Below are 70,511 nucleotides of genomic sequence, written 5' to 3'. Positions count from 1 at the left end.
CTCTCTCTCGGATGGCCGCCCCCCCTGATTCTGGTTCTGCTCGAGGTTTCTGCCTCTTAAAGCAAGTTCTTCCTTGCCGCTGTGGTCAAGTGCTTGCTCATGGTGGGATTTGTTGGGTCTCTGTAAATAATATTATAAAGAGTTCGGTCTAGACCTGCTCTATAGGAAAAGCGCAATGAGATGACTTCTGTTATGAATTGGCGCTATATAAATAAAATTGAATTGAATTGAATGTCTGTATGCTAAATGTGGCACTAGAGCCAGGAGGCGATTAGCCTAGCTTAGCATAAAGACTGAAAACAAGGGGAAACAGCTAGCCTGGCTCACTGCAAAGCTGCACAATACACTTAACACCCATAAAGTTCAATAATCAACAAGTTGTATCTCATTTGTTTCATCCGTATATATACAGATGTGTAAATTTGTTGATGAACAACAGTTTATCAACACAAATTCTGTGCCTCACAGTGATGGTAAGATATTTCGCCAGGCTGTCGTCCACCAAGAAATACGTCTAGTTGCAGCACGTAGCCTTTATGCTAAGCTAAGCTAAGCCCTTTTAAAGGTCCAGTATTTTGGATTTAGTGGCATCTAGTGGTGAAATTGCAGTTTGCAACCATTTGAACACCGCTCGCCTCGCCCTCCCCTTCCAAGCGCGTAGGAGAAACTACGGTGGCCGCGAAACTCTGGAAAAACGCGAACAGCCAGAGCCAGTGTTTGGTTTGTCCGTTCTGGGCTACTGTAGAAACATGGCGGCCTCCGTGGAAGGGGACCCGCTCCCTCTGTAGATATAAACGGCTTATTCTAAGGTAACGAAAACACAACGATTCTTATTTTCAGGTGATTTATACACTAATGAAAACATGCTTATGAATATTATATTCCATTTCTCCCGACAGCTCCTCCTAAATGTTCCACACTGGAGCTTTAAATGTCAAAATCTACAGATTGGATTGTTATCACTGTTAAATTCAGGGTTTCAAAATCACTTTCACTTACCCAGTTTACCACAAATCTCTCAAATTAATTCAGATCAAACTGTTCACAGCAACACGCCTCCCTGCCTCTGTAAGGATATACACCATTCGATTCTGCAGTGATTTATTCAAGTCTGTCTTTCATTGACAGGATGAAGACAGAGCGTGCTGCCGCATGCTAACATCAGCCAGCTGTCGTTAAAAGTCCCGCCATCAGTTTCTCTTCTGCAACAGCAAAGAACAAAGTCGGGTATTTTGATGACACCTGTAAAACGTTTGAAATTTTTGCATCTACTCAAACAAAAAGCACCTTTACAGACGAGCGCCCGGCCAGTTAAGCCGGTTTCTGAGGAGCTGCGTACCAGTATAACTGGGAGCTCCTGCTCGGCGTCGCCTCTGGCTGCATCCCCATCAACGACGGGCCTTTAAGGTCCAGAGCCTTTGAACCTTTCTGCTGAAGAACTCAAAGTATGTAACTTTCTCTGAGGCCTTTTCTCAGTGGTAGAAAGTAACGAAGGAACATTTACTCGAGTACAATTTTATGCACCAGCGGTGGAAGAAGTACTCAGATCTTTTACTTCAGTAAAAGTAGCAATACCACAGAGTAGAAATACTCTGGTACGAGTAAAAGTCCTGCGTTCAAAGACGAATCTAAAATAATAATAATATTAAGTATCAGCATCAGAATAAACTCAAAGTATCAAAAGTAAAAGTACTCGGCCCATTTCAGATTAATATATATTATATCCAGTGGTGGAATGTAACTAAGTACACTTACTCAAGTACTGTGCTTGAGTACAAATTTGAGGTACTTTTACTTTTTCTTTATTATTTATACTTCCACTCTACTATGTTTCAGAGGGAAATATTGAACTTTTCACTACATTTATCTGACAGCCGCAGTTACTAGATACTTTACAGATTAAGATTTTTAAAAAACGTGATCAATTCATAAAATATGAAACTGTGCTATAGATTAAACTGTCCAACTGTAAATAAAGTAGTAATAAAAATGTGCTCCACCTCCAACAGCAGTAACATTAAAATTAAATCAGTACTCCAACAATATGCTATATTGCTATATACAGTGTTTATATATATATATATATATTTCTTTAATACTTTACTTGAAGTACATTTTGCTGTTAATACTTGTACAAGGAAGGAAAAGCTCTTGAATGTTTATGAGACTTAAAAGACGAAGCGTCGGTTTCTGTGATGCTCGAGAGAAGCAGTGGAAGTAGACGTATTTGTAGTTGTAGCAGCTTTATAGTCACAGAGTTAAAAGGGAATCAGTTTTGATTTTATTTTCTATTATTGATGTTAAACGATTAAAAAAGAGAGTGTTGTAGAGTCACACAGTATGTGTCCACTGACATCTTTTGGTCAGTAAGTTCGGAAAAACATTGTATCTTAGAAAACAGTAGTAGAAGTACAAGTTATTGGAGTAGTTGTAGTAAATTTGTTGTAGTGGTCAGTAGTAATGCAGGTATTAGTACTACTAAGTAACAGTACTTCACCCTGAAAGAAGAACTCACAAAGACTTTACAATATTAAGGACGACGAAAATCAAACAGATCAAGTACGTCGTCTTTAACAAAAAGGTCTGTCTCTGGAGCGATCCTTTCCATAATGTTGTCCGACACTTACAATAACAAGGTTTAAAAATACCGGAATCACCCTTTAAGTGTAAAATCTGTTTGTGTTTTTGACCATGCGAGAGCCGTGGCTGCAGGGACGGCAGTGCCGGTCGATCTCTGTGGCCGAGACCGAAATATCTCAACAACTATTGGATGGATCGTCGTGAAATGTTGTGCAGACATTCGTGGTTCTCCGAGGATGAGTCCTGCCGCACTTTGGGGATCCCCAGACGTTTCCTCTAGCGCCACCATGAGGTTTTGTGTGAAATGTATCAACAACTATTGGATGGATTGTCCTGAAATGTGGTACAAACATTCATGTTCCCCTCATTATACCTGCTAAACATCAGCATCTCTTAGTGAAGCAGAAACTGTTGCACGTGCTTTTATCTCCTCACGCCTCGATTACTGTAACGGCCCGTTCACTCGTCTTAATCTAAAAACTCTGACAGACTGCAGACTGTACAGAACTCAGCTGCTCGGCTGTAAACCAGGACCCAGAGGTGCGACCACATCACACCTGGTTCAGCCTCTTTACATCGGCTCCCTGTTGGTTTCAGGATTGATTTTAAGATCTTGTTGATTACTTTTAAGGCTCTTCATGGCTCCAGACTATATCTTAGACCTTGTAATCCCTTATGAACCTTCACAGAGTCTGAGGTCTTCGGGCAGGGGTCTCCTGTCTGTTCCTGAGTCCAGGATGGAAACTAAGGGGGACAGAGCTTTGGCCATCAGGACCCCGAGGCTCTGGATCAACCTGCCCGAAGACATCAGGCTGTCTGAGTCAGAGTCTTCGTTTAAGTCTCGTCTCAAAACACATTTTTATCTGAAAGCAGATCCTGATTTCACCTGAACTGGTTATTTTACTGCTTTTGTGTATTTTATTTCTCTTGTTGTGAAGCACTTTGCACTTTGTTTTGATAAGTGCTCTATAAATAAAGTTTTATTATTTTATTATTATTATGTTAGCATTGTCATTGTGAGCATGTTAGCATTTAGCTCAAAGCTGCGGAGTCTTAGTCCAGCTCTCCCAGAGACAACGACGAGGCTCCCAACAGGCCACCAGCCCAAAGAGAGGCTCAGAGAGAGACACCTTGACAGCTTCCCCAAGTTTGTTAAGCTGCTTAGCTGGATTAAAGGGACACAGTAACAACCTGGACGCCTCTCAATACAGCAATACAGTGTGAGTGTGTGTGTGTGTGTGTGTGATTATAGGTTTATAGGTTTATGTGTCAATCTGTGTGTGTGTCAGTGGTGGAAAGTAACTAAGTACATTTACTCAAGTACTGGACTTAAGTACAGTTTTCAGGTTCTTGTACTTTACTGGAGTATTTCCATTTTATGCAACTTTATACTTTTTACTCCACTACATTTACTTGACAACATTAGTTACTTTGCATCTTCAGATGATTAATACAGAATATAATTAACTAATAAACGATGATGTATTATTATAGATTAGGCTACCCAGCAGTAAATAGAGCAGCTGAAATCAGCGTCACCTTCACCAGCTGCAACCTTAGTGATGCTTACACATTAATGCATCAGTAATTATAATCCAGTAATATAATTAGTGCTGCAGGAAGTACTCAGATCCTTTACTGCAGTAAAAGTACTAACACCACGCTGTACAAACACTCTGCTGCAGTGAAAGTGTGAGAGTGTGATCAGGAAAAAGCCCTTAAAGCATTAAAGCAGTGCAGCGTCCCTGTGGCTGCTGTGCTGTTATATATTCTATCATCAGGTTATTATTCCTCGTGCATTAATGTAAAGCAGGATGTTGCTGCTGCAGCTGGTGGAGCTGGAGCTCATGTTGAACCAGTTTGTATCGGACTGCAGCTGACGATGCTTTTCATTCTGGATCCATCTGCTGATTCTTTTCTCCGTCCATCCATCGATCGATCGATCGGTTTGTGAAACTCGTGAAAACAGTGAGAAACGCCCAAGAAACTGGAAACTAAAGCTGCCAGATAACTGTATCGAAGTAAAAAGTATATATTGTAGAAGTAGAAAGTAGCATAAACAGAAAAGACAAGTACGAGTACCTCAAACTTGTACTTAAGTTCAGTGCTTAGTGAGTAAATGTACTTTATTCTGGTTATAGTGACATTATCCAGGCGACTGTTTGTGATAGTTTATATATTTATGATTTCTTTAATCATCAGCAGCATTTCAATGAAACTCCTATCGTGACTGTTACTGTGATTGTATTGTTATCGAACTGCAGTACAACTTCTAGTACACATTTTGTAATGCAACTGTGGAGGTGGGTATGGGTAGCTTTAAGCTGCAGAGGGAGAGGTGGGGGAGTTGCTCAGGTGAGCAGCATCAAGGAGAGATAATTGGCACAGCTGAACCCAGTGAACTAATTATTCTCTCCTTAAATACAGTAGCATGCTGGACAAGGAGGGGAGGCGGTTGGAGAGCGGACGGAAGAAGAGCCAGAAAAGAAAGCAAGAACGACCAAAAATAAAGAACATACACTGCAACCCTGGTGTCAGCGTGGTATCTCAGGGCCAAGACGAACTCTCGGTAGCACGATTACGCTACAGCAACGTTTTTAATGTATATTTATTTATTCATATTTTAAACATGAAGGGTTGGGACCCCCACCATGGCCGCGAGATCATTTTACACGCGTTTATTATCTGTATTAAACCTTTAATAGAGAAGAAGAAAAGAAAAAATAAATAAAAATAGAAACAACACGAAGAAGAAGAAGAAGATGTGTCCTCACTACACTGAAGACGACCCAGAGACCAAAGCGACGCCTTCAGCGTGTCGTCGTGTCCGACCGACAGTCCGAAGCTCGACGTTATTAACAAACATCGCAGTTATTACAGTCGTTCAGAGGAAAAGCAGCAGATCTGCACATCTGAGGAGCTGCAGCCAGGAAGGGATTTTACACGAAAAACGACTTCAACGATGATCAAAATAGCTGCCAATTAATTTTCTAATTTAATCGATGAATCGACTTAACAGTTTCAGTTGTAAAGTAACTAGCGAGTTAAGCTATCAGGTAACTGTGGGGAAGTAAAAAGTACAATAATTCTAAATAAAGTGAAGTAGAAGTATACATAATAGAGAAAAAGTAAAGTAAAAGTACCTCAAATCTGTACTCAAGCACAGTACTCGAGTAAGTGTACTTAGTTACCACTGGATATAATATATATTAATCTGAAACGGGCCGAGTACTTTTACTTTTGATACTTTGAGTTTATTCTGATGCTGATACTTTTACTCGTACCAGAGTATTTCTACTCTGTGGTATTGCTACTTTTACTGAAGTAAAAGATCTGAGTGTGTGTGTGTGTGTGTGTGTGTGTGTGTGTGTGAGAGAGAGAAAGTGAGGCGTTGCCACGGTAACACAGCGGGCCTCTTCAGCAGTTTAGCTCCATAATAGTGGAAAGAATGACGAAGCGTCTGCAGGAACAGTGAAGCCGCTGTTAGCCTTCTGTTACACCTGAGCGACGCACCGCACTGCAGTACTGCGAGTGGCCACTAAATTGGCAGCTTTCTTAAGACATCAAACTAATGAGACCCTCACAGTTACCCACAATGCTGTTCACCACTGTTTTGAAGGTCAGCTGGGATGTTTGTGCAGCTCAGAGCTCAGTGTTTTATATTCTGGTTTCTTCTTTATTGGCTCAAGTATTTTCACGCCTGCAGTTTAGAAGCGCTTCTTTCTTTACTTTCCTCGCATACCGACTCAGCGACGTCTTAACACACAGCGGCTTCGTCACACTTGTTACTGTTCAGTGCACGCGCACGTTTCTCTCAGTGATTAAGATGAGAAAATAACAATAAACAAAGAAGGGGGGGTGGGGGTGGGGGGGTGACGCGTGGTTAAAAACACACAATATATTCTTCATGAATTTGTGGATGTTAAATTAGTTTTTTGCACATTTGATCTGCTCAGATGCTTTGCATTTAGTCATTATAACTTCTTTTTTAACCCTTTTTTAAAAAAGCCTGCGGAAGTTCTTCTTTTTTTACTAGTTCTACGTTCACTTAATGAATTTATTCACCCGTTTAACGTCAGTTAAGCTGGATTTAATAAAAGAAGCCTTTTCAGTTTGTTTTTACAGAAACTCTCCTCTACTGACTGCAGCCTGAATGTTTTCCATGTTCGGCCTTTCCCGTAGCCGTGCCTCCTCTTCCACTTCGCTTGCTTTCTTTTCTTTAAAGTGAGTCACTGACTAAAGGGGGAGGGGGGGGACGTCACACCCACCTGAACTTCGGACTTGCTCACCACACACACTCCCTCCGTCTTCCCTCTTCAACATTTTTCTCCGAAGTGCTAAACACACACACACACACACACACACACACACACACACACACACACACACTGACTTCTCTTTTGCAACCAGACTGGGGATCATTAAAGGGAGCATCAGGCAGATTTTAGGAACATTTTGGAAAGTTTTGGAAGGTTTTTGAGGTTGTCAGATTGGTGATAGAGATAATTAAACAGGCATGAAAATATTATGTTTTATATTATTAAACAGGGTTGGCGGTTCGATCCCCAGCTTCAGCTCTGCTTGAGTCTAAAGTGTATTTCACAGTGTCACGTCGGTTAAACGTTGCCAGGGACAACGCCGTCCTCGCCTGGCTTTTCTTCCCGCAGCAGGGAGTCGATCACTTCCTGTTATTAAGTCGGGCTGAGGGTCAGAGGTTAAGGGTGAGAGGTGGAAGACAGACGCAGTGCTGACGAGGAGGAGGGGACGAAAAGAGAGACAGAGGGAGGCCCTATTTACCGGCTGTGCCTCCATGTGTGAGACACGAGCAATGAGAGGAGGAATTACTGAGGAATGACTGGAATTTCCTGAGTGGCGGTGATGGCGGCTCGCCCGCCCGCCCGCTCGCTCTCATTCTGACGTGGATGTAATCTGTTAGTGGAAATCTTTCTCTCCTGTGTCTGTTTACAAAGACGAACTGAAGCCAGTGACATCTCCTCAACACTGACGTGCATCAGCAGCCAGACGTGACGTGACCCCCCTCCCACTGTCCTGGTCAACCTCAGCAGGAAACTGGCCGACATGGGGGGGGGGCCTCAGCTGATCTAGTCCACCTGGGCCTCACAGGCTGTGAGAGCTGACCCGTGTGCTCCCTCCCTATAGCTGACATTCGGCGCCTCCACAGCACATTAACCACACATCCGTGCGCTGCTTGCGTTGCTGATATGGCTGATTTCCACACTCCGTTGTTCATTTGTGTTAACTTTAGTTTTAATGACTCCCTCTGTGTCACATTCCCTGAGCCCGTTATTTCCTCTCCGGGTTATTTAAGGCCACCACTTGTTGATTTGCACATTTTACATTATTGTTAGCCAGCTAGCAGCGCGGCTCTTTGGGCGACGATGTCTGTCAGTCGGTCCACCACTTTGCTCCAGACTGAAAGACTGTCGGATGGATTGGGACGAATGTGGTTCACACGTTCATGTTCCCCTCAGGATGAATTGTCATAACTTCGGTGATCCTCTGACTTTTCGCCTAGCGCCACCATCAGGTCGACGTGTTAATTTGGTTCGTGACCAAACACCTGCAAAACTAATGACATCAGCCTCAGCTGTACTTTGTGTTTACTGCAAATGTTAGCATGCTAACACGCTAAACTGAGATGGTGAACATGGTAAACCTGCTAAAACGTCAGCATGTTAATGCTGTCATTTGTGAGCATGTTAGCATGTAGCATGTAGCATGCAACGGTCCCAGTGGAGAAGACCTTCACATATAAGATCACATATTGTATGAAAGGGCAACAGAGAACTGTCAAATTAAAACGAATAATTAAGGAAATTGAGACAGTTTCGCTTTTTGTTGTTGTGTTCGAGAACGATTCCTCTGCGTGAGTTTCACCCGAGTCTGTGTGAGCTGGTTTGCAGTAATAAGGATCGTATCATAGTTCACTGAGGCGCTCGAGCCGCCTGTTCAGGCCGTTAAAAACTATGTGGACGAGTTACACCTCCTGCATTGTTCTCCAAATCAGCCTGAGCTCGGGGAGGATCCTGTTACATGGTGGTGTGACCTGCCAAGCAAAGTACAATCAAAGAGAGCACACACACACACACACACAGTACACACACAGTACAAACACACACACACACACACAGTACAAACACACACACACACATACAGTACACACACACACAGTACACACAACTTTACCTCATTCTCACCGAAGCAAAAACTTACGTAAAAACATGTTTGTTCTGTCGTGAGCAGGTAAACGTGTTGTGAAAGGACAGTTTAGAGGTACTTGTACTTTCCTTGAGTATTTCTGTTTTCTGTTCTTTGTACTTGATGCTCCACTACATTTATTTCATATCTTTAATTGCTTTGCAGATTCAGCTTTACGATACAAAAGATAATCGACAAATAAATGATGATGTATTATTAAGTCTTTAGACTTTATTGATCCCTGCAGGGAAATTCATGAGCTATATAAAGAGATTAGCTCCACCTTTACCAGCTGCAACATTAAAGTAATATACATGTTAATGCATCAATAATTATAATCCAATAATGTAACATACAATATTCTGAAACTAGCCATTCTGCATATGAGTACTTTTACTTTTAAGTTTATTTTGATGCTAATACTTTTGTACTTTAACTTGAGTAAAGTAAGTTTTGGACTGCAGTAGATGAAACACACACACACACACACACTGTACACACACACACATTCAGCCTCTGGTCTTAGATCATAAAGACGTCGTTTTATTTAGAGCTTCCATTCGTCCTGATTTCAGTCTGTGACAAACCAGCGTGTTGATTTCTATAAATAAACCTGACTTGACACCAAAAACCTCCAGGAGAGGAGAGATCTTGACATGTATTTGACGGGCTGTGAAGAGGAATTAGACTTTGTGGGGGGGGGTTTGTGTTTGGGTCAAGCTAAATCAGCACCATGTGTGTTTGAAGGTACAGTAAATCCAGCACCCTGCCCCCCGGGTTCATTTTAGGGAGGGTGGGATAAACGCTAAGCTGACTAAAGGCAGGAGTCCCCGCCCTCGGGGGAGACATCAAGAGGTAAACTCAGCATACTTCACGTATGCAGTCAAAGTAATACGATTCCCTCTCTGTCACTCCGTGTGCGAACATGTGTGATAATTCAACTGCCTGACTCTGTGTTTTAAATATGGATTTTTTTTTTCTGTCAGTTAACTTGCGTGTGTGCGTTCACATACCAACACACACACGTACTGTGTTTATGTGGTGAGGATGGAGGAGCTGAGGCCTTCAGGTCAGCGGCAGCTCTTCGCTGCCTTTATTGGCTTAACCAGTTGGGTGGTGTGCCATCCCATTAACCAGCTGGACAGTCCCTGTGTGTGTGTGTGTGTGTGTGTGTGTGTGTGTGTGTGTGTGTGTGTGTGTGTGTGTGTGTGTGTGTGTGTGGAATTACAACAGCTAAAATCCAGCAGACATTTAAGCTATAAATGAACTGTATTAACCAACTGGACAACAGTAAGCTTTTGGGTGTTTTGGGTGTGTGTAGGACTGTGTGTTTGGACATACGTGGACATACTTTCGATGTGTGTGTGTGTGTGTGTGTGTGTGTGTGTGTGTGTGATCTTGCATGTGCATCTGGTACCAAACAACCTTATTGGAAGTGCATCTCCATCCGACTGTTTTGTGTGTACACTTTCAATTAGCTCGTTAAAATTAAAGTGTAAATGCCGGAAATGTGAAAGAAAGTCTAAGGTCTGAGCTTTGACTGGAGCTCTTTTAATGACGTCGCCTCGTCACATTTTCTGGAAATTTGCGCTAAATTTGGAGAGAAACTTGGCTAGTGTCTAAGCTTCTAGTTCTTCTAGTTTCTGGAAATTCAGTTACAGTTTGCATAACATCTTTCATTTCTGATTACAGGTTAAACAGATGTGATTAACAAGGTGTTAATTAATTAGCTTTTGACATTGTTGGTAGGCAGATGTTTTAAACTTTGGACAGAGCCGGGCTAACTGTTTCCCCCCTGCTTCTTTAAGCTAAACTAGGCTAACCACATGCTAACTGTAGCTCTGTAACAAACAAACATGAGACTGAAATCCATCTTCTTATCTCACTTTTGGAAAGAAAACAAAAATGTGTGTTTCCAAAAATCTGGAACTATTCTTTTACGTTGCTACGTTTATCGTCGCTGTCATCGATCAATGACAAACATGGCGGTGGCCTCTTCTCTGTAGATTGTATTGTGCAACACCGGGTCAGTTTCCACATGAAATCTGCTGAAATACTTTACAGCACAAACTTCTTTATGACACAAAACAAGAAGAAGGCACTGCTGTTCAAACTAAACCTGTTTCCAAATCAGTTTCTCTCGGTGTAAAATGGTGATAAGAGTAAGAAAACCGGCTTACAACAGTGAGAAAGGATATCTTAACTGACATTCAAATTGCTACATATAGCCAGAGGTGGAAGAAGTACTCCTGCATTTTACTTAAGTAAAAGGAGCAACACCACAGTTTTTAAATGAAGGTTGTTATTATTAAGGGGGAAAAAAATCCAAACCTACATGGCCCTGTGTGAAAAAGTGATTGCCCCCTAAACCTAATAACTGGTTGCTCCACCCTTAGCAGCAACAACTGCAGTCAAGCGTTTGCGATAACTTGCAGTGAGTCTTTTACAGCTGTGGAGGAGTTTTGGCCCACTCATCTTTGCAGAATTGTTGTAATTCAGCCACATTGGAGGGTTTTCGTGCATGAACTGCCTTTTTAAGGTCATGCCACAGCATCTCAATAGGATTCAGGTCAGGACTTTGACTAGGCCACTCCAAAGTCTTCATTTTGTTCTTCTTCAGCCATTCAGAGACCCCACAACAACAACATCTCATTTTTGCCAGAAAACATCTTGATGATCCCCAAGACTTCATACAAAAAGAACATCATACCAACAGTACAATATGGTGGTGGTAGTGTGATGGTCTGGGGCTGTTTTGCTGCTTCAGGACCTGGAAGACTTGCTGTGATAAATGGAACCATGAATTCTGCCGTCTACCAAAAACTCCTGAAGGAGAACGTCCGGCCATCTGTTCGTGACCTCAAGCTGAAGCGAACTTGGGTTCTGCAGCAGGACAATGATCCAAAACACACCAGCAAGTCCACCTCTGAATGGCTGAAGAAGAACAAAATGAAGACTTTGGAGTGGCCTAGTCAAAGTCCTGACCTGAATCCTATTGAGATGCTGTGGCATGACCTTAAAAAGGCAGTTCATGCTCGAAAACCCTCCAATGTGGCTGAATTACAACAATTCTGCAAAGATGAGTGGGCCAAACTTCCTCCACAGCGCTGTAAAAGACTCATTGCAAGTTATCACAAACGCTTGGTTGCAGTTGTTGCTGCTAAGGGTGGAGCAACCAGTTATTAGGTTTAGGGGGCAATCACTATTTCACACAGGGCCATGTAGGTTTGGATTTTGTTTTCCCTTAATAATAACAACCTTCATTTAAAAGCTGCATTTTGTGTTTACTTGTGTTATCTTTGACTAATATTTAAATTTGTTTGATGATCTGAAACATTTAAGTGTGACAAACATGTAAAAAAATAAGAAATCAGGAAGGGGGCAAACACTTTTGCACACCACTGTATATAACTGGATTATAATTATTGATGCATTAATGTGTAAGCATCACTAATGTTGCAGCTGGTAAGGTGGATAATAATCATAATTTATTAGCAGATTTATATTTTGTATTAAAAATCTGAATCTGCAAAGTAAATAACGTCATCAAATAAAGTAGAGTACCTCAAAATTGTACCAAAGTACAGCACTTGAGTAAATGTACTTAGTTACATTCCACCACTGCATATAGCATTACATGAAAGTAGATTAAACTGAAAGAAGATTAAATTTGTCCGCCCGCTCTCTGTCCTTCTGTAATTCTGGCTGTATTTGTTTGAGTTGGAGCTTTAGACTCAAAGCAACTGTGAGAGGTTGAGGATTAACCAAAAAACCAGAGCTCTGAACTCCCACAGCATGCCAACCCGAGCCGTCAAAGACCCTGTTCAAGCCCTCCTCAAGCCTGTGCAAATAGCTTCCAGCGCCAGGGAGAACATCCAGCCGCACCGACAGGAAGTGGCCGCAGACTTTGGTGACATGTTTGGAGACCTTTCTCCGTGTTCCCCTCAATGCAGCCAATTCCTTTAAACTGGGTCAAGCTGCGTGGTTGTTTTAGTGTGCGCGCTGTAGCTCATCGTACTATACAGTCAAAACTGTCATGATTTATTTCAGTTTGGATCTGTAATTCATATTGTAAAAAATGTCACTTTTTTCAAACAAAATGAAAAACAGTAAGTGAACCAAAGATCAACATACGTTTGGAATAATGAGGCAGCAGAAGGAAAACACTTTACAGACAGAATCATCTCGGCTTCATTACATCAAACAGAAAACTGTACAAAGATTTTGGATCATTTAAAACTTTTATTTTATATATTCTCAGCATCTCATACATGTAAGTAAACATTGATTTTAATGTTGGAAACTTTATAATCTGGACTAGAATTTAAAATGAATGCCGTTGGATCTGAACAATGATTGGCCGCTCAAACATGCAGCTATTGATAAACTGATTGTTGTTTCTTTATTTGGATCCTCATCAGCTTCACAGAGTGGCTGCTGCTCTTCATGGCTCCACACACACCAGTCCAAACAATAAAACATGGACAACTATTTCAAATGACACAGTATCCATAAAAAAGAAAAGGCTAAACGAAGAAAACATAAAGAAACAGAGTGAAATCATTTCACATGCGAAAAGGTCGACAACAGAAACTAAAAGTGTTGAACTAAATACCAAGAAAAAGAAACAAAACCAATGAAAAACAGTAAGTGAAACAAAGATCAACATACGTTTGGAATAATGAGGCAGCAGGAGGACAGGTGCAGCTTCACACGTTCAATTCAGAGACTTTTCCCTTTAAGAAATAAACATCATCATAAATATAATCATCCTCTTTATCTCTAACTGCTCTGTTCCACTGTCACACAGATCTTCACTGCTGATGTCTGCAGTTTATCCCCAGTGTTAATGAATGGAAACATCCTCTCAGTGAAAGTGTGTGTGAAGGTGTGTATGTGTGTGTTAGTATCAGGATCAGAGAACGACAGCGTTCCTCTGTTCCAGTCCAGATTCACTCTGATCCTCTGGAGCTTCTTCTGCACTCGGAGAGCAGTGGGTAGAGCTGATGGTGACCGTGCTGAGTATTCACCTTTATATAACAATATTCCCCATAATCCAGACCATATGAGTCCCTTCCTGTGGACAGACTCTGCTAACACACCCAGTCTCCAGTCTGTACTGTCTCCAACCTCGACCTCCCAGCTGTGAGTCCCTGAGTTGAAGCCCTCAGAGCCCAGGACAGAGCAGTAATAATCAAACCTCTCTGGATTGTCAGGAAGCTGCTGTCTCCCTCCTCGTCTCACACTGGTCAGATCTTCAGACAGGATGAGTCTTGGATCAGCAGTGTTTGGGTCCAGGATCACAGGTGTGTAGGAGACCATGTCCTTCATCTTGTTCCAGATGTTGAAGGTCAGGTTGCCCAGGTGTTTGGCCTGGTCTATCAGAGCTCCTGAGGGCAGCTGTGGATCCTCCAGCAGGGGGAACTGCCGGACTCTTTCCACTGCAGCCTTGTAGTTGAGCAGGAATGAGACGTCTTCAGCTCTCAGCTGCTCCTCTGTGGCTCTGACTGTGTCTGAAAGAGCTGCTATCTCTCTGCTCAGATCCTCCAACTTCTCCTTCAGCATCTGACTCTTCTGCTCCTCTTCCTCCCTCAGTGCAGCCACCCTGGCCTCCTCTTCCTCTTCTAGAAACCGGTGAAGCTTCTTAAACTGCTCCTTAATCTGCCTCTCTGTGTGTCGGGCCTGGACCTTCAGGTGTTCTGCTGTTTGACCAAACTTCACTTTAACTTGTTCAGAAACCTTTAACTTCTTCTTTAAGGGCTCCAGAGTTTCCTGAAGTTCCTCCTCGTGTTGTCTTGCAGCTTCATCGATGGGTCTGAATCTGTGGTCGCTGTGTTTTTCTGAATCTCTGCAGACGAGACACACTAGCTGCTGATGGTCCAGACAGAAGAGTTTGAGTTTCTCAGAGTGCAGACTGCAGAGAGCCTCTGAAGGTCTCTGATCTCTGTCCTGTAAGAAGGCCTCACACAGGTTCTTTAACACCCGGTTTAAAGGTGGTTCTGACCTTGAAGACCTTCTCTTACAAACGGGACACTCGTGTGCTCGTTTCTCTCTCCACCAGCTCTGCAGACAGTCTTTACAGAAGCTGTGGCTACATGACAGAAGAACAGGATCTCTAAAGACCTCATGACAGACCGGACAGCAGAGTTCCTCCTCTGATCTGGAAGCCATTTTGTCTCCGAGTGAAGCTGAAAACACAGCAGACAGAAAGTACAGTCAGTCACGGCTCCCCTCCCTCCTCCACTAACTTTCACTTTGAGTCCTGTTTGTAGTCAAACTCACATCCAGTGTGTGGAGTGTCCGCAGGCTGAAGCAGCGGTGTTGGAGTTTTCCACGTTTCTCTCCTGTAGCTGAACTCACTCAGAGGAAGCCGTCAGTTTGGTCTGAAGGTGAATCTGGTCGTCTGTCTGTCGCTGCGTCTCTTCTCACTGAGAACCGAACAGGAACTGACTGTCTCCTGGTTTGTCTCAGGTGAGTCAGTAACACAGGTTGTGTTTCATTCCAAAGTATTGATTCATTGGTGGATATGTAGACTGATAGTGTGCAGCAGGCTGTTTATGTTCAGAAGTAGTTTGAACATAATTTGACTGTAGTGGAGTTAAAATATAATCCCTGGGAATGGGAACCATGGAATACAGTAGGAAATGGGAACCATGCATCAGTAAGGAGTACCACTGTAGGTAAGTAGTACAATGGAAAGGGTACCAGGGAATAATACTGTTTTATTGATCATTGTAGTTTTAAATTTCTGTTTGTTTTCATTGTTGTTGTTTTTGTGTGGAGCCCAGGAAGACTAGCGATCACTTTGCGGAAGCTAATCCAAATTAAGAATAAAGCCTCAGCTGTACTTTTTGTTTCATGCTAACTAGCAAATGTTAGCATGCTAACACATTCAACTATACCCAGTTTATCTCTCCAGTTCAGAGAACCTTCTGTCAAGCCCTGGGAGCAACCATCAGCCTCTCCTCCGGATTCCACCCTCAGTCCAATGGTCAGACGGAGAGGGCCAACCAGGACCTTGAGGCAGGCCTTCGTTGTGTAGCTGCCTCCAATCCATCCTCCTGGAGCTCCCAACTCCCCTGGGTTGAGTATGCACACAACTCACTTACCTGTGCTGCTTCTGGTCTCTCTCCCTTCGAGTCTTCGCTAGGGTACCAGCCTCCTCTGTTCCCATCCCAGGAGAGTGAGCTTGTGGTCCCGTCAGTACAACATCACCTCCGCCGTTGCCACAAAGTATGGAGGGAGACCCGAGCAGCACTTCTCCGATCGGCAGAGAAGAACCGCCAGATCGCAGACCGACACCGGATTCCAGCACCCACATACGAACCAGGTCAGAAAGTTTGGTTATCCTCCAAAAATATCCCATTACGGACCGAATCCAAGAAACTGTCTCTCCGCTACATTGGTCTCTTCCAGCACTTTGTCCAGGTCTACACGTCATCACCTGCCCCAAGCTTCGGATCCGCTGTCAGTCCGTGTCTACACATCGCCGCTAACGCCACGCATCGGAGTCGCTGCCTGTCCAAGTCGCCACTTCTACCCGTGTTCTGCATGCTTGGGTTTGTAGATCGTACATTACGACATTTCTAGCTTTCGGGTATGCGGCCCACTGAATATGCGCATTAGTGTTTCACCCGCTCGGCCCATAGACTTTACATTGTGATGACATCACATATTTTTAAATCGCTTTTCTCGGCTCGAGGAAAATTTTACAAATATAAAACCCATCGTGAGTCAAAAATTCAATAATTGACCTTGCAGTTTGAGGTGTCTTGTCAACAGTTTTACAGAAGTCTCTTTTACAATTGTGGCCTATGAGCCGCAGAGAGATTTTTCGTTGCAATACCGTGAGTGGCCACTGGAAAGAATTGGAAGCAAGGCTGAGCGGCGGACTGTCTCCACTTCCTCCCACTGTACAAAAATTAAGCCAAAATATCCCGGATACGGGAGCTGCCATCTTGCGGTGGTGACATAATTTGGAGCCAGAGTCTGCGCAGTAGTGATGGAGTTGGAGCCGCGGTATCGAGGTCCCGCCCCCACACACTCGGCTGACTCAAGTCACAAGCTGAGCTCCGCTGTCAATCATGACGCGAAACCCCCTTTTTATAGCATCAAATAACTAATTAAAACCAAACCTATCAGAAAATTGAACACTTGAACAAACATCAGCGTGATAAGAACGACCTAAACTGACAGAAACCATCTTTGGGAAAAATTTATCTGACGTGTACTTTAAGTTTGGTTTTCTGAAAGTTACATATAAAACCTGTGTTTGGAAACTTTATAATCTGGATTCAAATTTTAAATAGTTTGTTGGATCTGAACAATGATTGGACGCTCAAACACGCAGTTAGGTTGCTGGTCTTCATGGCTCCACACACAAGTCAAAATAATGAAACAAGTGCGTCGTGCGCAGTTCAGACATGTCTGTATTAACAGCAGGACAGTCGACTGTCTGTGCTGCGACACAATGGGTCCTCCCAAATATGTTGAATATTGTAAAAGCGACAGATGTCCTAAATCTCTAGCGGGTGATAACCAACACTACCTGGGCTCGTTGAAAAAGGGGATGAAAGCGTCTTGTATCATTGTTAGGCTAAAGGGCTGTGACATGCTCCAGTCAGTCAGCAATGTTGGCTTTCAGATGTCAGTCAACCGTTGCCGTGGGAAACACCCTCCCAGAGGCCTCGAGCTTAAGCTGGGCGGACACTGTGTGTTTTTATTAATGTCGTATGTTGTGTTTACTCACACTACACGTTTCGATCGGCCTTTCTACACAGAACCAGAACCTGCAATGTTTAGTCACACTGTGCGGATCAACTGACCGGCCGCGACGTGGGCGTAAACACGAAAACCCTCGGCTGGACGGGTTTGTCCAGCGACAATTCCAATAAAGTTTATCCAAACAACACTCAATGTTGACAAAAGAGAGAAACGCAGCGTTACTTTGTGTAATTCTACTATAAATGAAAAGTAAGATAAAAAAAAGACAAATATGGAGCAACAGAGGCCTGGAAGATGCTCATAATATGATCTTTAGCCAACATGTAAAATACTACTATAGTAATATTAAAACAAGCTCGGATCATTTGACAGCAGCCATGTTGGAAATCGGACTGTTGAACTGCTCAAACTGCAAGACGACCAAAGTGAAATCCATCTGATCGTCCGAGAGACACATCTTTGATCGTTCAGGTGATCAAACTGAACGTCAAACAACAGCCGATCTGGCAGAAATTCAGCCTGGCGTCAAACGCTGTTTCCACTAATGTGTCCCAAAGCAGCTTTATTCTCTTTTGACAGATGGGAATCATTACTGTTTATCATAATAAACAATAAATAAATGTATTTTCTGTTGGAAATTAGTAATAAACAGACAAATAAGTGTGTGTGTGTGTGTGTGTGTGTGTGTGTGTGTTCTTGCATGTGCATCTGGTACCAAACAACCTTATTGGAAGTGCATTTCCCTCTGACTGTTTTGTGTGTACACTTTCAATTAGCTCGTTAAAATTAAAGTGTAAATGCCGGAAATGTGAAAGAAAGTCTGAGCTTTGACTGGAGCTCTTTTAATGACGTCACCTCGTCACATTTTCTGGAAATTTGCGCTAAATTTGGAGAGAAACTTGGCTTGTGTCTAAGCTTCTAGTTCTTCTAGTTTCTGGAAATTCAGTTACAGTTTGCATAACATCTTTCATTTCTGATTACAGGTTAAACAGATGTGATTAACAAGGTGTTAATTAATTAGCTTTTGACGTTGTTGGTAGGCAGATGTTTTAAACTTTGGACAGAGCCGGGCTAACTGTTTCCCCCCTGCTTCTTTAAGCTAAACTAGGCTAACCACATGCTAACTGTAGCTCTGTAACAAACAAACATGAGACTGAAATCCATCTTCTTATCTCACTTTTGGAAAGAAAGCAAAAATGTGTGTTTCCAAAAATCTGGAACTATTCTTTTACGTTGCTACGTTTATCGTCGCTGTCATCGATCAATGACAAACATGGCGGTGGCCTCTTCTCTGCAGATTGTATTGTGCAACACCGGGTCGGTTTCCACATGAAATCTGCTGAAATACTTTACAGCGCAAACTTCTTTATGACACAAAACAAGAAGAAGGCACTGCTGTTCAAACTAAACCTGTTTCCAAATCAGTTTCTCTCGGTGTAAAATGGTGATAAGAGTAAGAAAACCGGCTTACAACTTGTTCGCCTCATTAAAGCTAACGAGAAAGCAAATGCATGGTGTAGAACAACAACAGTGAGAAAGGATATCTTAACTGACATTCAAATTGCTACATATAGCCAGAGGTGGAAGAAGTACTCCTGCATTTTACTTAAGTAAAAGGAGCACCACAGTGTAGAAATACTCTGTTACAAGTAAAAGTCCTGCATTCAAAACTTTACTTAAGTTAAAGTACAAAAGCATTTGCATCAAGTTTTACTTAAAGTATCAAAAGTCAAAGTCCTCATTATGCAGAAAAGGGACATTTCAGAATAATATACAATGGTGTGCAAAAGTGTTCGCCCCCTTCCTGATTTCTTATTTTTTTGCATGTTTGTCACACTTAAATGTTTCAGATCATCAAACAAATTTAAATATTAGTCGAAGATAACACAAGTAAACACAAAATGCAGCTTTTAAATGAAGGTTGTTATTATTAAGGGAAAACAAAATCCAAACCTACATGGCCCTGTGTGAAATAGTGATTGCCCCCTAAACCTAATAACTGGTTGCTCCACCCTTAGCAGCAACAACTGCAATCAAGCGTTTGCAATAACTTGCAATGGCCACTAGGCCACTCCAAAGTCTTCATTTTGTTCTTCTTCAGCCATTCAGAGACTCCACAACAACAACGTCTCATTTTTGCCAGAAAACATCTTGATGATCCCCAAGACTTTTGGGAGAATACTCTGTGGACTGACGAGACAAAAGTTGAACTTTCTGGAAGGTGTGTGTCCCGTTACATCTGGCATAAAAGTAACACCGCATTTCAGAAAAAGAACATCACACCAACAGTACAATATGGTGGTGGTAGTGTGATGGTCTGGGGCTGTTTTGCTGCTTCAGGACCTGGAAGACTTGCTGTGATAAATGGAACCATGAATCCTGCTTTCTACCAAAAACTCCTGAAGGAGAACGTCCGGCCATCAGTTCGTGACCTCAAGCTGAAGCGAACTTGGGTTCTGCAGCAGGACAATGATTCAAAACACACCAGCAAGTCCACCTCTGAATGTCTGAAGAAGAACAAAATGAAGACTTTGGAGTGGCCTAGTCAAAGTCCTGACCTGAATCCTATTGAGATGCCGTGGCATGACCTTAAAAAGGCAGTTCATGCTCGAAAGCCCTCCGATGTGGCTGAATTACAACAATTCTGCAAAGATGAGTGGGCCAAACTTCCTCCACAGCGCTGTAAAAGACTCATTGCAAGTTATCACAAATGCTTGATTGCAGTTGTTGCTGCTAAGGGTGGAGCAACCAGTTATTAGGTTTAGGGGGTAATCACTATTTCACACAGGGCCATGTAGGTTTGGATTTTGTTTTCCCTTAATAATAACAACCTTCATTTAAAAACTGCATTTTGTGTTTACTTGTGTTATCTTTGACTAATATTTAAATTTGTTTGATGATCTGAAACATTTAAGTGTGACAAACATGCAAAAAAATAAGAAATCAGGAAGGGGGCAAACACTTTACAGACAGAATCATCTCGGCTTCATTACATCAAACAGAAAACTGTACGAAGATTTTGGATCATTTAAAACTTTTATTTTATATATTGTCAACATCTCATACATGTAAGTAAACATTGATTTTAATGTTGGAAACTTTATAATCTGGACTAGAATTTAAAATGAAGGCTGTTGGATCTGAACAATGATTGGCCGCTCAAACATGCAGCTATTGATAAACTGATTGTTGTTTCTTTACCTGGATCCTCATCAGCTTCACAGAGTGGCTGCTGCTCTTCATGGCTCCACACACACCAGTCCAAATAATAAAACATGGACAACTATTTCAAATGACACAGTATCCATAAAAAAGAAAAGGCTAAACGAAGCAAACATAAAGAAACCATCATTTCACATATGAAAAGGTCGACAACAGAAACTAAAAGTGTCGAACTAAATACCAAGAAAAAGAAATAAAACCAATGAAAAACAGTAAGTGAAACAAAGATCAACATACGTTTGGAATAATGAGGCAGCAGGAGGACAGGTGCAGCTTCACAGGTTCAATTCAGAGACTTTTCCCTTTAAGAAATAAACATCATCATAAATATAATCATCCTCTTTATCTCTAACTGCTCTGTTCCACTGTCACACAGATCTTCACTGCTGATGTCTGCAGTTTATCCCCAGTGTTAATGTATGGAAACATCCTCTCAGTGAAAGTGTGTGTGAAGGTGTGTATGTGTGTGTTAGTATCAGGATCAGAGAACGACAGCGTTCCTCTGTTCCAGTCCAGATTCACTCTGATCCTCTGGAGCTTCTTCTGCACTCGGAGAGCAGTGGGTAGAGCTGATGGTGACCGTGCTGTGTATTGACCTTTATATACCCCTATTCTCCATAATCCAGACCATATGAGTCCCTTCCTGTGGACAGACTCTGCTAACACACCCAGTCTCCAGTCTGTACTGTCTCCAACCTCGACCTCCCAGCTGTGAGTCCCTGAGTTGAAGCCCTCAGAGCCCAGGACAGAGCAGTAATAATCAAACCTCTCTGGATTGTCAGGAAGCTGCTGTCTCCCTCCTCGTCTCACACTGGTCAGATCTTCAGACAGGATGAGTCTTGGATCAGCAGTGTTTGGGTCCAGGATCACAGGTGTGTGGGAGACCATGTCCTTCATCTTGTTCCAGATGTTGAAGGTCAGGTTGCCCAGGTGTTTGGCCTGGTCTATCAGAGCTCCTGAGGGCAGCTGTGGATCCTCCAGCAGGGGGAACTGCCGGACTCTTTCCACTGCAGCCTTGTAGTTGAGCAGGAATGAGACGTCTTCAGCTCTCAGCTGCTCCTCTGTGGCTCTGACTGTGTCTGAAAGAGCTGCTATCTCTCTGCTCAGATCCTCCAACTTCTCCTTCAGCATCTGACTCTTCTGCTCCTCTTCCTCCCTCAGTGCAGCCACCCTGGCCTCCTCTTCCTCTTCTAGAAACCGGTGAAGCTTCTTAAACTGCTCCTTAATCTGCCTCTCTGTGTGTCGGGCCTGGACCTTCAGGTGTTCTGCTGTTTGACCAAACTTCACTTTAACTTGTTCAGAAACCTTTAACTTCTCCTTTAAGGGCTTCAGAGTTTCCTGAAGTTCCTCCTTGTGTTGTCTTGTAGCTTCATCGATGGGTCTGAATCTGTGGTCGCTGTGTTTTTCTGAATCTCTGCAGACGAGACACACTGGCTGCTGATGGTCCAGACAGAAGAGTTTGAGTTTCTCAGAGTGCAGACTGCAGAGAGCCTCTGAAGGTCTCTGATCTCTGTCCTGTAAGAAGGCCTCACACAGGTTCTTTAACACCCGGTTTAAAGGTGGTTCTGACCTTGAAGACCTTCTCTTACAAACGGGACACTCGTGTGCTCGTTTCTCTCTCCACCAGCTCTGCAGACAGTCTTTACAGAAGCTGTGGCTACATGACAGAAGAACAGGATCTCTAAAGACCTCATGACAGACCGGACAGCAGAGTTCCTCCTCTGATCTGGAAGCCATTTTGTCTCCGAGTGAAGCTGAAAACACAGCAGACAGAAAGTACAGTCAGTCACGGCTCCCCTCCCTCCTCCACTAACTTTCACTTTGAGTCCTGTTTGTAGTCAAACTCACATCCAGTGTGTGGAGTGTCCGCAGGCTGAAGCAGCGGTGTTGGAGTTTTCCACGTTTCTCTCCTGTAGCTGAACTCACTCAGAGGAAGCCGTCAGTTTGGTCTGAAGGTGAATCTGGTCGTCTGTCTGTCGCTGCGTCTCTTCTCACTGAGAACCGAACAGGAACTGACTGTCTCCTGGTTTGTCTGTTTTACTGGTGAGTCAGTAACACAGGTTGTGTTTCATTCCAAAGTATTGATTCATTGGTGGATATGTAGACTGATAGTGTGCAGCAGGCTGTTTATGTTCAGAAGTAGTTTGAACATAATTTGACTGTAGTGGAGTTAAAATATAATCCCTGGGAATGGGAACCATGGAATACAGTAGGAAATGGGAACCATGCATCAGTAAGGAGTACCACTGTAGGTAAGTAGTACAATGGAAAGGGTACCAGGGAATAATACTGTTTTATTGATCATTGTAGTTTTAAATTTCTGTTTGTTTTCATTGTTGTTGTTTTTGTGTGGAGCCCAGGAAGACTAGCGATCACTTTGCGGAAGCTAATCCAAATTAAGAATAAAGCCTCAGCTGTACTTTTTGTTTCATGCTAACTAGCAAATGTTAGCATGCTAACACATTCAACTATACCCAGTTTATCTCTCCAGTTCGGAGAACCTTCTGTCAAGCCCTGGGAGCAACCATCAGCCTCTCCTCCGGATTCCACCCTCAGTCCAACGGTCAGACGGAGAGGGCCAACCAGGACCTTGAGGCAGGCCTTCGTTGTGTAGCTGCCTCCAATCCATCCTCCTGGAGCTCCCAACTCCCCTGGGTTGAGTATGCACACAACTCACTTACCTGTGCTGCTTCTGGTCTCTCTCCCTTCGAGTCTTCGCTAGGGTACCAGCCTCCTCTGTTCCCATCCCAGGAGAGTGAGCTTGTGGTCCCGTCAGTACAACATCACCTCCGCCCGTTGCCACAAAGTATGGAGGGAGACCGAGCAGCACAGCACTTCTCCGATCGGCAGAGAAGAACCGCCAGATCGCAGACCGACACCGGATTCCAGCGCCCACATACGAACCAGGTCAGAAAGTTTGGTTATCCTCCAAAAATATCCCATTACGGACCGAATCCAAGAAACTGTCTCCCCGCTACATTGGTCCGTTTATCATTGATTGCTTCTGCCGTCAGATTCAAATTACCCCGCTCCATGAGAGTTCACCCCACATTTCAGGTTTCGTAACTTAAACCAGTCTCTTCCAGCACTTTGTCCAGGTCTACACGTCATCACCTGCCCCAAGCTTCGGATCAGTCAGTCCATGTCTACACATCGCCGCTAACGCCACGCATCGGAGTCGCTGCCTGTCCAAGTCGCCACTTCTACCCGTGTTCTGCATGCTTGGGTTTGTAGATCGTACATTACGACATTTCTAGCTTTCGGGTATGCGGCCCACTGAATATGCGCATTAGTGTTTCACCCGCTCGGCCCATAGACTTTACATTGTGATGACATCACATATTTTTAAATCGCTTTTCTCGGCTCGAGGAAAATTTTACAAATATAAAACCCATCGTGGGTCAAAAATTCAATAATTGACCTTGTAGTTTGAGGTGTCTTGTCAACAGTTTTACAGAAGTCTCTTTTACAATTGTGGCCTATGAGCCGCAGAGAGATTTTTCGTTGCAATACCGTGAGTGGCCACTGGAAAGAATTGGAAGCAAGGCTGAGCGGCGGACTGTCTCCACTTCCTCCCACTGTACAAAAATGAAGCCAAAATATCCCGGATACGGGAGCTGCCATCTTGCGGTGGTGACATAATTTGGAGCCAGAGTCTGCGCAGTAGTGATGGAGTTGGAGCCGCGGTATCGAGGTCCCGCCCCCACACACTCGGCTGACTCAAGTCACAAGCTGAGCTCCGCTGTCAATCATGACGCGAAACCCCCTTTTTATAGCATCAAATAACTAATTAAAACCAAACCTATCAGAAAATTGAACACTTGAACAAACATCAGCGTGATAAGAACGACCTAAACTGACAGAAACCATCTTTGGGAAAAATTTATCTGACGTGTACTTTAAGTTTGGTTTTCTGAAAGTTACATATAAAACCTGTGTTTGGAAACTTTATAATCTGGATTCAAATTTTAAATAGTTTGTTGGATCTGAACAATGATTGGACGCTCAAACACGCAGTTAGGTTGCTGGTCTTCATGGCTCCACACACAAGTCAAAATAATGAAACAAGTGCGTCGTGCGCAGTTCAGACATGTCTGTATTAACAGCAGGACAGTCGACTGTCTGTGCTGCGACACAATGGGTCCTCCCAAATATGTTGAATGTTGTAAAAGCGACAGATGTCCTAAATATCTAGCGGGTGATAACCAACACTACGTGGGCTCGTTGAAAAAGGGGATGAAAGCGTCTTGTATCATTGTTAGGCTAAAGCGCTGTGACATGCTCCAGTCAGTCAGCAATGTTGGCTTTCAGATGTCAGTCAACCGTTGCCGTGGGAAACACCCTCCCAGAGGCCTCGAGTTTAAGCTGGGCGGACACTGTGTGTTTTTATTAATGTCGTATGTTGTGTTTACTCACACTACGCGTTTCGATCGGCCTTTCTACACAGAACCAGAACCTGCAATGTTTAGTCACACTGTGCGGATCAACTGACCGGCCGCGACGTGGACGTAAACACGAAACCCTCGGCTGGACGGGTTTGTCCAGCGACAATTCCAATAAAGTTTATCCAAACAACACTCAATGTTGACAAAAAGAGAGAAACGCAGCGTTACTTTGTGTAATTCTACTATGAATGAAAAGTAAGATAAAAAAAGACAAATATGGAGCAACAGAGGCCTGGAAGATGCTCATAATATGATCTTTAGCCAACATGTAAAATACTACTATAGTAATATTAAAACAAGCTCGGATCATTTGACAGCAGCCATGTTGGAAATCGGACTGTTGAACTGCTCAAACTGCAAGACGACCAAAGTGAAATCCATCTGATCGTCCGAGAGACACATCTTTGATCGTTCAGGTGATCAAACTGAACGTCAAACAGCAGCCGATCTGGCAGAAATTCAGCCTGGCGTCAAACGCTGTTTCCACTAATGTGTCCCAAAGCAGCTTTATTCTCTTTTGACAGATGGGAATCATTACTGTTTATCATAATAAACATTAAATAAATGTATTTTCTGTTGGAAATTAGTAATAAACAGACAAATAAGTGTGTGTGTGTGTTAATGTGTACCCTTGAGCTGTAACAGCTTTACTTTATTTGTTGTGATTTGGCTGCAGGACATGTAAAACCAAACAACAATACTTTCCAGGAAAAGGTGTGTGTGTGTGTGTGTGTGTGTGTGTGTGTGTGTGTGTGTGTGTGTGTGTAAAAAGGAGGGTGGCCTTGACACTCAGATTTGCCTTTGGTTATTTTCATAAACGCATCTGACTTTTACACAGCCTCTGATTGGACAGGAATTTGGGCGATGACCGTCTTCCCGTCAGTGTTGACTTACGAGAGGTCGACCAGGCAGCAGCAGAGGTCAACAAGAGCTCTGCTGGCGCCCCCTCCGTCACCTCCGGAGCTCACTCAGGCAGGACAGATTTGTGGGGTTTAAATTTAGCTTCCAGCCCCAAAATAGTTTTCATTGAATTCTTTGCATTTTAGTCTTTAAGTGGTTTTGTTTTTAATCATTAACATTTTAGTCACCAGCTTCACATTTAGATATGACGACTCTACTGGGACTTTAATGAAGATACAGTTTCACAATGAGTCCAGCCACGGGAGTGATCAGACAGTATTCAACACACATAATGAAACGTACTAAAATTTGGCCCAGTGTTCATGTTAAATTATGTTTTTACTGGTCATTAGAATCCGCAGTGGGTAGTGGCTGTGTCGTCATAAATCTGACAGGTGACACCTTTCTCTAACCCTGACCTAACGTACATTTAAACTGTCTTTAAATCCGACTCTCACCAAAGCAAACAGCAGATACTCAGCGGCTTGACCCTGCTTTATATCCACATTATATCTGCTGAAGCTAAGCTACGATGGCCGGCCCCACTGGCCATGGTCTGAATGCCGTGTCATCACTGCTTCTTATAAACAGCCACTAATTAAACGGTGTCGTCCCTCATTCGTCCAGGAGTGGTCCATCGTAGAAAAGGTTTCAGTCGTAGTCGTCTGGACGCTGTTTTCAGAATCAAGACGTTTCGGCTCCCATCTGAAAGTCGTTCTCAATTGTGAAAATGGTCTGCGAACTCAGAAATTTAAGCTACTCTGTGTTACTTAAGCCCCGCCTTCAGGGAGGAGTCTACCTGAGTGTCTGCTGTTTAACCTGCCTAGTTTCACCTGAAACTGACCTAATAGTTTCCATGATGGCCCAGTAATCAGTAATCAGGCCTATTGTTTTCTGGCTGCACCTCCCTCATCACTGTTAAGTACCTTATTAGCATGTGATTGGCTTGACCACGGTGTTAATACACTGTGGTAAACGTTTGGCAAGTTGAATCTCAAACCACCATTTCTGTTCAAAGAGGGGTTTTCTTTTTTCACAAAAATGGCTTCTTTGACTCCTCTTTCAAACCAACTCTTCTCTCTACTTCGAATCTCCACCTCACTGTCTTCAAATGTGCGGTTTGTAGCTTTCAGACGCAAATGCACGGCGCTCTGCAATCCCGAGTTAGCGTGTCGTCTGTGCTAATGAAGTCTTTTGTGAAGCAGCTGTTTAGTCTCACCTACATACCGTTCTTTGCAGTGCTTCCGGATGGGAGCCGAAACGTCTTGATTCTGAAAACAGCGTCCAGACGACTACGACTGAAACCTTTTCTGCGGTGAAAGCCACTAATTAGCAGCTTCTGTTTTCCATGCATGAATCGTGTCACTTTACCAGCTTTACCAAAGAAAAGGTCATGGTTTCAATATGACGTTGTGTGTGAGTGTAAGAGCGCAGTCAGTCCACATGGCTCGACAGAACCGCCCCCTCTTTACCTGCACCCATACACTCAACATAGACCCCCGAAGCAGGCTCACTAACATCGTCAGATACATGCGAGCTACCGCGCTAACAGCCAGCTAACAACGTGCTAGTCTAACTGGCATGCCCGACCCACCAAACAAACACAGCAAACAATCTTAGCTACTTCACCTTCAACAAAGAATGCACTTCTGTCTATAATGTTGCTGCGTCTTCAAACCTTCAAGAACTTTCTCTACCAACTTTTAGAAAACGTTACAAATGTTATGCTTTCAGTTATTTAACTGAAACTACACTTGTTTATCTTAGTGTTGGTGTTGGGAATATCGGATTTTGAAAGTCAGCAGGCTACTCGTCATTTCTACAAATCATCCAGCATGGGCAAAACTAAATCTGAACCAAAGTCACGTCAATTATGTTTATAACCACCAGTATCTGTCACCATTATTTTGCTCATTTGGATGTTTTGGCTCATTTTTCATATCGCTATTTTCTTGAATTATTTACGCGTAAAATGTTTACAGTCTCTAATCCCTTTAAACAGATATAATGAATTCTTAACTCTAGGATGCCATTTTAAATAATCTGTTTAACGAACAAATATTGTGATAGTATTTGTAATGTAATATAAAGTCAACGTTTCCTGGAGGTCTGGAGGACCGGTTTCCCACGGATTTGGTTCTCACGCATTCAAACTCACAGACGTACAAGCGGAAGCATGTGGAAGCATTTAGAGATGGCAGCTTCAAATCGCCGTGTCCCCCGTCACCCCTGAACACCACCCTGAGAGGGCTTTGAACCCAATCACAAAGGTCAGAGGTCGGATGAGAGGGGTGAGCACCGCGATGGAGTCCAGGCCTCCCAGAAACCAGCAGCAGCCCGGCAGAAAACACGAGCGACACACAACATTATTAAGTCATTGTTTTATTTTCAGATGTAGGTTTTTAAATAAACTAGTGGTATTTTCCCGAAACGTAAACTTGCGATTTGTCTCATAAAGTAAATGAAGCGTTTTTTGGATTAAATGACTTCCTGAAAGTCATTTAATCCCCAGGTGTTTACCATTTGACGAGTTTTAATGCAGATTAATAATAATAAAACATGGATTCTCTTTTCTTTATCAGATTAAAGACACAAACCCCTGTGAATAAATCACCAGGTCTTACTTTAAATCACTCTGTTATTGAAAAGGGATTAAAGTAATTATCTGCTCTGCTGACATTTTATTTTTTTTAAATTTCTCTGTCACACAGGAAGTGATGTGATGTGATTTAATACGAGCAGTTACAGAGATGTCGCTCCGCCACTTTGGTCCAGACTGAAATATCTCAACAATTACTGGATGGATTGTCATGAAAGTTTGTACAGACACTCACAGTCTCGAGAGGATGAATCCTGCTGACTTTAGTGATCCTCTGATTTTTCCATCTAGCGCCACCATCAGGTCGACATCCCCACAGAGCTGCTAGCTGTAGACTCAGGTCTCGCTGAGTTTTAAAAGGTGGCCTGAAAGAAGGAAATTAAAGAAGGAAAAATTTAACAATAGCTCCTAGCTACATGTTACGTTAATTTAGTTACATTTTAAGACGACACGTTGGGTCTGGGAACTTTATCTTTCATCAATAATCAAACTGATTGTTAGCTACAGCTCTAGTGCAACGACAATGAAGGTGAGTCTAATCTGATGACCCAGCTGTGCAGTTTTCCCGATCAGTGGCGGTCAGGTCCCTCAACGCTCTTTTACTCCTTGTGCGCCGGCATCGAGCACATATAAAGCCGTAGTGGAGATGAAACCTAACTGTAAAACTATAAAGAAAACTGCCTGAGCATTGCACACGTTAAAAGAACCAGAAAGAGTAATTTCAGGATTGTCATATGCTTCTTTAACCGCGTGCCAAAAAAAAAAAAAAAGGAAGGAGGTGTTACCATAGCCTGTATATAAAGATGGACGTCGTGTCAGCTCCCTAAAAGTGAAGCCAGAACATCTGGATCGCCCCCTGGTGGCGGGCTGCAGTACAGAGCATAAACCCCGCCCCCTCCATGTCAGCGGACGGGACACGAGCCAAACTAAAAACTCAAAGCACACGTCGAATACATTTTCCCCAAAAATGGTTTCTGTCAGTTTAGGTCGTTCTTATCACGCTGATGTTTGTTTTTCTGATAAGTTTGGTTGTAATTAGTTATTTGATGCTATAAAAAGGGGGTTTCACATCATGATTGACAGCAGAGCCCTGCTCGCGATTGAGGTGCGGGGGCGGGACCTCGTTACCGCGGCAGACTCTGGCTCCAAATGACGTCAAAAGCGCAAGATGGCAGCTCCTGTATCCGGGATATTTTATCCCGGATACAGGAGCTGCCATCTTCACATGAAAATAACTTTCATCACCCATCACAGACGTGCGTGTTCACAGTTTTCATGAGGACTATTTGTTTGGTAGAAATCTGCCCTGATAAGACCTGTTGGCCGTGACGTCTGTGGACTCTTCTGTGTAACATCATAATCAGCTGACAGCAAGTTTCTCAAATTCCACGTGGGGTAAAGTGAGAAAAGACAGTGGTGTGAATCTAATCACCGAAGTAACGAGGTTACAGTCGGCTTTCTCCGGTGAGATTTCTTAAACATCATGGAAACAACCTGGTTTCTGTAATCGGGGGAGGATGTCAGGGAACCTTGGAGAACGCAGATTTCTGTGCCGTGAATACGCTTAACCGGGTTTCTAATCAGCTTTTTACAAATACGCACGTGCCGGACAAAAGACTGCGGACAGAAAGTGGCTGGACGAAGAGGGAGATAGTTAGTTAAAATAATTCCTTCTAAGGTCACACTTAGAATAACACTCTGAGCCTGTCAGTGGCAAAAACAAGCACTTTCAGTGGACGTACATTAACGGGCACATTTGTCCACAGCAGCCGTTGCAGCCCGTATCGCAGCTGCCGAATGAAGAGTTTATTTCGACCAAACCAGAGTTGGTGATTGTTGGAACGGTGGAAAGACGACAATAACAAAGAATAACAAAGATGAAAGTATGTTTTACGATGATCTGTAAGGTAAAATTACTGTTTTTCTCAATGGAGTCTGGTGCGCCCGTAGCGCCCGTTTGTTTCGGTCTGAGATGCTGGCGCTCTAGCGCGACATCTAGTGGCGGAGAATGTCGCTTACGGCTCCTTTAAAGGCTCCTTTTTAATGGCAGGACAGTCAGAGTCACTGGTGGAGGTGGAGAATACCATGAAGTTGGTCTGTTCTGCGTTTAAAACTAGTCTGTGATTAAGGAGTGATACTTGGGAAGCATCAAAGGCAGACTGAAGACGAGTCGGGGCCCGGGCCGGGGCCCGAGTCGGGGCCCGGACCGGGGCGGCGCCTCCACATAATGTGTCACACTTCGTTCGTCCAGGCCTGAATGAAGAAATCAACCTTTTTTGTGAAACATTTATTTCAATACTTTTCCCACACGTTTACCTTTCCTTTCTGTTACTGAGTGATTGTTTTTGTGAGTTTTGTGTTAGTTTCTGAATGATGCTCATTATCTCCCACCTGTTGTCCCAATCAGCCAATTAGGACACGCACCTGAACGAATGCACAAAAAGGTCCGACTCTGGTTTTGTTTCCTCATTTGAACCCTGATGAAGACCTGCTGCGGTCGAAACCGGTCTCATGAACATGCAACTAATAAAAACAAAACGCTCCAGCCTCCCGCGCCTCCGTGAGCGAGTGCCTGACGTCTGGAAAAAATGTGTTTTTGTGGTGAAGGTGAACAGATTGTTTAAGGTTGCTGAAATAAAGATAAAGCACAAAGAAAAGAAAAGCAGGCGAGCCGGCCAGTCCCGACATGACCCGAAGCTATCACATTGTATGAAGAGTGTGTTTGTGTAACTGCAAATCAAGTCTATTTTCTGTTTGCACAAAGTGAAACAAACCTTCCCGTTTTCTCTTTTTGATCGCCTGTTACTTCACTCACAGACGGAAACAACCTCTGACACACAAACGCACAAATAGTCACATGTTTTTCATTTTTATCTTCTGTTTGTCTTGTGAACACTGTGATTGTGAAACGCGTCTTGAGTAAACTTGACTCTCTATACGTGAGAACGGCAGAGCAGAGTCATTCCTCAGCTGTGTCGACACAGAGAAACATTTTGCTAAACTCTTTGGTACACGTTGTTCCAGAAGAGGGATCGGGTGGCAGTCAACAAGTTCATAGATGCAGAAATATAAACACATCCTGTTTAACAGACTTTCACACTTTGAGTCTGAAACGTTTTGCCGTTCAGCTGACAGAACGTGACAGATGAAGCACTTGACCCTCCTCCGGGTTGAGGTCAGTTTTAACATCGTCACAGCCCGGGATCAGCGGGCGAGGACACACATGATTTAAAGTCATTTTAACAATATTTTATTTGAAACTAAGACAAAAAAAGCCACCTAATAAATGAATCTGTAGTCTGTAAGTCAATGGTGGGTGCCGTTTTCAATGTGTGTGTGGTGATGCCGGCCTGAACAACCGAGGCGCAGCTTGCTCAGGTGCGAGAAATCAGGTTAAATGGCTCCGCCCATCTCTACCTGCAGGCTGCTTGAGGGAGAAAAAAAACACAAGATGGCGGGAGGAGCGCTGACGGAGGCCGAGGCTGTCGCACCGTCAGAAGGACTGACTTTCTGAAGGTCGTTAAGGACTTTGGTTTCCAGAGGCGGAAGAAGCACTCAGATCCTTTACCTAAGTAAAAGTAACAGTACCACAGTGTAAAAATACTCTGTTACAAGGAAAAGTACTGCACTCGAAGGTCCTGTACGTCACAAGTATTACCAGCAACAGTAGAAGCAGCAGCACTTAAAGTATCAGAAGAACTCATTCAGAGAGTTAGGGTGCATTCAAGGTCCCGAAAAACGATATATTTTTTCAAACTTATGCACACGAGATAATAATTTGCACACACGAGTTATTATCGTGTGCTACAAGATTAAAAAAAAAATGTTTTTTTCGGTACCTCGGGGGACACGATGACCTCACGTAAATCCCAGCATAGCATCAGCAACATAAGTGAAAACACCTGCGAGGGTCTGTGGGGCCTTTAATCTATAACAATGCATCATATTTAATAGGTCAATCATATGTTTTGCATGTAAAGGGACAAACTAACTATAGCATTTAAATAAATGTAGTGAAGTAAAAAGTATGTTTCCCTCTGAAATGTGCAGCAGAAGTACAAGTAACCTCAAAACTGCACTTAAGCACGGTAGTAAATGAAACTGTTTGTTACCAAGGTGACAACAGATCTATCGTCTTTATGCCGTAGACTGGACGACGAATCCAAACACACGTGAAGAGCAGCAGTAAGAGGTGTTGAAAGCACCTGCGTGGTGGGTTCGATTCCCGTCGGACACGAGAAGTTTAAAACATTACGTCATTTTAAACAAACGCAACCTTTTTTCAAGGAGTGGCAGAGGTTGGATACAAGTTGTGGGAGACATTTGGGGTGACGAAGGGGTTTACGGGTGAATTTATGACTAAAGCGTGGTTTCACAAAGGCGGCCTCAGGCCCTGGGAGCATGTTGTTTTGGGTTATGGGGCAGTAGAGCATGAGATAGAAGTTTCCCAGAAGTCTCTGTTCTTCATGATGTAACCTGTAAACCCCCCCACCGTTCTGCTATAAGAAGTGTACCTTTTGGATGTAAAAGCCCACGTGTACGTGCTGCCTCAATGCTTCAGATCTGTAATAAAAAGGGATTTAAGAATGAGTGAAACTGCTAACACAGCATGTTTGTTGACAAACCTGCCAGCCCCGCCTAATCAGTTTGCACACTGAGATCCGATCGCAACGTGGGCGCATCATCAAGACGACGAGGACACTTATTAACACTAGGTGTGAATGGATCAGATGTCATTAGACACAGATCACAAACGAGCAAGTTTAGAGCTGTGTTTTTTTGTGGCAGCACATCATGATAAACGAGAGGCAGCGCGAGAGCTGCTGAGAGCGCGAAGCACCTCAGACGCACTCGGTGGTTTCTCTGAGGTTTCACGCTTCTTCTGAGAAGGAGGAGGTCCTGGCTTTTTCTCATCAGCGAGGTTTGAGCTGGAGGATGTTTGCACCGTGGTGGGCTCGTTGACTGTGGATTTCCCCCCCCCACCCCTCTCATCTTCACAGTCTCGTCTTCATCTTCATCTCATCAGAAAAACAGCTGCAGGAGAGGAAATCGATCAGCAGCAGACATCAGATTATCTGCATTTACCGTCAGGTATTTTCCTCTCTTGTGACAGGAAAATACCTGACTGTAAATGTTTCTTTGTATCTACATTGCATTTATTTAGCTAACACAGCAACTTGCAATAAGTGCATTTCAACCATGTGGATAATACAACCCAAATATTGCAAGAATCACGCAGTTCATCGAATACGCTGAACTGCTTCAAGTGCTGCATTTAGAAACAATAAGAGATGGAGAAAGAGCTTTCGACAGTTCTGTGTTCAGAGTTGTGACTCAGGAGTGCGATTTGCGACGCAGTCAAGTTAAATTAAGCACCTTAACTGCCTCCACGAGCTGTGTGTCACACTGACCTTCTGACCTTCCGTCTAGCGCCAACCATCAGGTCGACATGTTAGCGTGTGCAACGCTTCGGTTCACGACTAACGGCGTTCCCATCAGCCTCAGCTGTGCTTTGTGTTTACTGCTAATTAGCAAATGTTAGCATGCTAACACGCTAAACTAAGATGTTGAACACGGTAAACATTATACCTGCAGAACGTCAGCGTGTTAGCATGCTGATGTTAGCATTTAGCTTAAAGCACGGCTGCACACTCTTAGCGTTGTTCAATAAAGTAATCAATAAAAAAAACTTGTAAGCAGATCTGTAACTGCAGGTTTCTGAAAATAGGTGATGACATGTTTAAGTGCATTTAGGATTGTACGGTAACTTTGTCGTAAACTGGCGCAAATACATTTCTTTGTGTTGTTTCATGGTGTGTTTTTTTTAGGGAAAGTATTTGGGATTTATTTTTGGCCATGTCCGGAAAACCACGTCTCTACAAAGTTTTATGTCCGGCGAAGATTATCTCTCTGTCTTCCCGCTCAATTAGTATTTTAGAAAGTGGTGAAACATGTGACTGTTAGTTTGAACTGCAGGGCTTCCTCTGACTCTCTCGGCGCTGAACTCGGAGCGAGCTCCACAACAACTTGTGGTTGTTGCTCGTGGAGTTTGTTTTCCGGGAGCCATGTGTTTGTGGTCGTCGCTAAACGCGGGTCAGCAGGCCGCAACCGCAGCAGCTTCCTGCCACGATCTCTGTTCCCGGCGCTCTGCGTCCGGCTCACGCCGCAAACCAACTTCATTTCCAGAAGGAGCTTCTTGTTCCCGCAGTGTGATTGGATCTGAGCGTTGGTTCCTTTTTCTTTCCAAATCCACAGTCAGCTTTTACCACTTTTTATTTTTTTTAGCCACAAGCTACAGAAGAGGTTGCCGCCGCTCGTACCTGCTACACCTTCCTCCAGCCAATTTTACAATATTTCTCGTTTTACCGGTTTTAGTGGTCACGGTGTCGGCCGGTCGTCCACTTTGCTCCAGACTGAAACATCTCAACTACTATTGGATGGATTGCCGTGACGTTTATGGTCCCCAGAGGATGAACTGTAATAACTTCTGTGACCCTCTGACTTTTCATCATCAGGTCAAAGTTTTTATTCTGCGACCAAATACCTGCAAAACTTAACTCTTAACAGAAAGATTAAATGCATCGCAGAAGGCACGAGCACATGCAGTTTGTGATTTCTGTCGCATTTGATTTGTTTTTTTAAACACACTGTGTAAATTAGATTCGGCATGTGGCTGTTGGATCAGAAACAGACACGCGACCCATTTTGAATTATGAGCCGAAGCTTTAAAAATGCTGCCTCAATTCAATTCAAACTTTATTTCTATAGCAGCTTCCAGCAACCGAAACTGAACCAAAGTGCTTCACAACATTAAAAACAAGATAAAAAAAATAATAATAATGATAATAACAAATAATAATAAAAGTACAAATCATCGTGTATGTGTCACATTATTTGCTTAAAACCACCAGCATATATTTATTTTAGGCTTCGGACATTTGAGATCGTGTCGAAAGCTCAGTCACACTACTGTCACAGTACAATTCTGACGTACTTGTACTTTACTTGAGTATTTCTTTGTACTCGTACTCCACTACAGCAGCATTAAAGTGATGAACACATTAACGAATCAGTAATTATAATTAACAATTATATAATATACATGAAATAGGTCATTCTGCATAACGAGACTTTCGGTGCTTTAACATCTTGATGCTTTTGTACTTAAGTGACATTTTGAATGCAGGACTTTCACTTCACTACACTGTGGCGTTACTACTTTTACTTAAGTAAAACATCTGAGTACTCCTTCCACCAACGATGGCCATTAACTGACTTCCTTCCTGCGTTAGCTGTTCGCTTGATGGAGACGACACTGAAGTCAGATGATGGAGAAAGAGACGAGCTGTGAACGTGGAATCATGCTGAGAGCGACACCAGCTGTGTTTCTGGACTCCGTGTTTCCTGCACGCTGCTCCGTTGGTCCAGAACAGACCTGATTGCTTTAGTCCTGTTGCTGTATGTTGTTTGGCTCGCACTAAAGAAAACAGACACACCCTGCTGAATCATTCCAGGTCATGCAGAAAGTCAACTGTGATCCCCCACAGAGCAAACACTGCTGATACATGAAGACAAACTAAAGCAAACGCTGCTGATACATGAAGACAAACTAAAGCAAACGCTGCCTCCCGGTGGAGAAATAAATCCTTTTACTCGCAAACTTTCTTTTCACCTGAGAATGCTGTTATTTCCCCTTTATTTATTATATTTACTGTAAAAAAAAAAAACAGAAATATGTTTGTTGTTAATCTCACGTGTTAAGTTCTACTGGAGTTATTAAAGGATTTCACACAAATAAAATGAACTTACATGCTGTAGGTTTTTGCAGAATGAGTGAAATGTGAGACTGATGTTAAAAAAAATGGAGAGTTCAGAAGCTGTGAATCTAAAGTTGATGGAGTAAAAACCCACCGTGGGTCACCGCTCTCCAGTTGACCCCGTGGTGGCGAACAGAAACCTTCAACACGCCGGCTCGAGCTGCAGTACAACAGAAAAACAGACTAGAATAAAAGAGAATTCATGTTTTCTCACGAAAACACCGTCTGCACGGATCTTTGATGTTGTTGGTTCAGCACACCTGAAAGGAAGCTGCGTTATTTCCTTACTGAAAAATGCACCTGCGTCTCTTCGAGCGAACGTCTCGAAGTTTCCCCACGAAGACTTCGGAGACACAGACAGAAAAGTACCTGAAGGGACATTTTGGAGATTTCAGCTGAATGTGTAGCTGTTTAACTTTCATAGAATTACAGCATCAAAGTCGCACAAAGTCAAATTTATCACTTGTTTCGAACAGCAGCAGAGTTAAAGCCAGCGTGTGTGTGTGTGTAAGGCAGAGGGATGCCAGAATTTATCAAACTATTAACTATTATCCATGTCTGCCATGTTGTTCATTCAAAAAACAGTCTAATATTTATATATATAAATAAAGATGTAATAAGAATATAAGAAACTGGCTGAGATGGACACAAAAAGAAAACTAAACTGGAGCAGGAAAGAAATTCTGCTGCTGGTAGACGAGAGAAACTACACAACAATATTAATAATAATAATAATAATAATAGTCGTCTTATTAACACGCTGACAGCCTTGAAGTTTCCCCTCCACTCAGCAGCCAGCATGTGGACATCTTTTCGCTTCATTTTAGGGAAGCGGTGTGAACACAACACGACTGTATTATGTTTCACTACAAGTGCACATGGCGACTGTTTTCTCTGGTGCTGCTTTTTGCAGTTTTTAAACAACACTTGAACAGAACAGGTCGACTCAGAAACACTGGATGTCAGCCACATTACACGCCTTTAACTGGAAAACGAACGCCTCCCGTCAGCAGCTTGGTCTCTGAACTCAGATTCACACCTCGCTGCTGGGAAAGAGCCGCAGACTGTACTGTGTTTCGGTCCCGAACCAGGCGTGAAACCACAGAGGAAGTCAGCAGCGTCTGTGCAGCAGCAGCGCTGAAAGCCCCTGAACACACACAAGCTCTTTCCTTCTAACGCCATCAGTGGTCAAAATTAAACAAGTACATTTACGCCTGTACTGCACTTAGGTACAGTTTTGAGCTACTTGTACTTTACTTGAGTATTTCCATTTTATGCCACTTTCTTTTTTTAACTTCCCTACATATCAGAGGGAACTGCACCACTGTTGTCTGACAGCTGCAGTAACTGGCCGCTTCAGTTTAAGATTTTACATTAAAAACATACGAGAAGCTTATTAAAACACAAGATTGAACCAATCTTTTCGGTTTGGGGCTCGTATATAAAAATAAAGGTGTGTAGTTTGGGCTAGTGGGCAGACAAGATCACGTGATTGGAAACAGACAGCTGTCACGTCCCATGTGAAGAATTAACTGTCGATCTCAGCATCTTATTGCTTTAAAAAAAAGGATGTTTTTTTTTTATTATTGCAGCCACATTTTTACTGTTTCGTTCTTTCGCTACGTCTTAACTCCCAGCGTGAACCAGAGAAAACGAGGGGACTGCTGCCAAAGATTCACAACTACAAGTAAGACACCAGCGTAGGAGCTGTCGTGCGTTACTTGTGGATCTGCTTTGACTGAAGAGACAATGACAACATTTCCAACAAACGCAGTTTTGCTTCTTTATTGAGTGAAATGAAATCCAGACAGGCGACTTTTCAAGGTCACAACACCACAAACGCTTGGCATTACAAGTCTGCATGTTCCTACGATTACCACCACCTCCTCCTCCTGCAAGACCCCGCGCCAAGAGCTTTGGCAACTTCATTTGTAAACTGAAAATTAAATTTGAAAACAAAAGTCCGTGTAAGGAGGGTGGAAGTCGAAAACAAATGAGAAATAGCTGTCGTAATTAGTTTCTGTCAGTTTTAGTAAAATGAGGGGAAAGCTCAAACAGGGGGGGGGCGGGGGAATGGAAACATTTCAACCTGGGTTAAAATCAGTTAACGTTGTGTATTTTAATTACAACTTTCATGCCTGATCCATTCTTCTACCCACTACTGACATTCCTTCAAGGCCACCTTTTCCCTAAACAACAGAAAAAAAAAACCTCTTTACCTTATTATTTCCTTATGATATTATAATTATATATTTATTTTACTTTTTTTTTTTAAGTGTACATCATCTCAGCCATGTGTGACATCTTCTTGGGGATGTAGAGATAATACTCCATGTAGCCAGAAAGGTCCTCTATCGTGATGTCGTCGACGTAGGCTCGCGCCTGCTCCGAACACGAGCGAGGGGAGCCAGACGACGACGACGATGAAGGTGACGAAGCTGCGGCAGCATTAGTGTTGGTGCTGAGTGTTCTGGTGGGGTCCTCGTGGCTCGGCAGGCTCCTCTCGCACTCGGAGATGACATTGCGGAGCCCCGTGAAGGAGTACACCTCCACGCCATGCCAGCCCTGATGATTGGACTGGCACCGGCACTGAGATTCAGCCCCTTGCCCGCTCTCTTCCTGGGAATCTGAACTATTTCTCCAGCCACAGGAGCAGGGAGCGCGGGGGCCTTCTGCGGAGCCGCTACTGTGGAGCTCGGATAAAGCTCGGAAGTCAGCGGCTTCTGCAGGCCCGGATATCCGAGGTGCTCCAGCTCCAGACTCTGCTCCGTCACAGGCACTTTTCTCTGGGCCACTCTCCTCGCTCGACGCGGCATCTCCGGAGCTTCCTCCACCCTGCCTGGATGATGTTGCAACAGCAGTAATAACAGTGGGGATCTCTCGTAAGGATGGCGAGGAAACCACAGCTCCAATATGCGTCTCGTACCCAGCACAAGATCCAAAAACCAGAGGGGAGATGTGGTCGGGAGTGCCCGAAGAAGAGAGCTCTTTCTGGGCCGGGACAGCTACAGAGGAGGGTGTTCTTCCATCGACTGCAGGACGAGGCTCCACAGGCTCAGGCATGGCCAGGCGCTGGTGCTTCAGGCAGCCACTAGGGGTCGACAGTGCAGAGGCTGCAGTGGTGCTGCAGTAGGTGAACTTCGGAGGGTGGAGGATGGGGGACTTGGACCGCCGACGCCGCTGGGTTCTGGATGCTCCTCTCGAAGTTTTCCTCATACAGCTAAAGATGGAGGGAAGAGGAGGGCAAGAAGAGAAAGGAAGGGGAGAGATAATGACGGGAAAAAACAACATGAAAAATTGTGTAGTAATCATAATCTTAAGCTCTCTGGAGCTAATTACACCACATCTACACCAAACCCGCCTGATTATTACAGTTTTTTTACAATCGCTATGACAGTTTTTTTCAATTTATTTAACAAGTTTCCTAAACTCTTAACACGGTTAGCACAACATCCGTCTTTGTAGGCTGTACAATTAACACATGTCTTGTTGCTCTGATACAAAATGCATACACCAATTTAAAATGCTTGAACTTCTTTTACACACAAGCTCAACCGTGACCAAAACAATGTCATTTTACAGTCAAATTTACAAATGCTTTCACGCTGCATGTCAGAACAGATAACATCGTGTTCTGAACGTAACTTATACAGGCTAAAGTCAAAGCGAACAGCTGTTCACATTGTGAATTGAAACACAAATATATTCCCTGTATTTTATTCCATTGCTAATGAGAAACAGCTGATTGCAATTATGCAAATATATAAATCGCAGCTGATTCCCATCTAGGAACCACACTCAGGTGTTGAGGTTTTTTCAATCGCATGATCATATGTTCTGAAAGGACTCTTTGGGCTGATCTTGTGTGGAAAAGGAACACTATGCATGCATTTACTAAACCCAACAAAACAAAAATGTAGAGAGGCTTCAAAAGAAACTACAATGCAAAACACAATCTATGATCAATACAATATACTGTCTGTTGTATAAGGGCAGACCTGACACATAAAATAATGCAGTTTCATCATCAACAATATCGGCTGTACCGATATTTAAAATGAGCGATTACAGAGAAAGTTGGAGGCAACAGAAAGTCGTCTTAGCTTTCCCGTCACACGGTCGGCTGGACGTGTACAGGCACAGCCGGTTGCTCTGCCAAGGGCCAACCCGTTCAGCCTCCTCCCGCTCTCTCGGGTCACCGTCACTGTGTTTTAATGCAGCCAAATTCACAAATATAATTGTTCTCATTTACATATTCTTCTGTTTGTGTTGTCAGGCAGCTGAACCAGTTATTTGGGTGTACTCGGAGACTCTAAAGCTGGAATTGTGCTTCTCCGGGCGGCGCGTTGGCACAAATGGCACATTTGAGTGGCTGTTTCTTTTATACTTCTACGCGGCACGTTTACGTTTGTTTTGGTCTCCATTTCGACCCCACCTCCCAACCGGGACCGAATCAACCAATCGGTTTGCCTGACGCGCAGGGCCGCACAACACGTTCTTGAGATTTTCACTGCGTAGGTTCGCAGAGGTGTTTACGTCGCGTTAACGTCATATCGGATGGATGGTAGAGATGGAAAAGATGCCCATGTTAAAGACGGTTGTATGAATACAGAGTTGGTCATCTGAGTATTAAAATACTGACAGTAAAACAACATTTTCATTACATTTGGGTTTAATTACACTGACCGACGGCCTTTGGCTGATGCGACGCGTTCGTATTTGTTTGGTTTTCAGGCTCTTTTGTATTATTAAAGTAACAAGGCGGATATATTAGCTTCCCAGTGCTAATTACGAGTCGGTGACTTTACGTGCATCTTCAGAAAAGCTGATTTCCAGCTTCAGATTTTGCCGGTGTCTCATAAACAGCTCATAGGTCACTTTTTACAGCATATAAAAGCCTTTACAACATATTCGTGGTACATACCTGTGAGTCATGATTTCCTAATTACATGCTGCCTTATTTATCAGCAGGCTGCTTAAATTGCACATAAAATGATCTCTTCTGTGTGTAAGAACTTAGTGTTTTGTACTTTACCATATAAAGATAAAAATAAGACAACTGATGTTGGAACATAAAGTGTACAGTATATGTTGTGAAGAATATTTTTTATCACAATTCACGTCTAAAATGTATCACGAGTACGGCTGCACGATATGGTAAAAAACCATCATATTGACAGATATTAAGATTGCGTTATGATTCACGATTAGTGGGAATGGTCACTTTGCATCACAAATTTCCTTTTCACTGAAACAAACTATTAAAATCATGTTGATGTGACATTTGTTTTGGTCTGTACCAAACAAACATGTTTTCTTACATCTGGAGAACAACGTCTGTCGGCGTCGGCGTCTCTGCAGCTCTACAGCACTTCGTCATAAAGCTGCTCTGTCACACATTTTACCTTTGTCAAAAAACCGCAGCTTCTGCGATTTGGATATTGCACTTGGCCACATTGCAAGTTTGATAATATTGCGATTAATTGCGCGGCCCTAATTATGTGCCCCTTACAAAATGTCAATAGCCTGATTTTTCGAGGACGGCGAGACTTTATCAGCCAGGTCATAATTTCACGTAACATAAAGAGGCTTTCAGTACTTTCACAAGTATTTTCTGCCAGACCTGTCTGGTCCTGCTGGGCTAAACTAGTTTAAGCTTTGAGATAAGCCGGTCCGCACGTTAAGAAAGGCCAAACGTAGAGTTTGAACACTTTGTTGTGTTCCACTGAAGGCCTGAGTGTTCAGTTGGCAAATGTAGCTCTTAACTACATCACGTCGAAATTTTCATTGAAACAAGACAATTAAAAATACGTTAAACACTGCCTACTTCTTCACAGCCTGAAAATTAAATTAAACCTCCTGTTCACAAGACGTACTCACCCATGCCAGTTGTCCTTCGGGCAGCCGAGTTTGGGCTTCGCTCCGCTGGTGTCGAGACAGGCGCGTGATGCCACTCGGGGAGCCAACGCCTCCGAAACACTCACAGCTCCGGGTAAACTGGAAAGAAAAAACTTTTAATCGCAGCAAGTGTGCCAGCAACCACCAAGCCCTCAGCATCTAATCAAACGCACACCTACCTCTCAACATCAATAGAGGACTTAATGGAGATTTATGACAGTAAAATTGATTACATGGAGCAAAGGCTTGTGGCTTTTACTCTGTGTTTTGTTTCAAAGCTGGGGGGTACTGTTGGAGCAGCTGATAACAGCACAGAACAGAAAAAACATCTGACGTCTGTTAAAACTTAAACTAAACGTTGTTTAGTTTAAGTTTTGCAGATTATAACCTTTAATTTTATTGGAATTGTACGATTATATTTTCAGCATATAACCAGTTCTACAGGATCTCTTGGGCTTGGATTTCTTGGCAAAAGCACTTCAAAAGTGTTGCACGCAGGTTTACAAGTGAGGTGCCATCGCGGTTTATAATGACACATTAAAACAAAATGCAATAACAGAAACAATAAAGCGCGGGTCACTGGTTCGGTCTTGCTTTTTACTGAGGAGAATATAAGCACTTCCTAATATGGGTTCATAAATGAAGTGGGGGAGTAACGTCGGCAGAGTGAGTTAAATCTACCATGATGGCACCAGCCGGCATGTGCAGTATGTGGTAACAACAAACTTTTCACGCAGAACATGACAGCAACAGAAAACAAGAGCCAAAGAAGCCAGTGGTTCGGTCAGTTAGCTGTTATTTACCTCTCAGCGTCAACCCTCAGCTTCTTGAAGGCCGTCTGCAGTGTCTCCTCTTCGCAGTCCTTCCCTCCTGCCTCCATGGTGGGAGGAGGCCGCTCTGACCAGCCACCCAGCTAAAAAACACACAAACACACAACAGTAAGTCACCGCTGAAATGTGGATTATCATGCAGTTGTGGGCTACTAGTTGGTCTTGCAGGTTAAATGTACAACATTGTGTTGTGGCAGCAGTTACAGTCAACACAGCCCAGACAGGTAGACTCACATAACACTGACTTCCACTGTACAAGAACATTAAAACAGAGATTCTGTCTGACATATCGATTGGCAATTTGCTCATGTATCAATTGTTCAATTCTGTCTCCCACACATCACGTGAGTGACAAGCTGACGGTGCCACAAACATGTTTCTGGAGCCAAAAAAAAAATAAACAAGGTGTGGTTTAAATTGTACATGAACATATAATTATGTTGAGAGTTTATCTCACAAGTCCACATGAACTGTTATAATCCCTTAAAAACGACAACATTAGCAACCACTGCTGGTAAACAGCGGATTTCATTAGCACTCCCACCCTGTTAGCTAATGCTAGTTACTGTGGCTGCTAAGCTAACTGGCTAGCTGGCCGCAGGACGTCGTTTTAAACGTTTAGAAACAGTTTAGAAACCTTTTTAAAAACACAGTGATGTAATACTCACGGTTAAGGATATCCTGGTCGCAGTAAAGAGAGATATGCCCAGGGCATACAGGGTGTTTCCCTCGCAACAGGCCCTTGGACGTTGAGTAGCCAGCTAAGGCTAATGCTAGCTAAAGGGACTGACTGGGAAGCTACCGCTAGCTTGAAAGGCTCCGCGAAAACACGACCTGTGCCTTTTTATTTAAAAAAAATAATAATAAGCCTGCGCATGGATGGCTGGACTCGTCTCTAGAAATCACTCAACGAATTAACATCGGTGTTGTGACCAACAGCGCGGACGTTAAGGCCCGACGTTAGCTTAAAATCGCGACTTTTCTTTCTTCGCCCTTGTTTACAGTCGAACCAGGCGCAGTGACTCTGCAACTGCGCGCGGCGCTGCTGACGTCACCGGCAGGAGAGGGGGGGCGGGGGGGAACCCCACCTCACGCTGACGTCACCCTCTGCTGTTTACATCCCCGTGCAGGAAAACATGTCCACCGTTATGTGCCACACATATATATATCTATATAGATATATCTATATATATCTATATAGATATATATATCTATCTATATCTATATCTATCTATATATATATATCTATCTATATATATATAGATATAGATATATATATACACACCAATTAACTTCATGTCCTCTCTCACTACATCCATAAACCTCCTCTCTGGTCTTCCTCTAGACCTCCTGCCTGGCAGCTCCACCCTCAGCATCCTTCTACCAATATATTCACAGTCTCTCCTCTGAACACGTCCAAACCACCTCGATCTGGCCTCTCTGACTTTATCTCCGAAACATTCCTGATCCTGTCCGTCCTCGTCCCTCCCAAAGAGGACCTCAGCATCTTAAGCTCTGCTGCCTCCAGCTCTGCCTCTTGTCTTTCCTTCAGTCCCGCTGTCTCTAAGCTGTACAGCATCGCTGGTCTCACCGCCGTCTCCAACACCTTTCCTTTCATTCTTGCTGAGACTCTTTTATCACACAACACACCTGACACTTTTCTCCACCCGCTCCAACCTGCTTGCACTCGCCTCTTCACCTCTTCTCCACAGTCTCCATCGCTCTGAACCGTTGACCCTAAGTACTTAAAGTCCTGCACCTTCTTCACCTCTGCTCCCTGTGACCTCACCGTCCCACCTGGGTCCCTCTCATTGACGCACCTGTATTCTGTCTTACTGCGGCTAAGCTTCATATATATATATATATATATAATACCATTACATGTGTTTTGTTTTCATATTAATGACATCGTTTGTAGGCCAAGGGCGTGGAGTCTGAATGGGGAGCACAGTGCTGCGGCACGGTTACATAACAGGCCACAGCTTTTACTCAAGTAAAATATCTGAGTACTTCTTCCACCTCTGCAAGTATTAAACCACACACTCACTCCATTACAAACAAAAAGAAACCGTGAATCAATATGAACAACATAATCAATGAGTAGCTGAATAACAATAATAATAATACGACTCTGAGGTGTTTATACGATTTCAAAGATCTGAGTGCTAAGACAAGATTGTCCAGGGTGTGTGACCGATTGCATATCTATATATAGATATAGATATAGATATACACACAGTATATATATAATGCTTTTCAGTTGGGTAAATCATTATCTACATATGTTTTTGCCATACAACACCTGGACAATTTTCTATACTAATGGAGTAGTATCAAGGTAGATGGAACTAATTCAATAAATCATTCAGTTGCCGTTATCTTTCCCACAGATATTATATGTTCTCGAGAGAAGACATTTATCCCACGGGGAAGTGGCTTGCTCAAGTCTCAGAGACTGTACTTCTTTCATTTTATGTGTTCTCTCTCAATTTACCTAAGTTTAAATATCTTTATTGATTTATTCTGGTTTGTATTGCTTATTATTATCTAGTGCTTTTCTTTGCCTGTGTGAAGCACGTTGAATTGCCTCTGTGTGTTTGAAATGTGCTGTGTAAATAAAGCCTTTCACAGGAAGCTCTGGTCTGTATTTGTAGTGTTTTGTGACGTGTGCACTGACGGGAGACACCAGGAGTAATTTATCCCAAAATGTCAGCATGGGGGAGGACCTGTAAGTTTTTGCAGCCCTGGCAGCTGCAAAAACTTAGGAAGGGATGAAACGTCTGACTCAGTTTAAAAGAAAATGATTTAACCTCATTTGAACTGACAAACGTTTGCAAACTTTTCTACAATTTACATCTTTCGCAGTTCAAATATTCTCATTCTACTGCTCTCTGAATAACTCCAGACTTCATTTCATTACAAACTAACAAAAACAACCTCACTGATGTTGTCACTCGTCTCACCTCCTTTAAAAATGTCAGAAAACAAAAGAGCTATAAAAAGCCTGAGATACTTACCCGAATATGGTATTTTAACTCTGTGACATCAGTTAAAATCCTCTTATAAACTGCATTAGAATCACATATATCTGGCTATATTTTTTATTTGTTTTTAAATTATTTATTTTTCCTCATTTTCTCTGCTAGTTTCTTTTATTTCGTATGTGTCCTCTTTCTCTGTCCTCTGTTGGCTTTTCTTTCAACAAAGTGAAGGTAAAATAACAACTACGACATGAAACTAAGTTCTTATATCATAGTTAAATGCAAATACTTCCTGAGAGCACGGGGTTGCGGATGTGGTCCAATCAGACGGCGCCAACTGGACGTTGTTCCCGGAATGTTCTGTCTTCGTCCAATCAGAAGAAAATGCGTGTAAGACTACAGGAAGAGTCGGACCTCTTGACCAATAAGGTGCCGCAACAGTGTGACGTGTCGGTGGAAAGCACGTACAATCAGGAACGCCTGCGCGCTCGCTTTACCGGCGTCTGTACTGAAGCGGCAGCGACTCATGAGTACGAATCACACACGCAAAGCTAAGTATTCTCCTTTTTAGCGGCGATTGAAGATTTATCCATCTGAGTTATTCGTGCCGAAATGTTGTGTTTAAGCGGGTTGTCGCTGGCTCTCGCGCTCGCTCTGCTGCCTGGTTCCGGTGAAGCCCTGAAAGAAGGAGAGTGTGAAGGTAGGTTAGCCTGCTAGCTTCGGTTAGCTTACAGCATCAGCTGAATGGCTGCCTGGCTTCAGCAACTTTTTTTTTTTTTTTTTAAATATTACAAGAAGAAGAAGAATAAATTGTCGACACAGAGTCTTGAGCTTTCTGTAAAGTGTAGAAAAAGCTATTAATGGCGGGAGTCCGTTATTTTTATTTTTTTTAGGGGTAGTGTAACATGTTTTTGTGAGGCTAACTGGTTTCCACACACTACTCTTAAAGGGAAAAGCATCCTCCCAGAGCCGCCAGGCTGCTGCTTACAAAAAGCGTTTTTAGTTATTAATTATCCTGCGACTGGGAATACAAACCAGCCTTAGACCAGCCCACCTGACACCCCCCACCTGAAGATGCACCACCACCCACCACAGCCCACGTGCCACCTGAGGTTTAGCAGACAGACATTTAAATCAACCATGATTTGTGAGGATGCATGAAACAGAAACCCCAGTAAAGTGTTAAATTATAATCATTTTAGAGCTGCATTATAAATATATTACTCTGCTGATTATGTTCTTGATTAATCCCTTTTCTGTAAAATGCCACAAATAAAACTAAAAGGGTATATGTGTTGTAGTTTCCCAGAGTTAAAGGTAGCATCTTTAAAACTGCTTGTTTTGCCCAACCAACAGTCCAACCCCCGCCCTGTTAACAGTTTGACAGTTTTTGAATTATGATCTGTTTAATTGCTCTTCAACAGTCAGAAAAGTCTGTTTGTATTTGCTGTAAAAAAGCAGATCATGTTTGTTGGCGTCAACATAAAGAAAAGACCAGTTTGTGTGTTCGGGACAGGAAATTAACACCACCGGGTCTTTATTAGTGCCTGAAGTGGATCAACGTCTGTTACTGTACTGTAATTTCTGACTTGCAAAGCACCACTCGCAGCAAAAATCGCACAGCATTTGTCCAATGGCTCGTGTTAATTTTCACCGCGTTGGTGAAAGTGGTTTTTATTTTGTGTCTTCGTTTCAGTGTGTGTGACCTTCCTCGGGAAGTTTTACCAGTCACTAAAGGACAATGACGTAAAGTTCAGCAGCGCAGACATCGAGAAGGCCATCACAAAGAGCTGCAGAGATGCTAAAGGCAAAGAAAACCGCTTTGTAAGTACTCTACAGACTGGGATAGTCCTTTTGGTCGTGTGTTTGTTTGTTTGTAGAGAGTGATGGTCACCTATATGTGAACTGGATTTTTTTTTATATTAAACTGATCTATTTGTTTGTTTGAGGAAAGAAATTGTGAAATGAAAAGTTTGACAACAGCTGCTGATGTGCTGGTATCACGTTTTTTTAATGCTACGATTATTGTGGCCAAAAATATCATGAAAGTCATCAAACTTTTTCTTAAAATACTCCAGCTAGAGCTAAAATATAGTAAAAATTCTTCACACCATGATTGTCTTTTTAGATTTAATCAAACCTAACAAACTGAACAGTGAACTGTATATTGCAGCTTTGTTGGACCAACATCAAATACATAAAAAAAACAAAAGCAGGGTTTTAAAGTTTACGACCGTTGACTGGATCTGTCTGTGTAGCTCAGATTCTTTGCACCCGTTCATGTTTTCCTTCTTTTGGGTGTTTTTAATAGTTGTACTCACTTTTATTTACAAAGTTTCAGCCCTCAGACCTTCCTCAGGTAAAAGTTACGACTCTGCACCCATAAACTAGCGCCACTTCAGTAGGTCGAGTAGCTAATGTTAGCATAGCATCTCATAACCAGAGTTTCACTGGTCCTGCTGTGTGTTTGACTGGTAAAAAGCTGCTTCCTAGTGGTTCATCAAAATAAAACTGTATTATTAGACAGAAGCATGTTGTGTTCGTGGTGCCTTCATGATAATCACGGTGATGCCAGTGATAAGGTTGTTGATTCACCATGGTAAACAGTAAAATCGGGATACTAGCACACCTCCAGCCAGGACTAAAAGTATTGATCGGCAAATACTGCGATGGAGCTTCTGGTTAAAGTGCAAGTGTGTGCTTTTTGAGTATTCTTGTTAGGGTGCTGCTAACACATAGTAGTAAAAAATTTAGATTAATACCATAGGCTGTTTTCTTTTCATTGTTGTAGTGGCGTTACATTTCTGTCAATGGAAAAAGGAAACGGTATTGCTGGCTTTTGTCACTAAGTTCATATAGTGTGGGTAGTTAGTGATTTTTGTCTTTTATCCACAAATTACATTGTATGATTATTGACAGTCATGCCCCAAACTGTACTATGGTGCAGTTATAATATATAATGCAATCATACCGGGAATGATGTAAAACGTCAAACAAGTGAAATGGAATTTAAGTCGAGACTTGAAATGCTGTTTGTTGTCGGGCAGTGTTTTCATTTGAACACACACTTAATGCTGACCTGCTGAAGAAGAGATGTGTGCTGTGGGTGAATAGCCGACACATCCTGGAAATATAGTGATAGAAATGCTCTTCCCCCTCAGTTCGTAGCTGTGCAGGCGATCAGCAGGGCAGAAAATGTGTCGTTAAATGGTTGCCGGTTGTGCTGACTGCCATTCTCCATCTACAAAAAATCCCAATGTGCAGTTTTTGCCTACATGGGGCTGGTTGTTGTCCTGTGCCTCTTATGCAAATAAAGCCAAGCTTAAAGCAGCTGTAGTCAAATTTGTATTATCTGTATGGGAAAGGGCTCGCTCGTAGTGATGAACGCACAGGTAATCATCACTCCAAGCTGCAGGCGACTTTCAGCTCATCGTTTTGGTTTTCCGGTCCGCAGCTGTGAGAAAAGGCCACGTTAACATCTGTCAGCTGAAGAGCCAGATATTTTTCTCTGGAGTTAGTTGAGTGATGAACTGAACTACAGGTGTGAACGCACCTTGAGTGTCTTGTGGTAAAGCCTCCATATTCTTTGCTTATGGTATATGGAGAGTGAATGAAACAGAGGGAAAGTGAGAGACCCTTTTATACACGGTTAACCCTAGAAAACAGTCAAATTATGTTTCTTTCTCCCCATTTCACTTGTCTAGTGTTACTACATCGGAGCAACAAGTGACGCAGCCACCAAGATGATCAACGAGGTGTCCAAGCCTCTCAGCTACCACGTCCCAGTGGACAAGATCTGTGAGAAACTGAAGAAGAAGGACAGTCAGATCTGTGAACTGAAATACGGTAAGGAGGAAAAAAACTTATATTTCTATTTTTTATCTAAAACACTTCCCTACAACTCTCTCAGCCATATTTTCCATCTGTTGAAATTATAAGATCCAGAGTCACACATGACTTACATTAAATTCATTTGGCAGACACTTCTGTCCAAAGCGACTTACTATTGTAAGTCAAACCACGTAGTAGCAGCGTCCAAAAAAAATAGGAGTGTAGGAAGGAAGGAAGGAAGAGGAGGTAGGAAGGAAGGAAGGAAGAGGAGGTAGGTAGGTAGGAAGGAAGGAAGGAAGGAAGGAAGGAAGAGGAGGTAGGTAGGTAGGAAGGAAGGAAGGAAGGAAGGAAGGAAGGAAGGAAGGAAGAGGAAGGAAGGAAGGAAGGAAGAGGAGGTAGGAAGGAAGGAAGGAAGGAAGAGGAAGGAAGGAAGGAAGAGGAGGTAGGAAGGAAGGAAGGAAGGAAGAGGAAGGAAGGAAGGAAGGAAGAGGAGGTAGGAAGGAAGGAAGGAAGGAAGGAAGGAAGAGGAGGTAGGAAGGAAGGAAGAGGAGGTAGGAAGGAAGGAAGGAAGGAAGAGGGAGGAAGGAAGGAAGGAAGGAAGAGGAAGGAAGGAAGGAAGAGGAAGGAAGAGGAAGGAAGGAAGGAAGAGGAGGTAGGAAGGAAGGAAGAGGAGGTAGGAAGGAAGGAAGAGGAGGTAGGAAGGAAGGAAGAGGAGGTAGGAAGGAAGGAAGGAAGAGGAGGTAGGAAGGAAGAGGAGGTAGGAAGGAAGGAAGGAAGGAAGGAAGAGGAGGTAGGAAGGAAGGAAGGAAGGAAGGAAGAGGAGGTAGGAAGGAATGTAGGAAGGAAGGAAGGAAGGAAGGAAGAGGAGGTAGGAAGGAAGGAAGAGGAAGGAAAGAAGGAAGAGGAAGGAAGGAAGGAAGGAAGAGGAGGTAGGAAGGAAGGAAGGAAGAGGAGGTAGGAAGGAAGGAAGAGGAAGGAAAGAAGGAAGGAAGAGGAAGGAAGGAAGGAAGAGGAGGTAGGAAGGAAGGAAGGAAGAGGAGGAAGGAAGGAAGAGGAGGAAGGAAGGAGCGAGCGAGCAGGTCCCTTCACTGCACCATAGTTGGATGGGAGCATCAACAGCGAGCCAGAGTAGTGTGGGAAAACTTGTGAAGGTTGAACACCAGGCAGGAAGCTTTCTGGATTGGCTGCAGCGGCCTGATGGCAGATGCAGGGGGGGGAGTTGAGGTAGTCCAGGTGGGAGATGACGAGCGCCTGGATGAGCACCTGGGCCGCCTCCCTGCTGAGGGAGGGGCGAATCCTCCTGATGCTGTAAAGGAGGAATCTGCAGGAGGCAGGCGACTGCTGCGATGTTCGCCGAGAACGACAGTTAGTCATCCAGGGTCACTCCCAGGTTCCCCGCCGTCCAATTTGGGACCATCGCAGTGTTGTCATGGCGATGGACGGGTCTCAGTGAGCGTGCCCTTTGCCCTGGAGGAACATAAGGCTTAGTCTTGTCCAGGTTGAGCTTTACGTGCCTTGACATCCACTCCAAGATGTCAGCCAGGCAAGCAGCGACGTGTGCCTCCACCTGAGCGCAGCATAGCAGTGGTAGGAGGAGCCATGCGAGTGTACGACAGCGCCAAGTGTCTGTGTAGGTGGACTGTAGAGGTTCTGTGATAAATGAATAATGGCTGCTGTGGTATTTCTCCAAATCCGTTTATGGATGCGAGGCAATAATAAACAAGACTTTATACAAGCTGAGCTGGCAGTAATAATATTAAATTTATATGTGTATAAAATAAAATGAATCCTTGAGGTCTAACAAACGTGTTGAATGCATTTCTTTCCTCCATAACATAAAACATTTGCAACTTGTGCACGGGAGAAACTCCACAGGACACCTTTTCATGGATTACAGCGGCCAAGTCATCATTTTGTGTCTTTTCTTGTGTCCCATGTAGACAAACAGCTGGACCTGACCACAGTGGACCTGAAAAAGCTTAAAGTGAAGGACCTGAAGAAGATTCTGGAGGAGTGGGGCGAGTCCTGCAAAGGCTGCGCCGAAAAGTCTGACTTCATCCGCAAAATCACAGAGCTCATGCCCAAGTACGCCCCTGCAGCCGCCCAAGCACGGACAGATCTGTAATGAGGAACAAAAACAAACAAAAAAACACAACCACACAACTTTGGACTTGACTTAGACCAGGCTGCTATCCCGTGAGGAGGAGGAGGAGGAGGAGGACCAGGAGAGGAGAAGCGAAGCGGAGTTTTGTCTGACATGTTTGTCTCTGGGTTTTGGAGCTGTAGACCTGATCTGATAGTCCTACACTGATTCACAAGTATAGATTTGAGTGTATGCACGTGAGGATGAAGTCCTATACATTTACTTTTAAATCAAGTGCAAGGGGAATGAACAGTGTTCGCAACAGGCGTGGGGTGCAAGGTTGGGGAGGAATTCACAGCACAGGAGCACTTACTGAAGGGGGCATTTGAGCATTGGGAGCAGGATTTCTGTTGATGTAGTTAATACATTTCACAGTACGTTTGCTGAATAAGTGACGTTTGGCTACGTTCTCCAGAAATGTCAGTATAACCAAATAGTCCACTGATACATTTGAATGGAAATGTCATTGAGCAGTAAGCAGCTGTGCTGAATCAGTCACTGTACAGCCTGCTGTTCACAGACACTACCACCACCCTACCACCACCCAGCCTCTGCCAACGCCACCCGACAAGATCTTAATGCCAAGATGCGTTTTTTGTTGGAAAAACGTGTTTTGAAGAATGTGTTTAATTTCCTGTAGTGATCCTCCAACTTTACCCCGATTTCCACGACGTCCTGTCGAGGAGGTTGAGCGAGGGTGGATGCTGATCAACATCCATGACCAGTTCCCCAAACCGAGACTTAAAGGAAACGCTCTCTGTCTTTTTAAGCAACGCCGACATGCCCACGTGCACATTAGAAGAATTACCGGTCGCTGCAGTTCCTCCTGTCCATACCAGACGAGAGCTCCCTTTCTGATGCGATCCCGCTGTGAGAGACTGAGGACAAAATCCAAAGTCCTGTTCTGTGCAAAAACAATTCAAGACAAATCAAGTGGATGTCCAAAGCTGGACTCTTTTTAGTATGAAATTCCCTCTTTGTTTACGAATTCTCCGCTGCAGGAAGATACCCACTTGATTTGTCTAACTGCTGAAGCCTCACATTAACTTTTACAGGTAGGATTAACTTTTAAAATGAATTTTTGCGCAGAAAAGGACTGTGTATTTTGTCCCCAATCGCTTACATGGTAATAACGTTAGGAAGGGATCTCTTAATGGCCGGTATGAACAGGAGGAATGATTGCAGCAACCAAAAACGTTTCGAAGTGTACACGTGAGTGTTGTATTAAGATGAACTTGAAAATGAAGCTATCCTTTAAGGCCGAAGTTAATGTAAAAAAAAAAAGTCCATGGCCACTCTCCTGCAGAGACATTCAGATCTCCAGCACTCTTCCCCCCTTTTTAACCTCCAGTTTAGTCATTTTGTTTCAATTTACAGTTAACAAGGTCGCCCGTATTCCAACCCAGAGCCAGTCAAATGAATTGTGCAGTTATTAAAGAATGAAATAAACGAGCTACTTCTGTTTGTTCTTATCCCGGACACTTGTCAGATTGACGCTTTTTGCAGGACGGCAGCAGCCCGTGGCCTGGCCGGTAATCCACAACGAGTTAACCTTTTTATATGGAAATGGCCCCCCCCGAATACTCAGCACTGCAAATAATTAGCGTCTTCTGCCAGAAAAATGCAGTTCCTTCATAACAAATACTCAGAGGGCGTGGAGTATGGGTGACTTAAGTACATTTTGCTGGTCTTTGACACAGGAAGGTACACCAATCTAACTTTTTTTTTTTTTCAAAGTAAGAAATATTGAGGTAAGATATTTATTGAAGATTTTTTAAATTAAAAGATGTACCTTCTGTACCCCGATGGTTTCTGTAGTGCTGCTGTACGTGTTGCGAACATTGTAACTCTCGGCTCTCCTGCCGTCCACCTTCCGCTTCCAAGCAGCGCCGGGATCGCTTGCGGTATAATCCAGTCAGGAGTTGGATGAGTGTTGAAATTTAAAATAAAAATAAGAAATTTGACTGTGGGTGAACTCACTCGCACACCTGTGTCACTAATTCAGCTTTGCAAGAACATTTATGGTTCCTGAACATGGAGGGAAACAATTATATATAATATATGTGTATGTATATATATATATATATATATATATATATATATATATTGTATTTTCTTCCACATGTTGCAGTGACAGGTGAAACTGAGCTGCCCCCCCGGACTGTTGTCTTTCAGAAGGGATCCAGATTTTATAGTTTGATGTAAACAGTGTGTACTTAAAAAACAAACAAACATGATTAAAGGTTTGTGATGCTTGAGACTTGATTATGGGAAATGAAAACTTAAAATACGCTGTTGTTTCACATTGACCTTTTCATGTAAGGCCTAGGCATTTGTTACAACTGTACTATTCAACTTTCTCATTAAAATACGAAAAATGTCCATCTGGAGTAGAGGACGGTATGATTTCCTGAAACACGTGTGAGTTCAGTTGAAATGTGTGTACTGAGGTTTCAAAATGATTTTTAGTAAATCAAATATTGTCTAAAGACTGATTCGAATAGCTTTGAATCATATCTGAAGGGAAAATCTGGAATTTAAATTGTGCAATATAGTATATTTTCTTTTAACAGCATTAAGGGATGAAAACAGCCTCATGCGAGGTTTGTTTTAAGAGCAACATTCGCCACAGGGCAGTGCAAAATGAAACTGAATGTTATTTATTGTATTAAATAATAGTTTGATGGGCCACAAACTTATACAAACATGACCACAATGCCAATCATTACAGAGCATTGATAATATGAGAGGAACTTACAATCAAATCATAAATACATTTCCAGGACTATAAATTGACCAGTGATGGAAACTAACTGTACATTTACTCACGTACTTCTACTTTACTTGATTATTTCCATTTAATCTTTTCTACTGCCACTCCACTACAATCCAGAGGGAAATATTATACCTTCTACTCCATCACATTTGACAGCTTTAGTTACCAGGTACTTTTCAGATTAAGATTTAATATAAAAAACACATGATACATTCATAAAATACAACACATTAATAAACATTTAACCAGTGTTTCTCAGCCTCTTTCACTTGTGGCCCTTTACAAACAAACAGAATCCAGCTGGGGCCTCTTGTCACATTTGTCCCTCTAAATTTCTCACGTGGTTTTATTTAAGTTAAACAGTTCTAGGCTCGAAGAGGTCAAATTATCCGATATTTTACAAAGAGAGAAAAATAAAACAGATGAAAACAGATTTGTCTATCAACCTTTCTTCTTCCCATCTCCCATTAATCATCTCACGACCCCTCTGGTGACCCTTTGGAGGGGCCCGACGCCTAGGTTGGGAACCACTGGACTAAACTAGCAAACTGTATATAAACCAGTTAAAACCAGCTAACTGTATATAAAGCAGTTAAAACTAGCTAACTGTATATAAAGTAGTTAAAACAAGCTAACTGTGTATAAAGCAGTTAAAACTAGCTAACTGTGTATAAAGTAGTTAAAACAAGCTAACTGTGTATAAAGCAGTTAAAACTAGCTAACTGTATATAAAGTAGTTAAAACAAGCTAACTGTGTATAAAGCAGTTAAAACTAGCTAACTGTGTATAAAGCAGTTAAAACAAGCTAACTGTGTATAAAGCAGTTAAAACTAGCTAACTGTATATAAAGCAGTTAAAACTAGCTAACTGTATATAAACCAGTTAAAACCAGCTAACTGTATATAAAGTAGTTAAAACAAGCTAACTGTGTATAAAGCAGTTAAAACTAGCTAACTGTGTATAAAGTAGTTAAAACAAGCTAACTGTGTATAAAGCAGTTAAAACTAGCTAACTGTATATAAAGTAGTTAAAACAAGCTAACTGTGTATAAAGCAGTTAAAACTAGCTAACTGTGTATAAAGCAGTTAAAACAAGCTAACTGTGTATAAAGCAGTTAAAACAAGCTAACTGTGTATAAAGCAGTTAAAACTAGCTAACTGTGTATAAAGTAGTTAAAACTAGCTAACTGTATATAAAGCAGTTAAAACTAGCTAACTGTATATAAAGTAGTTAAAACAAGCTAACTGTGTATAAAGCAGTTAAAACTAGCTAACTGTGTATAAAGCAGTTAAAACAAGCTAACTGTGTATAAAGCAGTTAAAACTAGCTAACTGTATATAAAGCAGTTAAAACTAGCTAACTGTATATAAACCAGTTAAAACCAGCTAACTGTATATAAAGTAGTTAAAACAAGCTAACTGTATATAAAGTAGTTAAAACAAGCTAACTGTGTATAAAGCAGTTAAAACTAGCTAACTGTGTATAAAGCAGTTAAAACTAGCTAACTGTATATAAAGCAGTTAAAACTAGCTAACTGTATATAAACCAGTTAAAACCAGCTAACTGTATATAAAGTAGTTAAAACAAGCTAACTGTATATAAAGTAGTTAAAACTAGCTAACTGTATATAAAGCAGTTAAAACTAGCTAACTGTATATAAAGCAGTTAAAACTAGCTAACTTTAAATAAACCAGTTAAAACCAGCTAACTGTGTATGTAGTTCAAACTAGCTAAATAAAAACATGACTTCTGTCCATTCTGTCAGTGTATATAGCTTTTATTTGTATATATATATATATATATATATATATATATTTGTATTTTTGACTATTGAGCTGCTGTAACAAGTGAATTTTCTCTGGTGTGTGGGATCAATAAAGTTATCTTATCTTTTTCATTTTAAAAATCTCTTCTCTGTAAACGACTCTTGGTCCCACACGGGATTTAAAATGCACGTCTCACATAAATAAAGTAGTCTAATAAAATAAAATGTATTGTTTTATTTATTGTTGTTTGTCCCGGTGTCCAAAACAAAGCGTGACGCGTCATGACGCGTCATGACGGCGGCCGACAGGCGTCATCGCCGTCTCCGCCGCCCTCCAAAGGAAAAGCGCACATTCCTATTGTCCAAGATGGCGGCGTAGGTGCAGATCCTATGATGCTGACATGTTTTTAAACGACTTTATGCTTTTATTTCGATATATATGCAAGTGTTCGGCGTCTGGAGTGGTAGCGTTTTTTTGTCGGGGCCGCCGTGTGCCACGTTGTTTTTGCTAACACCCCTGGGATTCGCTCTCCAGGCCGGATTCCCGTTGCAAGCACCGAAAAGTTTGAGCTCCATCACCCTTTGAAAATGAAGAGGCAGGCCGGGAGAGAGACTAGTCCGTCCAGGGCCCTCGCTAAACGCATACGGGAAAGGGAACGAGAGAGCGCGCGGAGAGAGGAGCTGCCACCGCCGCCCCTGGCTCTGCTGCTGGCGGAGAGCCGGGGATATCACCGACGGAGCCGAAGCAGGGAGCGAGAGAAGCCGCGGCTCCGGGAGGAGCGAGCGGCCGCCCTGGAGCTCCACCACCGACATGAGCTCAGCCTCCTCGGTCGCCCGCCGCTGCGGACCACGGCGGCGGAGCTCCCCGCCGCCAGGCCGGGCACCCTGGAGTACAAAACGCTGCTCATCAGCAACCTCGGCTCGCAGGTCTCGGACGAGGACGTGGAGGACGCGCTGTTTCACGAGTTCAAAAAGTTCGGGGACGTCAGCGTGAAGCTGTCGCACACGCCGGAGCTGGGCCGGATCGCCTACGTGAATTTCCGGCACCCGGAGGACGCCAAAGAGGCCAGGCACGCTAAATCCGCCAGGTTAGTTCTGGGTGACCGACAGCTTAAGATTGAACCCATGTACGTGAGGAGGCGGAGCGTCACACCGCCTGACGCCGGTTATTTGCCCCTGCACGCGCCGTACCCCTACCGGCAGCGCTCCCTCTCCCCGCCGGGGCCCGGCGTGAGCAACATCAGAGACCTCAGAGCCAGACACTACGCCTTGGAGACCCTGGGACTCAGCAGAGACAGGGAGAGGCTTCTGGATTATTACGGTATGCTGGATGAAAGGGGCAGGCCCTATGGCTTCCCTCCGATGCCAGTGGTGGAGGACTTAAAACCGGAGGATGACCAGAGGGCGACCAGCAACCTCTTTATTGGAAATTTGGATGGTAACGTCACAGAAGCGGAACTGAGGAGGGGTTTTGACAAGTACGGCATCATAGAGGATGTTGTGATTAAACGCCCGGCTCGTGGACAGGGTGGGGCGTATGCTTTTGTGAAGTTTCAGAACCTAGACATGGCCCACCGGGCCAAAGTGGCCATGCAGGGGCGGCTCATCGGGGGCAACCCAATAAAGATCGGCTACGGCAAAGCTAACCCCACCACGCGGCTCTGGGTGGGCGGTCTTGGGCCTGGAAACTCCCTCGCCGCCCTCGCTCGAGAGTTCGACCGCTTTGGAAGTATAAGGAATATCGACTACGTTAAGGGGGACAGCTTTGCTTACATCCAGTATGAAAGTTTGGACGCTGCCCAAGCCGCCTGCACCCAGATGAGGGGTTTCCCTTTAGGTGGCCCCGAGCGGCGTCTGAGGGTGGACTTTGCTAAAGTTGAGGAGAGCCCCTCCCGCGCGTTTCCTCCTGGTTACCAGCCCCCCGTCGCTCCCCCCTCCCACTACGACCTCCTCGGGGAGACCTACAGTCGCCACCGCAGCCTGGAGCGAGAGCTGAGGGGAGCCAGGGACCGCTCGTCGCCGCCCGCCCACAGCCTCCTCTCCCAGAGGGAGAGAGAGAGGGCCCTGCTGGAGAGAGACTACCCCACCAGCCCCACCCGCAGCCTGGAGAGGAGAGCGGCGGGAGTGGAAGCGTTTGGGAGGAGCGTGAGAGGAGCGAGGAGCCGCAGCAGGAGCAGGGAGCGGTGGCTGAAGGAGAGGGAGGAGAGGAGGAACAGGAGGAGGAGCAGGAGCCCGTCCACCGACAGGCCGGCAGAGGAGAGGGAGAGGGAGAAGGAGAGGGGGAGGTCGAGGGTTCGAGGTCAGTTAGGGGCCGTCTCTCCCGATGCGAGCCCAGACCGAGCGCGGGTCCGAGCTCCCGACTCCACCACGGAGCCAAGAGACCACTCCCCTGACAGCGGCGCAGGGGGACGGCACTCCGCCGCCAACGAAGAAGACCCACCGGTCGGCCGCCACCACAGCAAGAGGTCCACCGGCGAGCATCTCAACAACCACCACCATCGAAACAGCGAGATCATCGCCGCCAGCTCTCCCGCGATCCACACGGACACGCACTCCTCCTCCTCCTCCTCCTCTCCCAGCACGCTGTCCGAGTTCGCCCAGGCCTCGCTCTCCAAGATGTGGCACGGCTTCTTCGCTCTGAAGAACAGCAGTTTTCCCACAGACCTGTACATGCTGGAGGGGGGCTCCTCGTTCTTCAACGCCATGATGAAGGACAGCCTGAAGCTGCAGAGCCAGAACCAGCCCAGCCAGCTGAAGATCGTCCAGAGGCTCCGCATGGACCAGACCCGACTCGACGAGGTGTCGCGCCGCATTAAGCTCGGGCGGCCCGACGGGTTCGCCATCCTGTTGGCTCTCCAGGGCCCCATCGACCGCCAGGGCCCCGCCCCCGAGCCGGGGCTGCAGGTCCGCTTGCTTCGCCACCTGGTGACCTACCTGCGGAACAAGGAAGCAGCTGGAGTCGTGAGCCTGCCCGCCGTAAAAGAGGGGGGGCCTGGGGCGATGCTGTATGCCTTCCCTCCTGGAGTGTTCTCGCAACAGTACCTGCAGGCTGCCAAAAGGACTGTGGGTAATATGGACGAGGAGCACATGGTTATTGTGATCGTTAATGACACTAATTGATTTATTACACTGAAGAAGAGTACAAACATGTACAGACACTTACAAGCATGCACACACACACACAGCGAACTGAGAGGAAACTACAAATACTTCCATGTTGTTTTTTTTAGAAAGATGCATTTTATTGTTTTACTCAGTGTCTTATATATGAAACACAGAAAGAAGTACGCTACGTCTCTCTTTTACTCTCTCTCTTCCTCATTTATTACTTTATGTCTCCCTCTCTCGCTGACGTTCAGCTGGATGTCGCATTTACAGACGGACAAGAATGATTTTACATCGTGGGTTTCTGGGGGAATCGAGCGTTTTTAAAAAGGTCTGTAATGAAAAACACTTAAAGGAGAGAGGATGTAAAAGTAAAAGCCTGCTGCACATACAGGCAGCACTGTTACTTTTGTACTCTAAGCTGTAACATACAACACTAAATCTGAGGGGCTTGTTTTTTTATGCTCGTTTACTTTATTTGTCTTTTTTTGTTTTCCTTTTTATCTGAATTTACCACGTTGTTCTGTGTATCCAATGTACAAGGGAGTGGGAGGTTTTATATGAAGTGACTGTACTGTAAACCGAACGGGAAAGCGATGCCAGCTGAGTCTGTCTCAGCCTTCTCCAGTTTGTCTCCTCTAACTGGTCTCTACTGGTCTCTGCTCGCAGGTTGAGACTGTCGTGACGTGTTTTTTTTTAGTTTTCATGAAAAGCGCCAGCCGGCGCAGCCAGTAGAGACGAAAGTGAATTTCCTGACCCCGTCCCCCTGTGACTGTGTATTTTACATAGCTAGTGTTTCTATGAACTGAACCATTCCAGTTTCTTCTTTCGTTTTGAAAGGCGTGAGTGTGTTTTGGTGTGTTGTTGCATGCAGGAACAGACAAAGTTACATTTTGTCAGTCTAAAAAATGTACGCTTCCCCTTCAGTAACCTGTCGTCACTTGAGATGTTGGAGACACGCGTTCACGCGAGGTCTGATCATATCACTGGTTCGGATTTTATATTGTATACTGACTTTTATTCCAATTTTAATACATCGATCCATCCATCTCCTATCCATCCATGCTCCAGGTTCTTCTCACCTGCCATCGCTTTAGCTTCAGTAATGTCTTCGTCGTCTCAGTCCCGCTTCTTTCTCTTAATGCGAACATCATTTACAGGCAGTTTTAGTTGAATAAAACAGTGATGTGTTTTTGAGAAATCTGAAGAAGTGATGCGTTTCAGAAGCTCTTCAATTACCTCTGGAAATATACAAACAACACAGGCGATCTCGAGATGCGTCTTTAGCACCGCTCCCTTGGGATTTATGTAACTGAACTTCGGTGTTTGTGCCAAGATAATATTTTACAGACAAAAAAAAACAGATTTAAACCACTTTTTCCCACCCAGATGATCATGAATGAAATATTAGAGGCTGGAGAAAAATAACACCGGAGACGGCAGCCGTAGGCTTTTTATGTTGTCGTGGAAACGAGCGTCGTCGCCGTGTAAAAGTTCAGTGAAACCTTTGCCGTGGAAACGCGGACGTCCAGCGGCGTTTTAACCTGCGACATTTTTCTCCACGACAACACCGTCGTTCACGTGGAAGACGTGCAAAACCTCGCGTAGTCTGAACTCTCGTCACACGGCGGCGTTTCAGCTGCGTGCCACTTGTTGTTGTTATTATTGTTTCACAGAAGCCACACAAAGGTTGATTAGAGCTTGAAAATGTCTCAAAATTCACGAGGGAATTGCGTCCGACGGTGTTCAGATTTCAACGGCAGCAGCCTCTTTTTAAATACGAGCAGCAGACGCTTTGTTCAGTGACGTCAGGGCTAATCGGGAATCACGGGACACGTCTGGCCGAAGATAAAGCTGCTGTTTTAATCTGTTTACGACACAAACGGCTAAATGTGTGCAAACGTCAAGATGACTAGAAGCGACAAGCTGAAACGCACAAAACACATCTAGATCCTAAAGTACGCGGTCTGCGAGTGGAAAAGACCAGAGCTGCAGCTGACGGTTATTTCCATTACCAGTTCATCTGCCAACTTTTTAAAATTGATTAATCATTTGGTCTAGAAAATGTCAGAAGAAAGTCCATTTTGCAGATCACAGTATCCTTTTGCTTGTTTTGTATTTGTACGGCACTTTTCAGCAGCACGAAAACGAACACGAAGCGTGCTGTGGGTCCGAGTCCACGACTACGCCCGGGCCTCCGGCCTGGCCCGTGGTCTTTAACGTTGGCGACTGACTTCTAATTGTCCTTCTTTGGCTCCAGAAACTATTATTTCTTTGTTTAATTGATCAAACTTAAACAACCAACACTTAAAAGATATTCAGTTTACTGCCACGTGAGACGGAGGAGCAGTTAGTCCGTACACCGCAGAAGCTAGAAAATGTTTCCCATTGAAAAACCGTTCCAAGTAGGTGGATCATTTCAGACGATGGACCAATCGACTAATCATTTCGGCTCTAAAGAACAAACATTGAGGTATTATCTACCTGTTGCTGTAACTGTTTATGCTGTCAGCCTTTATGAGGCAATGTCACTGTTTTAAATGGCATCATTTCTCATTATTCTGTTATTAGTGAGTGTTAATTAATTAATTAATTAATAAATAAATACCGCGTCTGCTGCGTTCTTTTAGTCATACTGTCTGATTTGCAGCAGTAATAGTAACTAACAGTGGTGGAAAGTTATTAAGAGAACAAGTACAGTTTTCGGGTATTTATGCTTTAATTGAGTAATTCCGTTTTCTACTTCTACTCCACTTCAGAGAGATATTGTGCTTTTTACTCCGCTTTATCTGACAGCAAATTGTTTTTTTTTATTATTTTGCAGATTCTTTGTCATTTAAACATATGATGAGCTTGTAAAACGATCCATTTTTCAGCAAAAGAAGTAATTTTATCCTGGAAATGAGCTGTTAAAGTTTTCCTGTTAGTGTAGTGGGAATATTTTAATCTGTTTTCAGTGTAAATTAACTCGTTTCAAGAATTTTGTAAAACTCAGCTCTTTCTCAGCAACCCGTCTTCCTCTCTCTTGTTTCAAGACACAGGCGTTTTGTTTTTTTGCATCAGTGAAACTAATCCTATAAAATATATATATATATATATATATATATATGAAAGGATTCATACTTTAATTCATCACGGATTGATACTTTAAGTATAATTTGCTGTTAATTCCTTTGTATCTTTTGTACTTTTACTTAAATCATGTAAGTAGTTTTTAATGCAGATGCAATTTACTTGTAAAGAAATATTTTTAAATACTAGTATTACTACTTTTAGTTAAGTAAAGGATCTGAGTACTTCTTCCACCACTGGTAGCTACCATTTTCATAGATGGCGTGACGAGGTAGTCTGTTTCCAGCCTACTGTCTTAAAAGTACCTTTTAATTTTCTTTGAACTTTTGTTTCGCACATGCAGCTTCTCACTTTTGCAGCGTAGCTGTTGTTGTCTGAAAGCTGCTCGGTCCGGCGGTTTTGGATCTCTGGCTTGAATGAGTTTGATTAAGAAAAAATAGAGTTATTCTTAAGAAAAGCGACGTGGAGACGGTGAAGCTGTCAGGAGGGGCCGGCCAGAAAAGCTTGGAAGAAATGTGGTCGTGTAACGCTGAAACTGCATGGCACCAGTCATATAAATATACCAGTTTTGTACAATATGCCGTTAAAGAATATAAAAACACTACTTTTTATACTAAATTCCCTTGACGAACAACAGGTTGTGAAAACGCTTCCCTCTTCCTGTCTCATGTAAACTCGTGGCGTGCCGTTATGACCGATAACGTTACTCAGACCAGGTGGCGTCCAGTCGGTTTTTTTGTACACAGATTCCCTCTTTGGTTTTGTTTTCGTGTCAACATAGAAACATGTATTCTGTACTGAAAAAATGGAATAAACATTTTATGCTCTTTCTAAAAGACCGGATGCTGTGGTGTCGTATGTCTGTCACACCTTTTCTGTCTGTCACAAGGTGCAGTGCTTCTTCTAGCACGTTTAATAAATACACCTGTACAAGTTACTGAAACTAGGAGTTTAACCCCGTACTTCACATTATGTTTTATATTGGGGGATAAAAGAACCTCGTCGGCTTATTAATTATAAATTCATGCATAGATTTTATACAACTCCCCATAGGCGTTTCCAACATAAATGTCCTGGCTGACAGGTAACGCCACATGTTTTGGGACTTCCTGATAAAACACATTCTCTGGAAATATGTCACTTTTGCATGTGTTTGATACACGCATTGATGCTTTTCTGTGTAATGGTTATACCGCGCTTTATTCTGCCTTAACGGGCAAAGCGCTTTACAGTTGGCCTCTCGTTCACACGCCGATGGCCACACCTGAGAGCTCAGCGTCTTGCTCAAGGACACCTGGACACACAGAGACAGGAGGAGCCGGGGATCGAACCACCAACCCCGGGATTAATGGACGACAGGACTGAGCTGAGGGTCGGAGCGTCTCCTGTCACGCAGGAAGCTCCGCATCCAGTGGAACATGAAGGAGCTGAAGTTCAACTGTGTTTTTGTTCCATGAAAACGTTACAGAAAGGTACTTTTTATTTACATAAAGATGAGATAATGGAACGTGTCCCATTGTAATTCAGTCTGTTCAAGTCAAGAGAGACGCTCATGAACAGATCATGTTAAAAAGCTGATCTGTGTGAGCACTACACACACACACTCAGCTAATTTCCTGTAAATGGAGAGGGGCGGGGCAACACTGACCAGGTGATCCAGGTACAGGGAGGCAACCCTGCTGAGCTGAGAGTCTTCAGTCAGTTCAGACCAGTTTGATTCGACCGAGCAGAAGGAGGGGAAACTGAGTGTTAATCCAACTTTTTCATTATTTTACTGCTGAAGTCTCTGAGTCTCCCTGTGGACTGTAGAGGAAAGAAATGAACTCACGAAGTCGTGATTGGCTGATTAATAACAATCACCTGAATACTGATTACACACACCTGCCACCAATCGACCCACTGCACTATAAAGCAACACTTCCCCGGTTCGCTCGCTTTCTGGTCTCAAACCTACCGTGAGGTTCGACCTGACTGACTTCACTACTTTGGGTTCCCTGTCTGTCTCCTGCTCCCCGTCACCTCCAGGAACAGGACGGACTGCTACTGGAGATCAGACTCTAAAGATATACACCTGTGTTCTGCTCATACTGTTGCAATAAAACTCCCTCGTCGCTGCATTTACCTCCGTGTCCTGTGTGACAACCTGTTTGCTTCAGAACTGATTTTAACTTCTAACTAACTTCACAGCATTTCTCAACTCTAAAGTAACTAAGTACATTTACTCAAGCGGCCTGCATATAAATTACAGGTAGGCTACTTGTACTTGAGTATTTACATGTTCTATATTTATTCATACTACTATTACAGCTGTGCAATATCCTCCGTCTCATAATAATCTTAATAAGCTACACTTAACTTGACAGTACATGCACTATTACTTATTACTTATATTTACACTGTATTATTATCAGAATCAGAAATCCTTTATTGACCCTCGAAGGGAAACTCTTTGTTACAGCAGCTCGCCTTTACGTCAGTGCACACAGGAGAAAGCACTAGTAAAAAAATACAATACACTATAAAAACTATAAAAACAGGTCCGAAAATAAATGAAGTACCAGGTGGGTATAAGTATAAGATAAAATAAGTGTGAAGTACCAAGTGGGTTTACCGGTGGATGATGAAAGTACAGTATAATAATACAGTGTCACCAAATATGTAATAAGTAATAAGCAGAGGTGCATGTACTGTCGAGAGTAATAGAGGTATATAATATCAATACAATAAATAAGAAAAACTAACAAGGGAAAACTAAAATTGCACGGGAGTAGTAAACAGAATATTGCACAATTATTATTAATTATGGCGGAGATGTAATGATCAATGTCCAGTTTAGTGACCTAGGGTCAAACAGACTAACTTATACCGTATCATCATCAACCGGTAAATCCACTTCGTACTTCACACTTATTTAAATCGTATACAATACAAAATATAATCAATCAATAAATTATGATATTATATGAATAGGGGTTTACTGGTGATAAAATAAATTCTGGTGATCCATTTTCTAAGTCTGATATAAACTGTTTTCTCTCCTGTGTTTAAGACTAAAGAACAGGTGAAAAAGATGTTTTGCCAGGTTAATTTTTCTAAGTTACTTTTTTTTTTGCATCTGTGAAAGTAGGTTTTTAAAAAAAAAAGTTTTAGCAGGTGAGTTTTTGTTGTTGTAATACTCGTTCCGGCCACAAGAGGCTGCAGCGCACCTCCGCCCCATGTTCTGAATACAACCAAAAGTATTCGTGTTTTCTTCCAGGTGAAGCGCTGATTAAAATAGATTTCCAGCCAAAATAAAGACATGACAGTAATGTCACATAACTTGCTAACACACACACACACACACACTCTCTCTCTCTTTCAATATTGTACAAAAATATGTACAATATTACTGTTTTTAGAGATGAGAGAGCTGTACAGTTTGTGCAAGAACGTGCAAAATATTGACCGGGGCATGTGTAAAAGTTCACAGTATGAAGTATAAGGAATGTGTGCAATGTGCAAGATAGTAATCCATAATGTGCGTTAATGTAACGCACTGAGAATTGAGAAGAAACTGTTTTGGTTTTGGTCCTGACGGAGCGCAGCCTCCTGCCGGAGGGGGGCGTCTGATTCAGTTCGTGTCCAGGGTGGGAGGGGTCAGCCACAACCTGTCCTGCAGCCTCAGAGTCCTGGAGGCGTTCGGGTCCTGGAGGGAAGGTAGACTGCAGCCAATCACCTTCTCGGCAGAGCGGACGATGACGGCTGGAGTCTGCCCTTGTCCTTGGCGGTCGCAGCAGCGCACCAGATGGTGATGGAGGAGGGGAGGGTGGACTGGATGATGGCGGTGTAGAAGTGCACCATCACTGTCTTCGGCAGGTTGAATTTCTTCAGCTGCCGCAGGAAGTGCGTCCTCTGCTGGGTTTTCTTGGTGATGGAGCTGGTGTTCAGCTCCAGGTCCTGGTCCTGGGTGATGACGGTGCCCAGGAAGCGGAAGGGGAGTCACACAGGGTGATGGGGGGCGGGTGGGGCTGGGCTCTTCCTGTAATCCACGATCATCTCCACTGTCTTTAGAGCGTTGAGCTCCAGGTTGTTCTGACTGCACCAGGTCACCAGGTGGTCAACATCACACCTGTAGGAGGACTCGTCGCCATCAGAGGGTGGTGTCGTCCGCAACTTCAGGAGCGTGACGGACCGGTGACTGGAGGTGCAGCTGTTGGTGTACAGGGGGAAAGGACGCAGCCTTGGGGGGGAACCGGTGCTGATGGTCCAGGAGTCAGAGACCAGCCTCACGTTCAGCCTCCTGTCGGACAGGAAGTCTGTGATCCACCTGCAGGTGGAGTCAGGCACACTCGGCTGGGAGAGCTTGTCCTGCAGCAGAGCCGGGATGATGGTGCTGAAGGCGGAGCTGAAATCCACAAACAGGATCTTGACGTAGGTTCCCGAGGAGTCCAGGTGCTGGGAGATGAAGTGGAGGGCCATGTTTACTACATGGTCTACAGACCTGTTGGCTCTGTGGGCGAACTGCAGGGGGTCCAGGAGTGGGTCTGTGATGGCTTTGAGGTGGGACAACACAAGGAGCTCAAAAGACTTCATTACCGCAGAGGTCAGGGTGACGTGTCTGTAGTCCTTAAGTCCTGTGGTCCTTGGTTTTTGGGGGACGGGGATAATGGTGGAGGTCTTGACGCAGACTGGTATGTCTCCAGTGAGGTGTTTGAAGATGTCCGTGACCAGTGGAGAGGGCCGATCCGCCCAGTGCTTCAGGGTGGACGGAGAGACAGGGTCTGTCTGTCTGTCTGAGAGGGTGGTGATATGGCACCGTCCACGGAGGACCTCTACACCCAGAAGAAGGCCGACGGGATCGTCAGAGACCCCAACCAACCCCAGCCACAATCTGCTACCGCAGCATCCGGCCCCTCAACACCGGGCTCAGGGACAGCTTCACCCCGCAGGTCATAAGACTGTCGAACTCTTGAGCCGGATGTCACTTTACCCTCTATACACTACTGCGATACCTGTACTACACTCGCCGGTCCTGTACACGTTCTACTGCACCGGCTCCACCCATCACACCGCCCTCTGCCAGGTGCAAACACAAACGTATTAATTAACACCAAGCAATGCATCATGGTCAAAGCAGTTAACGTTTGCTGTCACACCGGCACAGAGAAGTATTTCGGCCTTCTTTGGTGAGCCACCGGCTTCTAAAAAGAGCTCAGCTGAAGGCCAGCGGGTCCAGGAAAGCACGCAGACACCCAGGACTAGTTTTGGCCAGAAAAAAGGAAACAGCCCTCAGAGGCCCGCGGCTGCACACGAGGAGCCTTCTAACCCGGAAGACGTTTTGGGACTGAAACGTTCAAGCGCGCATTCACACACAGTAAGTGTTAGTGGCTGCATGGCGTTGCAGAGCGCACGGGGTTTTGTGTTTTGTTTATTATTTTGTTGCTTTCTGACGCTCGTGCCAAACAGCAGGGAGCCGCGCGACATGTTTTTGGAGCTACTGTTTCCGTTAGATCCCGTTCACAGGTGACGCCCCACGTGATCGGATACGTTCTGACCCGCAGGAACGCACCTGTGGTCTCCGTAAACAAGTGAAGGTGTCCAACGGTTTGCCCGCGTTGTCGCTGGTTATTTTACGGGATGTTTTAATGCCCAGGACACTCTTTCTCCTGCACCAAGCATCTGTTTTTGGGGCCGAGCGTATTGCCTTGATGGGGGGTCATTAAGTCCGGGTGCTTTTCAGGAGTCCAGGCCCTAAAGAGCTGGACCCGGTCCTCCAGGGAGTCGCCTGCGAAGTGAGCAGTGTGGCCGAAACTTTGGACTTTTTCACGGGGTGTTGCTGCTGTAACTGGGGAGTCACCGGATTTAAAAAAACAGCTTTTTTGAGTCGCTTTCCGTCCGCGGGCCTGTGCCGCACTCTCCAGGCCACACTGAATCTGCTGGAAGATGACACTGATTGGGGGGACCAGTCCAGAAAAGGGAGAACATGGTACCGGTCCACCGTGACGCAGAGGAGACCGACGCACCGATCCCAGGCTTTGGACACCGTGAGGGACTCTATCTCCTGGAGTAACGCCGCCGGAGACCCCAGCTCAGGGTAAGCGCCTGGTTTATTATGAGCTGCCGCCGAGCAGTTGAGCATTAAACAGTAATTTTGTATTGTATGTAAAATGTGGACATGTGTTTGGCTGTGTTGTTGTGCAAACCGGTTCAGATACTGTGCGTATTTGGACGCGTTCTTGTGCGCGATGGGCTTATGGACCTTTAACTATCTGTATGTTAATTTGTGTTGTGTGTAACGGGCCCGATAGCTGCAAGACTGGCACGTCCCCCCCCGGGTTCAAGTCATTTTCTGTTCTTGTCCGCTGTGCGTAACGGGGCCTGGTAGTTACAAGACTGGCACGCGTTTGGTTCCCGTTCTAGTAGCGCGTGGCACCGGAATGTGACGGTGTGATTGGACTTTAAACAAAAAAAAAAAAAAAAACAGCTTTCACTAAAAATCACATGCGTATGAAACACAGATTATTCACACAGCACCCCCAGCTGAGAGCCTCTGCCCAGCCTCTGGCTCCCCCCTGCGCCTGCGCACTAACCTGGTTACTGACTGTTCAACCTGTAGCAGCAGCCTGAGCTGTGGTGGCTCCTGCTATGAGGTGCCGAAGTTTCCTGTTCATGAAAGGTAACAGTCCTAATGTAGTATTAGATTCGCTTGGCGTGGCATTTCCACGAAGTGTTTTTTCCCCATTAATTTGCAAGCTTTCCTTCATTAATCTTGGTGAACTATTTGGTGTTTTTATTGATGTTTTTGTTTTTAAGCAAGGCGTTCTCAAGTTATACTACAGTGTTATTCAAAAAGTCTGTTTGCAGATGGGAAGGTTAATGAATCTAAAGTGTGTGTGTGTGTGTGTGTGTGTGAAATCTATCTGTAGATCTGATGCTCACGTACAAAAGCCAGTCAGCAGTCTTTAATAATGTTCCAGAGTAAAGGCAGACATTGAATCCTGGTCCAGTTTTAGTAGACAGCTGATTATCAGTCTTTGTGAAGTTGTGATTATCTGAAGGAACATGAGCAAACAACACACATGATGAGTGCAAACTGTTATGGAAATAAAAGCACTTGTACTCGGTGTTGCAAACAGATCTCCAAACGTCCACAAGAGGTCTCTCTTGACCCACAATGTATCTGCAGCTCGTGTGTTAAACTGCTGTGCTTCCTTAACTGAAATGCCATTACTGCTCAGAGTTCAAAGCACGGTCACGTTAGGGGAAATGTACTCATGCTATTCCCTTTTTTTAGTTTTTCTATCTTCGCATTATGTTTTGTTGTTTTCAGACCCCGATCAGCAGATCAATGGCAGGTCTGGGTCCACAGCCTGCGGCGCCATCTGCAGGTAGCCTGCATCAGCTGCAGAGTGCAAGCCGATGAAGGGCGTGAGAGGCTTGCAGGAGTATTTATTTACTGCCGGGATGAAACAGAAGCTTTATTTATTTCAGACTGCGCTCCCAGTTAGCTGCAGGGAAAGACTCTGGTTGTCATCGGTGACTGAAATCTTACTTTCCAGTTGCAAATAAACCATTTCAGTTCTACTCGCTGTCAGAAAGTAGACTTGGGTTTCCGTGTGACAGGA

At 43.8% G+C, this 70,511-nt stretch overlaps 5 protein-coding genes and 2 long non-coding RNA genes across 8 annotated transcripts; 3 read left to right on the top strand and 4 right to left on the bottom strand.

Moving 5' to 3' along the window:
• Positions 1-13,021: 13,021 nt before the first annotated feature.
• LOC122869668 (nuclear factor 7, ovary-like) lies at positions 13,022-15,239 on the bottom strand. The gene is made up of 2 exons (XM_044182864.1): positions 15,082-15,239; positions 13,022-14,987 (listed from the first exon to the last, which is right to left on the bottom strand). The coding sequence occupies exon 2, from the start codon at positions 14,968-14,970 to the stop codon at positions 13,582-13,584; it is 1,389 nt and encodes a 462-aa protein (XP_044038799.1). The 5' UTR covers positions 14,971-14,987; positions 15,082-15,239; the 3' UTR covers positions 13,022-13,581.
• Positions 15,240-20,540: 5,301 nt separating this feature from the next.
• Positions 20,541-22,751, bottom strand: LOC122869673 (nuclear factor 7, ovary-like). Its single transcript, XM_044182878.1, has 2 exons — positions 22,594-22,751; positions 20,541-22,499 (listed from the first exon to the last, which is right to left on the bottom strand). The coding sequence occupies exon 2, from the start codon at positions 22,480-22,482 to the stop codon at positions 21,094-21,096; it is 1,389 nt and encodes a 462-aa protein (XP_044038813.1). The 5' UTR covers positions 22,483-22,499; positions 22,594-22,751; the 3' UTR covers positions 20,541-21,093.
• LOC122869709 lies at positions 22,655-36,034 on the top strand. The gene is made up of 3 exons (XR_006376388.1): positions 22,655-22,788; positions 23,237-23,971; positions 33,478-36,034. It is a non-coding gene; the product is annotated as an uncharacterized LOC122869709 (long non-coding RNA).
• LOC122869724 lies at positions 28,797-33,165 on the bottom strand. Its single transcript, XR_006376394.1, has 2 exons — positions 31,114-33,165; positions 28,797-29,054 (listed from the first exon to the last, which is right to left on the bottom strand). It is a non-coding gene; the product is annotated as an uncharacterized LOC122869724 (long non-coding RNA).
• Positions 36,035-38,264: 2,230 nt separating the features above from the next.
• On the bottom strand, positions 38,265-46,457 carry oser1 (oxidative stress responsive serine-rich 1). Of its 2 annotated transcripts, none has more exons than XM_044182902.1 (4): positions 46,252-46,457; positions 43,208-43,317; positions 42,387-42,503; positions 38,265-39,726 (listed from the first exon to the last, which is right to left on the bottom strand). In XM_044182902.1, exons 2-4 carry the CDS (start codon positions 43,282-43,284, stop codon positions 38,778-38,780), a joined length of 1,143 nt encoding a protein of 380 aa, XP_044038837.1. In that variant the 5' UTR covers positions 43,285-43,317; positions 46,252-46,457; the 3' UTR covers positions 38,265-38,777. The 2 variants fall into 2 exon arrangements, with proteins under 2 accessions (XP_044038837.1, XP_044038827.1); XM_044182892.1 differs by lacking the exon at positions 46,252-46,457 and adding an exon at positions 43,903-44,278.
• Positions 46,458-46,692: 235 nt separating this feature from the next.
• manf (mesencephalic astrocyte-derived neurotrophic factor) lies at positions 46,693-54,571 on the top strand. Its single transcript, XM_044182934.1, has 4 exons — positions 46,693-46,915; positions 47,912-48,039; positions 49,920-50,061; positions 51,987-54,571. Exons 1-4 carry the CDS (start codon positions 46,828-46,830, stop codon positions 52,169-52,171), a joined length of 543 nt encoding a protein of 180 aa, XP_044038869.1. The 5' UTR covers positions 46,693-46,827; the 3' UTR covers positions 52,172-54,571.
• Positions 54,572-56,577: 2,006 nt separating this feature from the next.
• rbm15b (RNA binding motif protein 15B) lies at positions 56,578-63,745 on the top strand. Its single transcript, XM_044182851.1, has one exon. It carries the CDS (start codon positions 57,319-57,321, stop codon positions 59,848-59,850), a length of 2,532 nt encoding a protein of 843 aa, XP_044038786.1. The 5' UTR covers positions 56,578-57,318; the 3' UTR covers positions 59,851-63,745.
• The last annotated feature ends 6,766 nt before the right edge of the window (positions 63,746-70,511 follow it).

Source organism: Siniperca chuatsi, linkage group LG2 (genome assembly GCF_020085105.1).
Source record: "Siniperca chuatsi isolate FFG_IHB_CAS linkage group LG2, ASM2008510v1, whole genome shotgun sequence".
NCBI lineage: Eukaryota > Metazoa > Chordata > Actinopteri > Centrarchiformes > Sinipercidae > Siniperca > Siniperca chuatsi.
The sequence above is the reverse complement of the archived record's forward strand: the minus strand, read 5'-3'. Positions and strand labels throughout refer to the sequence as shown.

Bases quoted from the DNA above. Each gene is read 5' to 3' on its own strand.
- LOC122869668 (XM_044182864.1), bottom strand. From the start codon at position 14,970: ATGGCTTCCAGATCAGAGGAGGAACTCTGCTGTCCGGTCTGTCATGAG.
- oser1 (XM_044182902.1), bottom strand. From the start codon at position 43,284: ATGGAGGCAGGAGGGAAGGACTGCGAAGAGGAGACACTGCAGACGGCC. The intron at 42,504-43,207 runs GTAAATAACAGC...TTTTCTTTCCAG, and splicing joins CTGAGGGTTGACGCTGAGAG to TTTACCCGGAGCTGTGAGTG. The intron at 39,727-42,386 runs GTGAGTACGTCT...CTCCATCTTTAG, and splicing joins CCGAAGGACAACTGGCATGG to CTGTATGAGGAAAACTTCGA.
- manf (XM_044182934.1), top strand. From the start codon at position 46,828: ATGTTGTGTTTAAGCGGGTTGTCGCTGGCTCTCGCGCTCGCTCTGCTG. The intron at 46,916-47,911 runs GTAGGTTAGCCT...TCTTCGTTTCAG, and splicing joins GAAAGAAGGAGAGTGTGAAG to TGTGTGTGACCTTCCTCGGG. The intron at 48,040-49,919 runs GTAAGTACTCTA...TCACTTGTCTAG, and splicing joins AAGGCAAAGAAAACCGCTTT to TGTTACTACATCGGAGCAAC.
- rbm15b (XM_044182851.1), top strand. From the start codon at position 57,319: ATGAAGAGGCAGGCCGGGAGAGAGACTAGTCCGTCCAGGGCCCTCGCT.
- LOC122869673 (XM_044182878.1), bottom strand. From the start codon at position 22,482: ATGGCTTCCAGATCAGAGGAGGAACTCTGCTGTCCGGTCTGTCATGAG.